The sequence below is a fragment of the Mustela nivalis genome (assembly GCF_964662115.1).
Source record: "Mustela nivalis genome assembly, contig: HAP1_SCAFFOLD_1942, whole genome shotgun sequence".
Lineage (NCBI taxonomy): Eukaryota > Metazoa > Chordata > Mammalia > Carnivora > Mustelidae > Mustela > Mustela nivalis.
Genome location: NW_028134722.1, coordinates 626 through 72,714, shown reverse-complemented (window position 1 = coordinate 72,714; position 72,089 = coordinate 626). Strand labels below are relative to the sequence as shown.

The window sequence follows — 72,089 nt, the reverse complement described above, 5'->3', positions numbered from 1 at the left end:
AGAGAATAGAATATTGGTTTCCAGGGACTGGGTAGAGGAGAAAATGGGTTATTGTTATTCAGTAGGCAAAATGTTTAAGTTCCGCTAGACGAGTAAGTTCTAGAGATCTGCGCGGCATTGTGGAATCTAAGGTTAACAACATGGCGCACTCAGAATTGGTCAAGAGGATAAATCTCATGTGAGTGTTCTTACCACAAAACAAAACAAAATAAAACAAACAGACAAAAAAACCCAGAGGGACACAAGAAAACTCTGGGAGGGGTTGCATATGGCTTATTAACTTGTAGTGATGGTATCTTCAGTGTTTGCACATGTCTAAACTCATCAAATTATACACATTAAATATAGGTAGTATTTTTGTACAGTTGACCCTTGAACAACACGGGGATCAGGACCCTAAGCATACCCCCCATGTAGCTGAAAGTTGACATATAAGTTTTGACTCTCCAGAACTTAACTACAAATAGTCTGTTGTTGACCAGAAGCCTTACTGATGACATAGTCATTTAACACGTATTTTATATGTTATATACACTATAAACTATATTCTTACAATAAAGTAAACTAGAGCATAAAATGTTATTAAGGAAGCCATAAGGAAGAGAAAATGCTTTGATTGTAGTGTGCTATAGGAAATTTGCATATGAGTGGACCCATACAGTTTAAACCTGTGTTCAAGGGTCAACTATGTGTATCAATTATACCTCAATATAGCTGTAAAAGTAAAAATAATAATAAAATCAATAACTACGGCCTAGGGTTCATCCCTAATACTCTGATTTAATTGTCTTGGACATAGCCTGGATATCATGTTTAAAAAAAAAAAAATCACCCTACCTAAGCTAAATGGCAGCTCAGTTTTAGATCTATACTTTAGAGCCACCTCTGTGGAGAAGATACCTGAGCATGTAGTGACAATTACAAAAGGATCCCATGTATTTTTACTTTGAACATCATCTCTAAGGCAAAGTGAGCCCTCAATTTCACCAGTTTTTAGCAGCTGGAAGAATGATGAAAGAGTCCACTTCTTCAGGAAATATTTCTCATGCATCCATAGTATGAAGATGGTCTTCTTTAGAACTATCTTATCCCTCAATGCATTCACACAACACACACTTTGCTGGGGCTCTCCTAGTTTCCCAACTTGTGAAAAGACATATGATTCTTCTAATACCATCGCTAGATCTGGCACATTAATTTTACTAGAAAAGCCACCATTTTTCTGAAACTACAAATATAATGTTTGATGCTATTTGTATCATATTTTCAAAGCATTCATGCACTCCATGCATGTTTCAATAATCTAATAACATTAGAGCCTGGATATTATATAACATTTAGGGCTGTGGCTTCTAAACGAAGCCTTCTCTGAAGATCCTATGAAGAGTTGTACTCTGTATACCCCTTTTAAAGTTTCTTTGTGTTATATAAGTCCAGAGACAATCCAGCTTTGGAGATGATTTTAAACCTACTCTCGGTCCTATACATAGTAGGGGAAGCTTCTCTTCCGTCTGTGACAGTCTCATTTTTTCCTGGTATTTATTTGTTCTGTGGAGGAAGATTACATCTGTCCTTAAAGACTGTAGGAAAAATGATTTCATTTTCACCCCAAAATGAGCAGCACACTTTATTTACCTTCCTTCTCCCTCATAACTCTCTTTCCTGAAAAATAGAACTCTTTCCCCTCACAGACCTGGTCATGGAGTTTTGTATCTTCAACCCTTGCTTAAGCAAGCCCAGATATATAAAAACAAAAACAAAAACAAAAACAAAAACCCAACAGTGGATTTACCTGTTTTCCAGTTAGCCAAACACATTTTCTTCCTCGTGTCACTAGCATGCAATAATAATCAGAATTGACCTTTTTTGTTTGAAAAGGGTCAGCAGTTTAAAAGAATATCTAATGGCAACAAATGTGTGTGATCCATGAAGAAGGTTAGGGAGTGTTCTCTCTCCAATTTCTAATTCTGCCACCAGCCTCTGTGGCCTGAAGCAAGTCATGTTTTTCTTTGCTTTTTATCTCATTCTTTAAGTAAGAATCATAGCATTAATTAGCTTAGTCTCTCATTTATTGAATGTACACATTATTGAAACCCTGGGAGCATGTACCCAGTCAATGGGCAAATTGCAAATTATAGAAAGTTCAAGAACTATAATTTGATACTAAAATGATGCCACTCAAGGGCCTTTGGCAAAATTCTGACCGAAGAAGTTAAAGTCCACCAGCGCGACCGTCATCTACAGAATAAGTGTGTTTCAGGAGACATACATACCAGCACCGAGCACTGCATCTGTTTCATCGTTCCCACCAAGCACTCTGTGATGTCTTAGAACCTTTGAACACTTGAGGTGGAGGGCTCTGACTATGGGTGAGAATAACTTCCCCCTTCTCCTGTTAGATTCAATTAGAAAGAGACAAAAACCAAGTACTCCAGAGCCTCAGAGATGTTTCACTTACTTTGTTTCTGTCTCGAGAGGACACGGTGTCATTCCATGAGGCCGGAAGGGGTCCGGACTGCACCCTACACACCACCCTCAGAGACAGTCCTCCCTTGCAATGTCCGAAGTCAGGGATCCTGTAAATGAACAGCATCATTAACAGCTGGAAGAGACTCAGACATGTAAATTCTTGGGCCCTACCCCGACCTGTTGAGTCAGAAATTCCAGGGGTGGGACCAAAGGATCTGAATTTTAACAAGGCTTTGTAGGTGATTTTGAGGCCTGATAAAGTTTGAGAACTACTGATAGGAACACACCCTATCTGGTTCCTTCTAACCTTGAGAGGATTTAGGACCTCGTCACCTGACCACTCTTCTTCAGGATGCTCCTGTTATAAATACATTCATCTTGACTCCAAGGGAAGACACACTCTGGCCCAAGCAGAGACTCTCTATGCATATAAAAGAAGTACGATTTTGCTTTTGTTTTTAATAAACAACATCCCACTGTGAAGGTATCCTCATTCTATTTTGGGGCACTATTATATTTTCGGAGGTCAGGTATCTTAGAGAGAGGTTTTGGAATAAATCTTAATAATAAGATTAAAAAAAAAATGAGTAAGAGACAGATGAGCTCCTAAAGAGCTGTGAGAGACCTTCACTTGGTTTCCCTCTGCCTCTTTCTCAGCTCTAAGGTCAGTAATTCCTCAGCCAGCCCCGGATGCAAACAGTGGTGGCGCCCCTCATGGAAAACTTGGATACCTCTGGATTGCCCAAAGGATTTGTATAGGAACACAGGGAACAAGAAGAATGACAGTGCAAGAAGAAAAGACAGGAAGATGGAAAAAAAAAAGGCTTGAGAAATAGGACAAGAGTTCTCAAGCTTCCTGTTTTTGTCTTATCCCAGATTTCAGAGTTGTTCATACACTGCCTAAACCTCCTTTGCAGAGAGAGGCAAGTAAAGCTTTGCTGGAATTATGTCCCTGGAGTTAGGAAACAATTATTTCTCAAGGGTAAAGATGCCAACCACATGCGTTATCCTGCTAGGACCAGCCCCTACCTTCACTCCTAAGCACACAAAGACCAGAAGAATGAAAGCTGTTAATTGCTTCTGGGGTCAAAGACAAAAGGGGTGTTGATGGTATAAACTGCCTTTGATTAAATCATAGCTGATAAATGTTTGTCACATTTTTTCTTAGAATTTCTGATGCCGGAAATATCAGGTGCATGTCCAATCTGACTCAATGTCTTTATATCCAGTCAATCTACTGTTTCCATGACTCAGAGTCAAGAAAAAGCTACAGTGCAACACTTGGACAGGGAAATGTGCATGAGCCAGAAGTTTGTCAATAGGTTTAGAACTCCCTATGTAAGCTTTTCCATGAAAACTATATATATCAAATGCAAATACAAGAGACATAATTTTCAAAAAAATTTTTTTTAAGATTTTATTTATTTATTTGACAGAGAGAAGAGAGAGAGAGAGTGAGCAGATAGGGCCCTGGTCGGGAAAACCTGGGATACTTAAATATGGGATGGAGGATATCTGAATGTCTGCCCTTCAGGATTTAGGCTATACAGATACCAGTGAACACTCAGAACTTTCAGAACTACCCCACCATTCCCTGTAAGAGCTATTAGATCTCCTATGCTGGAAGATGCCATAGAGGCCTCTCTCTACAAGGCAACAAAGGCAACCCTGAGGAGCTGCCCCATCTCCTTTCCGGGTAGCAGGCTGTGAACAAAAAGTCCCAGCAGGACCTAGATTGGGATGTGGTAAACCTGATAAAAGAGGAAAGAGATTAAGTGCGAAAGGAACCACAAGAAATTGGCTAGATGGATTAATAGTAGATTAGATTCATGTCAGGGAAAGGCAACTCAAAACCACAATGAGGCGTCACCTCACACCTGTAAAAAATGGCTATTATTAAAAAGACAAGAGAGAAAGAGCGTTGGCAAGGATGTGGAGAAAAGTACCCTTGTGCACTGTTGGTGGGAATGCAAACTGGTGAAGTCACTGTGGGAAAGCAGTATGGAGGTTCCTCAAGAAGTTAAAAATAGAACTACCATAGGATCTAGCAATCCATTTCTAGGTGTATTTCCAAAAGAAATGAAACTACTATCTTAGAGATATATGTACCCCCCTGTTTATGCAGCATTAGTCACATTAGAAGATATAGAAAGATATAGAAATAATCTGTCTACTGACGGATGAATTGGCAAAGAAGATATGAGATCTATATCTGTATCTATACATTTATATACATAGATACCTATATATACCAATGACATCGATAGAGACCTTGAGAACATTATGAAAAGTAAAATAAGTCACCCACAGAAGGACAAATACTATATATTGTCACTTACATGTGGAATTTTAAAAAGCTGAATTCATAGAAATAGAGAAAAGGATGGTAGTTGCTAGGGGCTGGGGAATGGGGAAAATGGGGAAGAGCTGCTCAAAGGGTGGAAACTCCCAGTTATAAGATGAATAAGTTCTGTGGATCTAATATATATCATGGTGACTATAATGAATAATAATGTATTATATGCCTGCAAGTTGTGAAGAGAATTGGTTTTAAATGTTATCACCACAAGGGTGCTTGGGTGGCTCAGTCCGTTAAGCATTTGACTCTTGATTTTTGGCTCAGGTCATGATCTCAGGGTCAAGGGATTCAGCCATCCCTGTAGGGCTCTGTGCTGAGCCCAGATTCTGCTTGGGATTCTCTCTCTCCTTCTCCCTCTTGCTTACACATGGACACATGCACTCTCTCTCCTGCAATTAATCAACCAACAACTTAGTATTCATTAATTAATCAATTAATGTTATCACCACACACACAAAAAGGTAATTATGTGAGGGGAGGGGTGTTTTATTGTTGTAATCATTTCACTGTATATGCATATCAAATCATTACATTGTATACTTTAAACTTACATATGTGCTATGTCCTTAATATTATTGCAATCAAGCTGTAAAAAGAGCAGATTAAACTCTGCAAATGAAAAGATTAGGGAACTTAAGGAAATAACAGTAGATCAATACTATAATGTTTTTATTAAAAAAAGAAAACGAGGCTGGTAGAACGTGAGTCTGTGGAGAGTACATCTGGTTAATCACACATTTGGACTATGTGCATCGCACACATTTTCACTTATTTGCGTTCTCTCTCATTTTCATATATATGTACATTTGCGACTCAGTATCCTATATCTTCCTTTAATCACCTTCTGGAGAAAGATATGGGATACAGAAAGACTCAAATGAATTCAAATATTAGCATATATATGTAATATAGAAACATTAAATTAAAACATACGGCATGCCAGTTTCAATATCTCTTCCCAGCTTTTCACAGTGTAATCTGTTTTGGATGTGATTCCTAAGCTTATTTCTTTTCTTTGCAACTAGATAAACATAAAAAGTGTCCTCCTGGAATAAAAATGCATGACTTAGTTAACTAACTAGTTGTTTAGTAGTTTATGGAAGCCTTTGATTCTTATGGTAGCCAACACAGGGTAGCTAAGGAATCAAAATCTGGATCAGGGTCTTCAGGCTCTTACTTGACCCACAGTAGCCTCCCTTCCACAACTGCAGTAAAGATGGGAAGAAAGGGAACAGAACAAAGAGTGTCAACATGAAGGCCCAATGTTTCCAAATTGGGAAGTTGTTTTTGTTTTTCGATTTTTTTGTCTTTTTGTAGAATGTTTTCAAAGACTGTCTTGCCTTGTAAAGAGAGAAAACGGGGAACAGAAAAAGTTAAAGATATTTAGGTTAGTCCTACTGTATTTGGGGTAAAGAAAAGTAGATACAACTTTTAAATAGCAGCAAATGTTTTATTTCAAAATCACTTAACTTGCCTTCACTGCATAAGAGAATTTAGATGATCCAATAAGGAACATTGTCCAAAAGAATTAGATTTTTCTTGGGAACCAATAAGCGAATTAGAAATGAACTCCTGCTATTGGTGGAACAACCCTGAATGGGGGGTGACGGTTGATGGGACTGGTAAGGTGCAGATCCTTACTTGTGGTGCTGCAGCACGAGGGAAGCCAGGACAAACACCCTTGAATCCTACTCAAAGTCCTACTGCACACCATTCCTCCTTCAAGAAGCTTTGAGAACCAAATCCAATTTTTGGTTATCACCCATTCTCTATTGCTATGAAAATGTTACCAGATGTCACCATTAATTGAACCTCACTACAAGAAGAGCAATTAGCCTTCTATCCATTGCCTCTGTCCCCCCAGCTTGGAGGAGGACACCCTGGCTGAGAGAGGAACTTCTCATCAGACCACAAGGAACAGATAAGAAAGATGAGAGCTGGGGTCTCTCTCTACTACTTTGGTTTTTGGAGCAAAATATTTGACCTTTGCTTCATGAGTCTGGGTTTGACGAATATTCAATTTAAGTAGACTGGGATAAACTGTCCTCAATCCCTGTTCTTCTAGCTAACTTCAGCCATCTGGAAGAATTATGTATTGTTTCTTACATTCTAGTTTATCATCTTTGAGCCTCCCAGATTTAACAGGATCAGTAGAGAAGCAACGTACTTGCTCTCCCTATAGTCATCTCTATTGCCCCAAATGGCACATCCAACTTTCCATTTGCTCATGACGAAAATAATGGAGTCACTTCTGACTCCTTCTTTCTTTCATATCCCATATTTCATCCACTAGCAAATATGGATATCCAAAATTTATCCAGAAGCCTATCATTTCCTTTCTTTTCTTTTTTAAGATTTTATCTATTTACTTGACAGAGAGAGAGAGAGAGAGAGAGAGACAGTGAGAGCGGGAACATAGCAGGGGGCATGGGAGATGGAGAAGCATGCTTCCTGGCAAGCAGGGAACCTGATGTGGGCCCAATCCCAGGATGCTGGGATCATGACCTGAGCCAAAGGCCGATGCTTAATGACTGAGCCAGCCAGGCGCCCCAGAAGCCTATCAGTTCTTAGTACTTCTGTTAATGCTCTTCTAGAGCAAGCACCCATCATCTCTCACTTCAATATTGTGATTGCTTTTCCACCATCTGTAGGACCCTACCATTGTCATCTACTGTTAATTCTTAACACAGTGTCCAGAGTGATCCTTTTAAAATGTGAGCCCAATCAGTTATTGCTCTGCACAAAATCCTCTGATGTCTTCCCATATTATAAAAGTCAACAAGATCTTCCTCTCCTCAGCCCCATCATTTCTCTGACTATCCCCGTTCCAACTTTAGGGTCTCTTAGGATCTTTGGACCTGTTAGTCCCTGTCCCGCTGAACTACTTTTCAAAGATATCTAGTTGACTGTGTCAATTCCTTGTGATATTTGCTTATATACCACCTTCACAAGGAAGGCTTCTATCAACATCTATGTAAGATTGCATTTTCTCCCTCCCTACCCTACTCCTCTCTCTAATACTACCTCAATCTATCCTATCTTTTCCTTTGTTTTTGTTTTCCTCATGACACATATTCTCAACTGCTCTACCACAAGTTAAATTATTTGTTTTTTGTTTGCTCATTTCATCCGAATTTAAGGTGCATGACAGTAGGAACTTTGTTTTGCATAGTACTGTGTCTCCAGTGCCCACACAGTGTTGGGATCATAAGAGCCCAATGAACATTTTCTTGGATGAGTTGTTGAAATTTGCTAATACAATTGTAAGCTTTTCTAAAGCTATTCCTAACTTCTTGAAAATATTTACTCATTACCAGAAAGGGGACCAAATGAAGAAAGGTGGAAAAATGATTTGAAATCCATGCCATGTTGGGCAAATAATTAAACATGAATGCTCTAATGGTATGGAGACCATAAGAGATCTCTTCATGGAGAAATCTCACATTTGCATTACCACAGCTAAAAGTTACCACTGGTGGAGATGTGGCCTTGTATCTGGAGTACATACGGATTTACTCATCATTTCATGGAGCAATAGTTCAATATTTCATTCAACCAAAGAGATAAATTTGTAAAGAGTATCACGGTAGCAAAATGTAGTGGTGGTGAGGAAAATAAAAGGAATACTTGAGAGAAATGTCAGTTTGGAATGATGACTCTACGATTATGAAATATGCTGTTGTTTTGAATACCTCAAAGATTAGATCTGTACAGAATGTTCTTCTTTTTTCCTGTTTTGTCATATGCTAAAATAGCACATTTTTTCAAATGACCTTTTCAAATGACCTTCTAATGCAATGACCTGACTAGAGAATGGTTATTGGAGGAAAAGTCTACTCGACTCTCATCTCCCTCACACACCTCAGTCCTCTCCTCCAGATCTTCATCCATTTCACTGGCTGCTTTTCATGTTGGTGGTTTCCCTTTCCTCTTGTGACATCTCCACTAGCTCCTTGAGTATGGCTCTTACTACCATCCTCACTTGCCCGTCCATAACAATGTTCTTTGATGACTTTTCTGTGCCTAACCTCCCATGTCTAGTTCATGGATCCCTTCTTGGCTGGACACCAACATTTTCCCTCTTTTATTCCTTCTCATCTAAATCTCCTCTCCCTCCTCAATACCTCAACTAGCAATCGTGCCTGACCTCAGGTTGTTGTAAAGGAGATTAATTGTTGTTCCTGTGCCTCCGTCATCCCCTACAGCTCAGGAAAATGGACTTCACTTTCTTTGCTTAGACTCTGCTCTTCATTTACCCCCTCATCTCACGCCATCCCACTTCCTCTGTAGTTACTTTTACATTTTGTCTTCTCCCTTACAAACATTACCTTTCTCCTTATTTCCTCAGACTTTTTATACCTCAAACGTTTTCAACATTCCCAGGTATTAAAACCAAAACAAACAAAAACCAAACAATCAGAACCAAAATTGCACAAAATCCTGCTAAGCTATGTAACCTTTATGTAATCTCTATTCTTTTCATGCGAAGCTGAAGGGTATAGACTCACCTGGCATTTCTGCTTTCTTTTTCTGACCACACTTTATTATTATTTTTTTAAGATTCATTTATTTATTTGAGAGAGAGAGAGAGAGAGTGAGATGGCAGGGGAGAGGAGCAGCAGGAAAGGGAGAGAGAAACTGTAAACAGACTGCATGGAGACCCACACAGGGCTCAATGTCCTGACCCTGAGATCACCACCTGGGCCAAAATCAAGCGCGGGGCATTTAACCAGCTGCAACATCCAGGCAGCCCGCTCATGCTTTATAGTCTATTTTTTCCTCCACCTTCACTTGAAACCGCTTACCAGTATACTCCATTACCACCTTCTAACCATCTCACATGCTGTCTCTAATTATTTAATGAGCACTTACTTTATGCAAAGGGCTATATTAGGCAATATAGAACAGTGAACACGCTAACTAACCCTAAATTGCTTCTTAGTAGAAAAGCTAGATTATTTATCTAGTGCCAGTCTAGATAATGAGGGGAAAAAAGGGAACTGGATATAAAAAACAGAAAGTAAAGGTGATACAAATTGTATGTAGAAGTAGCATAACTGATCATTGATAATTACAGTAAGTGAATAGTGCTATAGTATAGTGAGAACAGCATTCTCTCATCAGTCTGAGTGAGGTAGAGTCTTGGTTTCACCACTTAATAGTTCTATGACTTTGGTCAAATTATTCCTTTAATTTGTTTTCTATAAATTGGGATTAAATTATAATCACCTCAAAGGCTTGGTTTGAGGGTTTTAAAATGTAGCTCATTTTCTAGCACTTAGGTTGGCCAATAAATGTCAATTATCTTTACTATCAAATTACATATAAAAGATAAAGGTGATACTGTGAGATGAGAAGAGGAAGAGATTAAAATTTAATTTGCCAAATAGTCCTTAAAACCAAGAAATATTTGAAAGAGTTTTATTTCCAGTGCTACAATAGTTATTTAAATATGATTTTGTCTGTAGTACATATTATTCATGGCATTATTCATAATTTTTATGTTACTTTTTTAAAGAATTTGTGATAGTGACTACTAGATGTTCACAATATTCATTTTCCCCTTTTTCTATAGTACAGAATCTTGATTTTTAGCTGGCCACTTTGTAGCCCATTTAAGCGCCTGCATTTCCCAGACTCCTTTGCACTACTTGTGACCATATAACTAAGCTTTGGCCAAAGAGATGTAAGCCCCTATAATGGGTAGAGTTTCAGAGAGTCCTCCTCTTTCTCCACTTTGTTTCCTGAAATATAGATATGATAGCTAGAGCTCTAGCGACCATACTGGAACATGAATCAGCCTGCTAAAGATTCTGAGACAGTAAGTTGCAGGAAGCTGGGTCCCCGATGACCACAGAGCCGCTATTCCTTCCAGGGACTACCTACTTTTAGAATCCTTTTATAAGAGAAATAAATTTCCATTTTACTTAAGTATTTTTCTTACTATCTTTATTACTCTTGGTACATGCAGCTATGCCTAATTCTGAGGTAAGCTGCTTATTAATTACATTCTTTTGATAATTCAGTTTTCTCTGCTTTACGTACAGTCTCATCTAAGATTTCTAAAATTTATCTACAAAGGGCAGCAGGCACTCCAAATGAATTGAATTGAATTGAATTTTCAAAATAGATTCTATTAATTTATGTTATAATGTTCTATTAATTTAGTAGCACTGCTTCATTGTTTTCAAGATTATATTAATCTGTTCCTTATACCCTGGTCGTAAAACAAAAAAACAAATAATAGCTTTTCTAGATAAGAAGGTAGAAAAGTGGATGGCTAATCATCCATTGGAGAGAACTGTGAAGGAATAACATTGCTAAAAGAGGTTAAAAAGATGTTACTTTCCTCCAAGTGTAACTTGAAAAGGGGCCAGTTATTTTAGTGCGAACTTTGTCATGAGAAGTGGGAAATACTGAAAAAAGTGGTGTTTGTGTTCAGAAGCTTCAATCACAATGTAGGAAGACTGCCTCCTTTAGAAGCTATTGTGGTGTGTAAGTAAGAGACCGACACAGATGGAACATAGTAATCAAGATTTAATAAGCGTGGGTCACAAAGGTAGTGTAAGTCATTGAGGCTGAATTCGGAAGATGAACAACACAGACCTGTAACCATGGAAACACAACGGGCCAAGGATAATTCTCAACCTCTGATCAGCTTTTGTTTAGTATTAAATGCCACTTGGCAAAGAAGGAAAATGAAGTGCTGAGAATACCCAGATGTACACTTCACAAACCTTTTTAAAACCAAATAAGCAGAGGGATATTGAATGTTTGCCATGACTAAAGGCAGGCTTGTACACCGATACTTGTCTAATCAGACACAGGAATGGATCCTCACAGCGGATTGTCACAGGACTAGCAAAGTTTTCATTTTTTCATTGGTGTGAAAGATAGAAAATCGAAGTTCCTGATACGTGACATGATTGATAGAAATAAAGTACTGTGAACATTTATAGGCCACTTAGTCTGTAACACCTTTACACTGACAGAAGACTGGCCACCACATTACTAAGTTTCAACTTATTTCCGTTTCATTCAGTTAGCAACCATCCTTGGCATTTTCTATGTGCACAGGACTGCAGATAGCCACCGCATCCTGCTCAAGACTCTGTTCTTATGGAGAATATTGCAGAGTCCAGAGGCATGGGGAGATTAAAATGCATTTCAAAGAAGTCTTGGTAATCAAGCTCAACACTGCACAAGGAAAATCTCTCAGCTGCTCATTCATAATATATCTATTCTTATTTACACACAATTGAGCTAAATTTGCATCTCTGGCTACCAAGCACTTAAACAGCTTAGAAGCAAAATCTAAGAAGAAAGAAAAAAAGCCACTGAAATGAGCATATTGAGAGCATGTCCTCTGAAATGGGCATATCCTCTGGCGACAATGACAAGAGTGACCACTGAGTACACGAATGATGGAAAATAACATAAAAAGAGGTTTTATATTTTATAAAAAAACATTTTTTAAAAAGGTGAAGAGAACCATGAGGACAATAATTTGCAATTATTAGCTTTAAGAATTGATGACTCTACTTAACTTATGAGCCATGAAATTACCATATATAACAGAGAACAATGGTTGATTATAACTAAAACTTATTGTGTTCCTAGTATGTAGTAGTATTATGCACTGGGTAGGCATTTTGAATACATTTATTACCTCTGATTTAATCCTTGAAACAACTATATCTACATACTATAGATATTAGTATTGCCTTTATTTTATAAATGAGGTATTTTAATTAATACCAGACTCTGGTCTTTAGGATGGTATAGCCCATGCTTTCTGAATATCTTTATAAACCTCTTCACTATCCTATGCTGCATATTACAAGAGAGATGTTGGTTTTAAGCCATTTTCTTTTTATCTAGAAGTGAGCTAAGTTATATTTGTAATAGCCAGATTAAAAATATATATATATATATATATTTTTATTGGGCAGAAAAAGAGAGAATGAGTGGGGCTAGGGGCAAAGGTCAGAGGGAGAAGCAGGCTCACCTCTGAGGAGAGAGCCTGACATAGGGCTTGATCCCAGGAGCCTAGGATCATGACCTGAACCGAAGGCAGACACTTAACCAACTGAGCCACCCAGACACCCCTGAAATAGCCAGATTTATTGAAAGTTTAATGCCAATCACCGAGCTGGAATATATGCATTATTTCATTTACTAGCATAGCTATAGCAGAGGACCACTATTAGTATCCCTGTTCAACTGCCAAAGAAACTAAGTCTTGGAGAATTTTCACTTGTCCACACTTGTGCAACTTTTAAAGAGTAGAGTGGGATTGGGAATTAAAACCTGGATATTCCTATTTCCAAAACATGGCAGCTCTGGCTGGCTAGAGAAAATGAGTTCTTTCCACTTAAGTCAGGTTTTCATCTCAGTCTTTCCTAGGCTTCTCCAGCTTCTTTATTCCATTCACATAGTCATTTCCCATCACTGCAATCCTTGCACATATCTGCTTCTCAGAAAACTTGGACTAAGTTACTTGGTGAGTGCTCAAAATTTGAGAACAGAAGACTCACTGGCAAAGGGTGAAATGTTGTTTCGAACAATAGTAGGTATTGAAGGCTATAAGTTGACAGTCACTTCAACAGCTCCAACCTTTGGTGTCCAGAAATCCATCTCATTGTTTATTTTAAAAAGCCAATTATATTGTGTCTGTTCAAAGTAGAGTGTCATTCCCATTTTGACTAGTTCCTAAAAGAAATCAGAGCAGGACCTTGAAGGCTACTGACTGGTTCCAGAGCAGCTTCTGCTCTGCAGAAGGTTTGGTGCAAGTGCCTGGTTAAAACACAGAGCGTGTTTTAACTTAAAAACAAAAACAACAGGACTAGACCCTGTAGGGGCTATAATTCCTCCCACCTTCCTGTTCCATGAGGAAAACCTAGAAAGGACTGGTTGTTGCCTTCCCCAATCAGTTATTTGGTGTGACTTTTTCCTAGGTTCTGACTGGTTTTCCTACTTGTTATACTGTTGGGAGATTTTTTGATGATCTCTTTCTTAAATAAACGTATTTTTTTTTTAAAGATTTTATTTATTTATATGACAGAAATCACAAGCAGGCAGAGAAACAGGCAGAGAGAGAGGAAGGGAAGCAGACTCTCTGCTGAGCAGAGAACCTGACCGGGGGCTCCATCCCTGGACCCTGGGATCATGACCTGAGCCAAAAGCAGAGGCTTAACCCACTGAGCCACCCAGGCCCCCCAATGATCTCTTTCTGTTTTCAATTCTATATAGCAGGCAATTGTGATTCTCACTATGATTTTGAATTAAAGTTAAGTGAAATGAAACTGCAACCTAAATGTGCACTGCTTCTTCAAAAATGTGAAGTATTCCTCATGAGTAGAAAGATTTGGGTTTTGTGGAACATGGTCGCTAGACTCCCTGGGAGAGCTAATGGTCTTTGAGTCTATACGTCTTCAAGGATGTAAATGAAACCGACTTCTTCCATTGATGTAAGACTTATGACCTTATTAACTTGGGAATCCACAGATGGTCTCTGAGCACTTCCAAGCATTTTCTATGTTCATGAAGGCTAAAGTAAAAAAGACAACGTATTTATAGTCTAAAAGATGACCTGCAATAATTTAACAATAACCACACTTGGTGACAGCAGCTGTGTTAGTTTCTGTTGATGTTGTAACAAATTCCCACTAATTTAGGAATTTAAGACAACACCAACATATTATCTTACAGTTCAGAGATCAGAAGGGCTGTGTTCCTGTATCCTAAGCATCCTAGGGAAGAACGTTTTTCCTGGCCTTTTGAGCTTTTCTAAGGCTACATGCGTTTTGTTGTTGTTGTTGTTGTTGTTTTTGTTTGGCTTGTGGCGCCTCCTTCCATCTTCGAGGCCAGCAGTGCTGCATCTTTATCTTTCCCTCTCTGTCCTCTACTTTGGTCATCACGTCTTTTCTGCCTCTGCTGTCACACTGCGTTCTCTGATCTCTTGAGGCCATCTCCCCCTTATAAGGATTCTTATGACTACATTGGGCCCCTAGTTTAGTCCGAGATGATCTCCCCATCTCACATCTTCATCACATCTGCAGAGTCCCTTGGGCCGGTAAAGGAACATGTTCACAGGTTTTGGAGATATGGGCAAGGACATCTTTGGGGGACTATTCTCCTGTTTACCACAGTAGTCTTAATAATAATAATAATAATAATAGATGCAAGTTAAAACAACAATTTAAAAAAATACAGGTATTCTATATTTGTCTGGTAGGAGTATAAATCATTAAATTCTGTAAGGTGTTTTTATTTTAGTAATACGCACGAAGGAACCTCAAGATAGTTCTATTTTTATGCCCCCATATGTATGTGTATGTATGTATATAAGACATATATTACATATATACATAAATATTGTTTATCAGAAAGAAATTTAATTACAATAAATGGAAGCGACTTAATGCATCATAGGGAAGCTAAACACATTTTGATATATCCATAATAATGTCTCAATGGTATTTTTAGTAAGATCATTTTTGAAGGATATTAACAAATAAGGAAAAGTCTTTATGGTATTTTCATAAGTGAAAAAAAGTTAAACTACTGTATATCATATGTATATCAATATTTCAATATTTCAATATATCAATATTTCATATTTATATATAGCCATATATAAAGGCTAAACAGGTAAATGGCAGAATTCTCACTGATCTCATTTATAACAGAGTTAGTAATTTTAATTTTTGTGGGTATGCCTCCCTATATTTCCCAGTTTTCCAAGTTGAATATGTATTACTGTTACAATAAGAAAGAAGAAATCTGTTTTTAGAGACTTCAGTATTCTTAATCCATAGGGAATAAAGATTTTTAGAAGTTTTAATTATGTAAGCATATTAATCATAGGCTCTAAGATGATAAAGCAAGGATGGATGGACAGTTTATAGCATTTTAGTTATGACCATCACAAATACTTTTTAAGCCTCTGATATTTCTCAGAAACACCTCAGACCTCTTATTTTTCTGATTTTTAAATTTTGATATTATTTCTATTCATTCCTTAAGCTTTCTACTTATGTAAAATTCACAGGATTTATTTTTCTTGTGTGCTTACTGAAACTCCTTTTAAAATATATTAATATTGTTATTGGTTATCTTGCTGTCAGATTTTAGTCTGTAGAATTACCATATTTTTTAAAATTATAATTCCAGTGTAGTTAATAAATAGTGTTATATTAGTTTCAGGTGTACAATATTGTGATCCAACAATTCCCTATGTTACTCAGTGCTCATCAAGACAAGTATACTCTTAATTCCCTTCACCCGTTTCACCCATCCACCGCCCCCGCCCCCGCTTCCCCTCTGATAACCACCTGTTTTAAAACACACTGTTAAAAAATAAAGCCATGCAATTGGAGATAAAGGAGATTTTCTGTGGCAAATCTTTGCATTGCTCAAGCAATTTCACTATGTGAGGAGGAATAATCAAAACAACCTATTCCTCAATTATACCAGTTAATAAATATTTTTATATTTAATACTTCCTTGTACCAAGATTTTAGAAATACCCTGTAAGTATATAATACTCTTTTTTCTAGTATCTCAGGTAGGCTAATTTTAGTAACTGAGAGACATCAAAGACATTCCTTAAGTCATTTGGAAGGTCAACAACAGGGATTCAACTATGATCTTGCAAGTAATTTTCGCTGGAAGTAGAATGCATGATATTGTCTGACCTATAATGGAGACCCATATGGTGTTAGAGCTCTAATGGTCTAGGGGGTGATTTTCCGTAAAAGTGCAAGGATTGCTTCTGTGGGAGCCCTGGCATTTTTCAGGGGTTAGTTCCAAGAAATAGGTACATCAAATGACCAATTCAGTGCAGAATCAACTGAGAACATTCTTTTAGTGACTGTTTTAACATCCCAGTGACTTTTCAGCTTTTCATATTTGCAGATCTAAGAAGGGAGAACCATTAGTATCATGATGACAATAGAATAATATTACTGGATATGATCAAGGTGTCCTGTGCCACAACTGTTGTGTCCTTAGACAAGTTTCTCAGCCATCTGGGCTTTGGTTTTCTCATCCCTTCATGGAGAGCAGGAGACAGTGGTTGAGGTTTTAAATGCCCAAGTGACTCCTCCAGTATGTGATAGAGAATGCAGCTGGAATTTTGACTGGATGCTCTTTTGACAATTAGGAAATGTTCAAGAAACAGATGTCAAGGCTAGAGAGGAAGCAGGTAAATGTCTCATATCAGGATTTGGGGACATTTACCTAAGAGAAGACAGAGCCTATTTTAAAATATAAGCAGAGCCATCACATAGTAGTTATCTGGAAAGCTACGGTAAAAGATCCATCTGAAGGACATATCCAAATGGCAGGCAGAACACCCTACACAGAGAAGGCAAATGGTATTGGTGCTTTGAAGATGAGGGGAAGAAAAAATTGACTCCACTAAAGATAGGATAACTCAAATAGTGGAATAGGCAGCCATATACAAGGTAGGATGCTTCCTGACACTTTAATTTTAGAAGAATTCAGAGGATGTGATATGTTGTTGAAAAGATTTATGGATAGAGTGAAAGACTGGAATATAAGACTTTTCTCATTTTGAGAGTCTGTTTTTCAATGATCAGAACAAGAGTATTTTATGAATGAAGATAAACAGACTGAGTCAAATTTCATTTTATTTTGAATGCACAGAAAGACAGTCTGGGGAGTAGAACCAAATGTCCTTGTGTTAGTCAAGGTTTTGATTCCTCCGAAGTGGGTGACTTTGATCAAGTCAGTTGAATTTTCTTACTTTCCACATCTGTGGTATCTACTAGGTAGCTAATTCTTTTTTTTTTTTTTTTAAGATTTTATTTATTTATTTGACAGACAGAGATTACAAGTAGGCAAAGAGGCAGGCAGAGAGAGAGGAGGCAGCAGGCTCTCCGAGGAGCAAAGAGCCGGATGCAGGGCTCGATTCCAGGACCCTGGGATCATGACCTGAGCCCAAGGCAGAGGCTTTAACCCACTGAGCCACCCAGGCACCCCTAGCTATCTAATTCTTGAGATTATTGTGAGAGCAAATTAAAAAGTAAACAATATGAAACCTGCATATGAAAGCCCTTTACATTGCTGAAAGTGCTAGACAATCATTTGCTTTGTGTTATCATTATTCCTACTATAACCTCTTTTATTGATCATATAATAGGACCTATCACCAACCTTGCAACCACTCTAAAGGGATTATTTATTCCTATTTTATAATTTAAAAATGAGACTAAGTGCAGATTAAATTCTTAGTGCTATCTAAACCCAGAAAAGGGCACATATTTACTTCTTGGCATAGAAAGAAAGATGCTCTTTTCAGGTAAGGAAGACATTGCTCTGGGCTTCTTCATTTCAACTTTCTGTGTATGAAATTGGTGTTTCAAGGTTCCTCATGTCTGACATGTAATTTAGTCTGCAAATGGGTGAAAGCTGGAAAATGACAGGGAGAAGTAATGGGACCAAAACTAAGGGGTAATTCACAGGGAAAAGGGAGAGAGTATTTGTAAATTGCTCAAGCTAGTCCGGATCCTGAGTAATCCTGATGGAGCTCAACCACCTGACGAACAATTATGGGATGGGGGGTCACTTAATTTGACATAGATTTTATCAGACTTTAAGCTGTCTCTCTGTATGTCTTTTCGAAAGGTCATATTTTCAATTTCTCCAGTGGGTGAAGGAAAAATTGCCTTTCATTAACTTCAGACATTTTTTTTCTCTACTTTTTGGGAAGGCCTGAAAGTTTGAGAATGAAAGTAAAAGACATCTTCTATATTTCCTGGCTGTCGGAAGCAGGAGAAGAAAATAGAAGGCAGGAGGAACAGATAAACCCAAAAAAGATGAAACAAGTCCTGCCAAAGGTAGAAAAAAAAGTCTGAAAGGTTACCTGAGCTGCCAAGAATATTTATCACTTGAAAAATGCAATTGTTATTAAGGAACCAAAGAAAGCCATAGTGGGGGTCAACTACTCACTAGGCGTGGTCAGCTCAGGGAAATCTGTGGTGTATTGTCTCCAAGCTGAGAGAATGCGTAGGAACATCCTCCGTTTCCTAAACTACTGCGATTCTCGGTCGATTAAATGGGTCTTCCAAAAGACAGGAAAAGGACTCTCACAATGGAGGCTCATGGAAAATAAGATTCTTCAAGGTTTTGTGTGGGATTATTTTCATAACATTGTCATAGCATTTTCCACTAAGTATTAATTTAGAAAGAAAATAGGATGGTAATTGAAAAGGAAACATATGAGTCACAAAAGGAAAACTGTTGAAAGGAGTAGGGTGATTGGTGGGTATGATATTTTTAAAGGCAGAAATGTCAGAAGTTGATCTGTTTATATAATAGTCATGATCACAATAAATGATTTTTATTGAATGGGCCATTGCTTAGACAAGGAATATCAAATGGGTTTTTTTGAAAGAAGATGCAATAGTTAGCCAATGTTGTTGTACCAACATTTGATAGAGAGAATGCCAGAGTACACACGGAGAACACAGGTTTACGAGGCAAGTTTACCAGCAAACAAACACCACAAATTGACTGTATCTTTTGCTAGAACTAAAAGGCCCTCATGCAACACCGAGCCAGAGTAGAGAATTCCAGCTTTGTTTCTCATCTCATTGACATGCCTTATGTTGACATGTGGTCTAGTCTTGATGTGTTTGAAAATCTCTCCCAGCTGCATCAAGTTGCTTAAATTAGTGGTCATCTGGAAGGGATCTCTAATCTGGAAGGCAGAACAACAGTTTGGCTATGACCAATAGCTGTGGAGATTAACACTGCTGACATGTGCTGATCCAAAAAAGAGCTCAGGCCCTGGGTCTTTTCTCTCCCCTCCTTCAACCAAAATTTGTACTTAAAAAAGAAATTATATATATATATTATATATATATATATATAATATATATATAAATATATATATATATATATCATATATATAGGATATAGGATAGGATAGGATATATATATATCCTATATATATATATAGGTTACATCACAATGCTTCTACTTTCTTATGGTATGATGAGCTGTATAGAAAGGCATAGTAAGTAAGGATAGCCACTAGTACAAACTTTATGATTCAGATATACTTGAACTATTTTCAATATTTACTATTTTATTTTGATCAATGCTCTTCTTCGTTGTCTCCGCATCTAGAAATGAGTATGGCACAGTCCATGTTGAAGGAGAGAACAAACTCATGGCTAGTTGATCAGATACAAATGAAAACCTGTGGGAGTGGGATGTGAAACTTTACTTTTTGCAAATAGTAAGTACTTTTTGCAAATAGTAAATATCTGTATATACAAAGGCTACTTCCCACGGGGATACCTTCTCTCTCCAGGCTCTCTAGCCTTTGGTTACCCCAAAGGGTCCACCTTCATTCTGGAGGCAAGTTTCAATGTCTCTAGGAAATCTTAACAGAATGATTAAACTCAACTGGCCTTTTGTCCTCTCCTTTTTTTTTTTTTTCCTTTTACCTTTGTGGAATGTGGATATTTTGGCTAGGACTACAAATGCAGCCATTTTATGACCTTGTGATGACTTAAGGCAGGAAACCACCAGAAAACATAGGGCATTGGAAACTCCTAGGGTGTCTGGGTCATAGCTCTTACCCTGGAGCTAAAGCATCAAGTCTGGAATACCCAACTCCAGGTTGGTCAAGCTGCATGGCCCCCAAAAAATCTCAATCTTATTTAATCCACTTTCTACACAGTTGTTATTCACAGTTAGGGCAGTTCCTAATGGGAACAGGGTAACTGCAGGATCTATAGTTTCTAATACTTGATTTTTTTTTTTAAAAGATTTTATTTATTTATTTGACATAGAGAGAGATCACAAGTAGGCAGAGACTCAGAGAGAGAGAGAGAAGCAGGCTCCCCGCTGAGCAAAGAGACTGATTCGGGGCTTGATCCCAGGACACTGAGATCATGACCTGAGCCGAAGGCAGCGGCTTAATCCACTGAGCCACCCAGGCGCCCCTCTAATACTTGATTTTAAGTACACACAGAGCCAATGGCAACATTCGATATTTCCATGGGCATCTTATGTGTCCCTCTGGCATTTTGCATTCAAAGATTACTCTAATGTTCAACTCATCCTTCTTGCAAAAGCTCTTTCTCATCTTTTTTTCTTAAACTCAGCAAAAGGCATTTTTCTTTTCTTGGTCAATGAATCCAAAATGTGGGTGCCATCTTTTTACTTCCTGGGAGAAATTAATTGTACCTTTTATTATCAATTCTCAACTCCGTACTTGGCCTTTAAACCTTCTTAATCTTTTATGCAATTCCTAGTGATCTTTCTAAACTGCATATGATTTGGGAGCTTAAGAAACCTATTACCCACCCGAGTGTGTCTCTACCTTTCTCTTTATCATGGCACACATAAAAGATTTTATGTATCTTGGTGTGAATGGATACGATTGCTTGTTCAGAGGGACTTGCCTGGGGGGGAGCTTTTCTTGCACCTTCAGTCACTCCAGAGCTGAATTGTTCATGGAATGTGAACCTGTAACAGATTTAGCGTTATCAGTCAGCCGTGGTGCACTGCTAGGCCTTAGGAGATACAAAGTCAAAATACCTTACTATGTCATACAAAGTTCTTTCAGGATCTAGTCTTTGACTTCTTTCCCAACCTCATCTCAAGCTGCATTTCTTCCCTTGCCCTCCCCAGTCCATGTTTTATTTCTCACCCTCCCATAGTTTTATATATAAAAATATATATGATGTATAATATATGATGTATTATATATAGATCCTGTATGAGACATAATATATATGTTTGTATATACACACATATGTATTTGTCTGTGTGTATACTTATGTCTATCTGTATCTATCTCTCTGACTATTCTGAATTTTTTTCTGGACTGTGACAAATTTTTTCATCCTCCTGGCCTCTGCTTCCTCATGTCATTGCCATCTTCAGTGAACATGTGGAACATCACCTTGTTAGACTCAGTTCACGTGCTATCTCCTCTATGAAGTCTTCTCCCTCAGATACAATGGATATTTCTCTTCGTATATCCAGTGGTCCTTGTTAACACTTCTGTAATGCTTGACTGTCTTTTTTATTAATATGTTGTTCTCTCCCTATGAAGCTTCTCTAATAGAAGTCAGAGGCCATGTAATATTCATTGCCATGTTCTGTATCTATTTTCAACAGTGGCTGACTCACAAGGGATACTCAATAAGTATTTGTCAAATATTGTTTGTTGGTATAAAAGAAAAAAACACTTTGGCGGAAATGTTCAGAAAAATTATTAGACCATATTCATTGATCCCACTGACAGAAAATTTCCAAGTTTACCCTGCTGATGACCTTAATGCTAGTTAAAAATAAAGACCCCTGAATTTGTCCTTAAAACTTGTTCCCTGGCAATTGAAGTCTATGGACCATGGCTAATTTAAAGACAAATGCTTCATTTGAAATAGTTCTTGAATAATTTTGGCCTCATCACTCTGGTTATAGATATAGCCTTAAAATGTAAGGCTTTAAATCACTTTTGGTTCTTGCATAAGAAAACAGATGTTCAGCTTGCTCCACTGGTTTGCTATTTTCACAAGTGATTTGCCATTGAAGGAATTTATTGCTGGAAGGAAATTGACTGTATCTATCAAAATTTAAAATGCACCTCCCTTTAATCCAGCAATTCCACTTCATATGTGAAATAATATATTTATAAAGATATTCATTCTTGCTTGTACTTGTACAATCAAATGTTGCTCGTACTTGCAAAATTGGAAAATAGCTAAATGTTCTTTAATGAGGTACTGATTAAATGCATTATGGTAGATCCACCTTTACGTAGACTAATATGGAAAATATCATAATAACTCTAAGTTATGTTACTTAGTGAATAAGACAAAAGAGTATGTATACTATGCTATCATTTATGTCAAAAGGCAGAGCTTGTATGTATAGCTTGTAAAGGCATAATATTTCTCTAGAAAGGTATATAAGAAACTGGTGAAAGTATTGGCTGTGGGTGGGGTGAGGGACTGATAACCAGAGAAGGAAAAAGAGATTAAAATTTACTTTTCACCATTTATATATTTTATCTTTTGAATATCATGCCAAATACCTTTATCATGTATCAAACAGACATGCATTTCAAAGAAAAATATTCTTATTTCAAAAAGAATGGAATTCATGTATCAATAACAAGGTCTCAACTAGTCGGTTTTGCTAAGCTGCCTAGAGATTTTTATGGCAAAAGATCAAGAACACAACATTTATCTCTGAATAGCTACTAATCAGGAGTCTATGCTCTTATATAAGTATGAAGCACATTATTTAAAAAATAAAAACTCTACATTTTCATAGCTTTACGGATCTAGAAACTTGGAATACAGTGTATGGCCTTATATTTATTTGTATGTACACAGTTTTCTTCCCAAACTAGATGGTAAGCTATCTTCAGGTCAGTGACTTTATTTTTATTTTCTTAATGCATCAAAATACCTAATATAGTTTCTTACATGCAGCAAGACATTGAAAATGTATTTCCTGATTGTGCAAGGGAAAGATTAGTAATGGGACTTAGCATCATTAGTAATCCCTACCTCTAGCTGTGTGGGATGAAAATGTAGTCATTCATTTCAGTGCCTGCATGTAAAAATTTAGCATGTGCTACCTTCTTTAGCAACTGAGTGGTCTTAGAGAGTTATTAGCTATTAACTGGATTTATCAAGTGTGCTCCTCAAATGGGCCTCTAGATATATTTATAAAACTATGAAATAAAGATGGAACTGTTGCTATTAAGGTTTATAATGAAAGTGCTCTAGAGGCAATTCATAAAAGCAGGTACTGGATATAATCACACATGTGCACCCTACTGCTACTCATCTAGTTGAGGAAGAGGAATGACTTTAATGTTTCTCTTCCCTTCATGTGTTTATCTTTCTTAACATCCTATCATTACCCCTTTATCCTATATAGATTTTTTTTTTTAAACGATGCACTGAAAATTTGGAAAGGCCTCCACACATTCATTTCAGGAAAAGAATGTGGAGGGGTTACCTAGCTTCCTTGTGGCTTAAGGTTCAAATAAGCCTAAGGGGGTGGACCTTCATGAGGGACTGATTTGCACAAGGCCTTTGTTTATGACAGTCGAGGAAGAGGAAGGAGACGCCCGTGCCAGGATGGCTCCTGTGGGAAGGAAGTGATGAGGAGGAAGTGGGGGGGACGGTGTGCTCTAAGCCTCCCGCTGAAAGTCTCTGGGAACAGGGATGTGCCCAGAACAACAACGGCCCATTTTCAAGGAGGAACACATGAAAGGCAGAGGCACCGCTCTGTCAGAACGTTGGTGTCCTGGTTCTTCCTGGGGAGGAACTCCAGGGGGAAAACGCGTGGTATGGGGACAGCGCTGTCTTACAGAATTCAAGTCGTTACACTACACAGGTCGTCCAGGGGAATCCCAGAACTCACGACGGGAATTCCCGTGGCGCGTGTTGCCGCGGACGGCAGGACAAGATTGAAAGGAGCTGCTACCATTACGGTTTCTCCATCATTTATAAATAAATATGGGTAAGGCCTACTCAAGCGTACACGAATGAATTTGGGAAGGAAATACCACCACAAGTTTATGTAGTTGACTCTGGGACAACACAGCTTTGAACTGTGCAGACTCCCTTACAGGCAGATACATATATATATCAATCACACACACACAGTATAGTACCATAAATATATTTTTTCTTCCTTATACATTTCTGTTTTAAAAAATTATTTATTTGTTTGAGAGAGAGAGAGTGAGTGAGCAAACAGGGGGAGAGGGGCAGAAGGAGAGGGAGAGAGAATTTAAAGTTGTCCATGGGCTGAATGCAGAACCCTACGGGGGACTCAATCCCACCACCCTGAGATCACCACCTGAGCGAAACCAAGAGTCGGATGCTTAACTGAGCCCCCCAGTCGCCCCTCACTTATGACTTTTTAAATAATATTTTCTTTCTCTACATCATTGTAACAATATAGTATATAATACATATACAAAATATGTGTTATTCAACCGTCTCTGTTATCGGTAAGATTTCTGGTCAACAGTGCACTAGTAGTAGCTACGTTTTTGAGGAGTCAAAAGTCCTACACAGATTTTCAGCTGCCCAGGGGGTCGGCCCCCCCAGCCCTGCTGCTGCCAGCACCCTCTGAAGGTGCACTCACATGAGTGGGTCGTTCCACAATGTCAGGTTTATTCAATTATAAACGAAGGTTAACCTAATTACAAAGCAGTTTCAGGCTTCCAAACTCAGTGATATTTCACTCCGCAGGTAACTCGGCTTCATCCACGTCACACAGAGCAAAGCACAACACAAAGTCACACAACAAACAAGATACAGCCAGGGGCGAGAAGGTCACTAACCGAAAGCGAAGTCCATCAGAGAGTGCGCGGCTGAGACGAGGCCTAGGTCTAGGCAGGCTCGGCGCTGGGCAGGTGCTGCCTCTTACGTTGAAGCCTCGGAGGAGGAGCTCTGCTCTGTTCAGAGACCAGCCAGGAGCAGCCTCCAGCTGCAGCAGCCTTCGTGATGTGGTCTCATGTGAAAGGGTCAGCGTCTGGAGAATCTGGTCGTTTGCTGCAAATGTCTTCTTTTTCATGGCGTTTCATCACTCTTGGGCCCCTTCAGGCCTCCTCTGGGTCTGCTGGTTGTCAGTTCTGGGTGTCATTGGCCTGTGTTCATTTCAGTGACATTTAGTCTTAGTTGCAGTGTCCTTGGCTGCTTATGTCACTGCTTGACATGAGTGACTTCATCTTACTCTCTTGACCTGCATCATTCAAGGGTCACTTGTATTCATAATATGTCAACCGTTTTTCTTTCTGAATTAAAAAATATTAGACTGTTCTTTTGGCATGAAATTGGGATAGGCATACTGTTGTTCACCAAGTATTAAAGCTCATGATGAATAAATATCATCTTTGCTACTATCCTTCATGCTATTTTCTTACCAAGAATGTTTTTATGTTCACAGGAACAGATGTAGTGATAAGAGATCCTGAGGGTTTTTTTTTTAAAGGTTCTTCTTATTAAAAAATACTAGCCCTAAAATACACACACACACGCAAAATTTACAGAATCGGAATATTAACATTTATGATCTATGATGCGTTCTTGGGTAAAATCCTTTGCACAATGGGAAGGGAGTTGCTTTCAAAGCAATGCTGTATTTTTAAAAATTTTTCTTATTTAACCATCAGGTATTCAATGTTTGCTTGAATCATCAAAAACTTTATTTCAGACGGCAACTGACATTTTCTCATATTAAAAAAATAAATCCTTGAGTTGACAGACATTCAACCGTAGGAGGGAAGGCTTGAGCTGACAGTTGCTTCCTGGCACAGGCTTTTAATTACGGAGTCAGCATGCAAGCTTCAGCAGCCCCAAGGAGTTGGTAGCTAACACTGACTGGCATTCAATCCATTGGGAGAACGGAAAGAGGAAGTGTGGCAATTACTGGCATTCAGGGGGAACGTGATGAGTATATATTTGCCCTAGGACCAGGAGTCTTAATTTCCTATAGGAAAGAAGACGACTATTGTTCCATCTGTGTAGCTTTATCAGAAAATAAATTGTTTCCCATAATTGAAATTTTATAATAATGAAGGCTTAGAATTTATTCACTGTTACATTTAGCCATTTTAGATAAAGTCACATCTTTTTAATGTATGTTGGATATTTTCCTGTCCTGTTAAGTACAGTATCCGGAACAAAATGTAAAGTTCTCTTATGCAACCGGAGTGATAAATTTCAACTGTTTCAGTTTTACTGTGAACGCGGTGAGACCCTCTTTTTCCAGCTCTGGTCTTTGTATCAGCTGTTCTTTCTCCGAATCAGCTTCTAGCTCAATAGCCCAACTGGCCCTTCTAAAAGGTTGTTTAATGTAATCTAGGGACGCAGATGACCAAGTTTGTTACATTAAAAAAAAAAAATCATTTCTTCTTCATTGTAAATCAATGGGCTTTTATTTGAGGCTCAGAAAAGGACTTCTTTTCCTGTGGATTCAAGCATTTTAGTATTGCCATTTTTCTAATCAATTCCCAGAGGATTTACAGAGCATTTGTTGTATGTCAGGGTTAAGGGAGGTCGCCACAGATGTGTCCTTTGGGTGAGCAAAATGGTACTGAACTCGGATACTTTGGGAGGCAGACCTTTTGCATTTCTAGGCACTATAAGGAATTCCTGCTTTTTCAGATCTTCTGTCTTCTTCTGAATCAGCAAGAGGATGGGACATGACCTCTCTGGGCTTTTGACTTTATAATCAGAAGCGTAGTGTTTCCTGTGGCATGTCATCCTTTACAGCCCTGAGATGCCCCCAAGTTAACAATAGAAACGACTCTGGTCCAGATCACCACATCAAGAAGTTCATTTAGTTTCTGCACTTAAAATGAGATGGACCATTCTTAGTTTCTCTGCGAAATTTCTCTCCCCCATATGCTCGCTCACAAATAAAGGCCCACACGAATTGGGATAAGCCACATTTAAGAAAATGTATAGGGAGAGGTGCCTCTGGGATGCCTCAGTCCGTGAAGTGTCCCATTCTTGGTTTCAGCTCAGCTCTTGATCTCAGGGTCGTGAAATCGAGCCCCAGGTTGAATCTACTTGAGTCTCTGTCTCCCTCTCCCTCCGTCCTTCCTGCTTGTGCTTTCTCTCTAAAATAAATAAATAAATCTTTTTTTAAAAAAGAAAATATCTAGGGATAGCAAACATGAAAGTAGATAAGGGATCTTTAACCATTAGTCTTAAATCAATCCTTCATGGATAAAAACATACAAACTAATGTATAGATTCCTGATCCTGTGGTTTCTCCTGACACTCAATTATCCCTTTTAGGGAAAATTAGTGTTTCGGATCTTGGCTCTTTTTAGCAGCTTCACTCTAGTCCAATTAAATTAAAATCTTTAGGCTCTTCCACAATTAATACAAAAAAAGAAAAAAGGAAAAAGGAAAAAGAATTCAACCTTCCTAGGCAACTTTAATGTATGGCACCGAGTTCAATTGATTTAAAACATACAAGTGAATAGACACTGCTTTTGCAAAGTCCCATTCCAAACAGGCATTTGATCTTTTAGCCAATCTAATTTCTGAGACAATTTCACTTAAACAGAAAGTTGGAACAAATAGAATTTAAAACAATCTTTGAAAAATCTGAGTCAAACGCAACAACATACCAGAGATATAAATTTCCTCGACTTGCTAATCATAGAGTACAATCACGGGTATGAACTGAGTGTGTCATATTTTGACACATCAATAATGGCTCTTAATCATAGCCTTGTATTTTACTATTGAAAAATTGCCATTTAAATGCCACTTGTTAATGACAAATTTTTGGCAGTCTATCCATACATAACCTAAGAGTGGAAAAAACTTTTGCTAAAAAATAATCGGGAATAGAAAAGAGATTGTTCTAGGTACTAAAAATATATGCTCTGAAAAGAAAGATAGGTGAGCTAGTTTCTTCCTATTTTGATTTTTTTTTTCTTTACCAAGTCTTTATATAATAAAAAGGGCAATTATAAAAAAAATTCAGGAAATAAGAAAGCTATATTCACTCCTTTTGACTAATCTGGCAACTTTAAATGGAAGTGATATAACTTCCTCCTCAAGCTTGCCTAAAGTTCCTTAAAGAATAACATTTCAAAACTGTTAGAATTGAGAGCAAATCACTGACTAGCTTCTTTAGAGAGCTCCATACTGTGTCCTTTAAGAAAATCACATTATGAAGCATCATCATTATTTTCAAGATAGGTTTTTTTGAAGATTTTATTTATTTATTTTGAGATGAAGATAGAGAGAATGCAAATATGAGTAGGGGGAGGGGGAGAGGGAGAGAAAGAATCTCAAGCAGACTCCCCACTGAGCTCAGCTGACTGAGCCACCTAGGTACCTCAGGACAGTTTATTTTCTTGTTCTTTTCTTTTTTTTCTTTTTTTTTTTTTTTTAGATTTTATTTATTTATTTGACAGACAGAGGTCACAAGTAGGCAGAGAGGCAGAGGAGGAAGCAGGCTCCCTGCTGAGCAGAGAACCCATGTGGGGCTCAATCCCAGAACCCTGGGATCATGACATCAGTCGAAGGCAGAGGCTTTAACCCACTGAGCCACCCATGCACCCCAGGGCAGTTTATTTTCTGATCAATTTTTCTGCAAACTTTTCTGGGTAAAATCAAAGTGGCTTCATAGATTAAAAAAAGAGAAGAAAAAGAAAAGGAACTAGAGTGCATCCCAGATTTTTTCAAGTGAACAATAGTATCTTAGATTCTTGAAGACTTCAAGTAAGCAATGTGTTCAGGTAAACTCAGCAGAGGCCTTATCAGGTAAACTCAGCAGAGGCCTTATCTACAGACACACGGGGTAGGGTGAGCTCTTGGGATACTGGCAGGGTCCGCTGAGCAGTTATCTTGATGCTAGTGCCTCCAACTCATCGTCCCCTGTCCACGGATCCAGGGCATACACTGGTCGTGAATAAGGACCAGTGAGCATGGAACTGCAAGTCTGGCAGCCTGTCCTCATAACCGTTGAGCTGTACTGCTTCTCTGAAGACTCAGAGAACCAGAATTACATAACCGGAGATCCTACGGGGAGCCTAGAAGGCCCAAGTCAGGACTAAACTTTGTAATCCACTTAGGAGTGGGGGATATCAACAGTAAAACTTTAAAATTTATTTGGATCTTGGGACTTACCTTGTTTATTCATCTTATTCAACTTCCTGAAGTTATTAATTGCAAAAAATACAGAAGAAAAGTTACTTTACAAATATGCTGTTCTAAAACCTAGTTGAGTGAGGAGAAAATATTCCCATTTCAGGACCATGGGGTGGTCTCTGGGCAGAGGAGCAACTGGGCTTCTTTGTGTTGTTCAGAAGGAATGTAAGAAAAGCGCTTACACTTGACTCGAGATGGCCAAAGCCTAAACTCTGCTTCATACGTTCAAGCTGTGGGATTCCAAGGAGGCTGATTTTTGTTTGTCTGTTTGTTTTCTTTATTTCAGAATATCCGTCCAAGCAGGAGGCTTTCTCTTCTCAAGGCAAGAGCTTCTTGTGGGAGGGTGGCTTCTAGATTTGGCTGACGTTGAGATGGGGAGCCCTGTAAAGGGAGTAAATGAGAGGCAGATCAGGCCTTAAAAGGATGGTGTAGAAAGAGAGAGAAGGATCCATTTTTGACCAGCTGGGTTCCAAGAGAAGAAAATTAACACGAGAAATATCTAAACAGATCTCTGGGGTACGTATGGATATTTTTCTGACACATCACCATGTTGAATCCCCAAGTGACTCTGTTTTACTGTGGTCACATTAAGATTTAAGACATATTATTTGGTTTGCCGACTGAAACTCTGAATCAGTACCCTCTAACACCGTATTTTCTAGGATGCTTGATTTAGGTCTTACAGACTAGAAAGCAACTGCCTGAGTAAGAAGAAGATCAGGAGAGTGAGCCCGAAATAGGAGTAACAAGGGTTGTGAGAATACAGCGTCTGGAATTCAATGTCTTAGAGATTTGAAGAGGAAAACACCTGCAATCAACTGAACTTTGTCACACTTTCTAAAAAGTTAGAAACTCATTTAAAAATACCCTGATGGGTTTATTCCCTCAAATAATTATCCAAACCTCTTCATAGACCTTCCCTGTAAACCTCCTCTTTGTTCTGATTATCCTAAACCCCCTTCTTTCCAAATGCACACTTCAGTTTCTTTTGAGATGTAATGGTTTTGTGAAGTTTGTTTTCTTTTGGTTAAAAGCTCACCTTCCACTGTGGGTCCTACAGCAACTCCTGAGGATGTGTGTGCAAGAGTGTTGGGTTGAACTGTACACTGTTATATCAAGAAACGATAGTCCCTGGGCAGTCCCTGGGCTCTGGCCCAAGTTCACCTTGTTTCTTCCTGAGTACACAGAATTTCAAATTTTCTAGGCTATTCCCCCCACCCCCCCTGCACAGCTGAATTAGACAGAGGCAGTGTTATGTGAGATACCCAGAATGAAAGGGTGTAAGAAACGACTTCAAACTTGCAGGCTGGAAATGAGGTGTTATCTTTCCTTCTCAGACACACAATTTATATAGGAATCAGAGTCTTTCCAGAAAAGGGAGCAGAGGTCTCTGACACTCATAATTAGATTGGAAACTCATCAGGAACTGAGACCAAGTCCCATGGAGGCTGAGCTACCAAAATCAAGTAGGTTTGGATAACACTGCTAGAAGTCATTTGTCACTGGGAATGTTAGAGTTGTCACCATGTCAGGTATGAGGCAAGAGGACATTGTTCCATGGTTAGAAAATGCATTGAATTGAAACAGGGCTTGCAGATATTAGGGCTAAACAGAGACTTGGGTTAATGGGATAGTCAGTAGGAATAGTCAGTATTAGGAAATATTTATGTCCACTTGGATTTTTGTAACAGAATCCTCCTCAGCCATAGAGGATAAAGCAAGGTGGGTGATTTCTGGGTTCACATGCTGAAATCATACCTGTCTGTAGACAGGAAGGTCGATACGTGCCCTAACTATGTGTTTAAGCTTAGGGAGAAATGACCAGTCAGCCAGATGTTGTGAAATGTAGTTTAGTGAAATCGAAATAGCTTCATGAAGTCAATGCAGGTCTCAGAGATGGGCAGAAATTCCGACCAAGCCCAGACATTCCTCAGAACCCCAAAACCCTTGTTACCAGTGAAGTTTCTGATGCCATATGAAAGAAAAGCCACCGTACCTCAGACCAGATAGTGACATGACAACCAGGGCTTTGCTGTGGTCTTGAGGACTGAGAGGTGAGGAAGGTTCGAGGCAGGTCGTTGAGGCCAGATCCCCCGCCAGCAGAGAGAGAGATTGTTACTGAATCAGCAGCCCCTACCTATCCAGACATCAGGATCATACCACAGACCCCCAGATTTGCATTCCCAGTTCCAGGACATTTCCCAAATGAGATTGTTGCCAACACTTTAGCAAGATCCCTGGCACTTGGTGCACCTCAGCATGATTGAGACATTGTGAAGTCAATCCAGAAATACCCAGACTCCAGAGAGAGAAACACCCCTTCGCCTCACCCCCAATTTGTGGGGACTTCAGTGAGGCAGGACAACTAATGGCAGAGTGCATTCAGGAGCTCAGAAAAAGGTAAACTCCCTATCATTTCTCTCTGGGAAAGAAGAAAGACCCATGGTACTGTGGAAAGAGAGAATCCAATCCTGACATTGCTCTGTTGGCTTTTTGAATAGTTACCAGTCTTCCAGTCTCAAAGCAGGCTTATTCTCACACCAGTTCTAAGCACACACATGTGTACACACATGCTCTAATGTACACTATATATATGTATATATATATATGTATATGTATATACACATAATATACATTATATATATTCAAACATATGTGTATTATGTATCTATGCTATAATAAATGTTTATATACTTTATATAAGATTATATTACATAGTATTTGTCTAAAGTACAGGTGATTTTCAAAGTAATAGAATTTATTTATTCATTCCTTTTTTTCCCAGCAAATATTCAGAGTTCTCACAATGATGCAGATACTATTTTGCATGCCAGGAATGTAAGTCAGACAGGGTCCCTCCTCTCATGAAATCCATCTTCAAGTCTGGAGTGAGCACATTTGCTCTAAATGAGCAAATAATAAAATATTTCGGGGTAAAAATAATTGTGATGAAAAAATTAAAACAGAGCAATAAAATTGAAAATGAAGTAAGTTGGGGAGTTTAGGCAAGATGTTGCCTAAACATTAAAAAATTTCACCCATCGATCATTTTTCTAAATTCTGTCCTCTATTTAGGTTCTTCCCTTCATGTTCATCAACCAGGAATCCAGAGAGGGTAGATGAGAGCAGGAGGCCAGAGTTTTGCCATATACTGCTGGAAACACACGGGTTAGACTAGGGGAAGGGAAAGCACTGCAGGCCTTTAAACTCTCCAGGGCTTCTCTCTGGTCCTGCTTGATCTCTGAGCACTGAGTCTAGGTGTGATGGGCAACAGGGAGCTGTGTACCTGCCCCTGATTGCTCCGTCCTGGCTAGTTTCCTCCAACGAATGCTGTGCTGGGTCTGGTACTTGTCATTCAGATGCATGCTAAATGTATTTATGAAAGTTTACTGCAGAAGGCTTTGTAATAAGGAAGAATACATAGTATGTGTCTAATGATGGAATACTGGTTAAATAACTTAACATGACAAATATGACAAAATGAATAAGAATCATGTTCTGAAAAGAAAGCTGTATTTTACCAATTCTGTAGCCCACAGCCCTTTTGATCCACCATCCACGCCTCCATCCCTCCTTCTTTCCTTCTAATTTTGTTATTAACATCCAATAAGGCATTTTTCTCCACGAAGTCTTTATCATATTACTTCAAGGGATTGAAAACATCCTAATTCTGTTAAAGTGACTCCATGTCATGATTTTGCACTATATCTAAAATCTTCAGTGGTCTCTCCCATTTAAGTTTGTGTCATCAAAACCGAGTAAGATGGTCGATAATCTGCTGCTAACCAAAGCAGCCCCAAACAGATGCCCTACCGTGGTGACATTGAAGTATTTTCTTCTGATTAGACGGTCATTAGCATAATTATTATAGAAATGTTACGACGTGAAGTAAGGGTGAATGTGGGCAATCAGAATTTTTTTAAAGATTTTATTTATTTATTTGACAGAGAGAGAGAGATCACAAGTAGGCAGAGAGGCAGGCAGAGAGAGAGAGGGGGAAGCAGGCCCCCCACTGAGCAGAGAGCCCGATGCAGGGCTCATTCCCAGGACCCTGGGACCATGACCCGAGCTGAAGGCAGAGGCTTTAACCCACTGAGCCACGCAGGCGCCTCAATCAGAATTTTTTTTAGAAGTTGCAATCTGTGTGCACTTAACTCATTTAAATAGCCCAACATGTAGTAAGGCCCTAAGGAAATACATGGGGTATGGGGGGAAAGGGGTGATGTCGATCAAAGGGTACGAACTTTCACTTATAACTAAATTCTTGTGGCCTAAGGTGCAGCTTGATGACTATAGTTAACAATATTATACTGTATCCTTGAGAGCTGTTGAGAGATCTTAAATGTTCTCACCATACACACAGAGATAACTACGTGAGGTGATGGAGGTGTTAACTAATTTTATTGTGTTAATCATTTGACAATATATACATATATCAAATCACCATGTTGTATACCTTTTATATAATACATCACCTCTATCTCAATAAAGCTAGAAAAAGAAAAAAGAAAACACTGGGGAATACTAAGAAATCACATCCCTTAGAAAAAAGCTATTTGTGAGTGGTTGGCTGTAAACACCTTAGAGAAGTAGCGATTAGGGCAGTATCCTCACCCAGAGGCTGCATCATTTCTGATGGCTGCTGGTAGAGGCAAAACGTATGGTGGGAACAATGTATGCAGGTATGGGTGAGTAAAGCCAGCAGAGACTGTGGATGAATGTTAGGAAATGAAGATGCAACTATTGGAAAGTGAGTTCCTTTCTAACTTACACTTTGTTTATAGGACGATATGTATGATGAGAAATATACAGAGAAATTACACACAGAAAATTATTCTTGAAGCACCAGTTCTTTTATTTGTTGGGACAGGTGTTCCAACTGCAGGGATGAGTTTTGATGTCCATTTGGAAGCAATTCATCTTGGTTTCCATGAACAAGCTTAGAGTCTGGTTCAAAAGTGCAGTTAATTTTATTTATGTGATGTGTTCTGGCTTCTGGGTGCCTAGAGAAACACAACTCAAATTACATTCTAAGAGCAATGTTGTAAGCAAGCTTCTCAACTTCCAAACAAACAAACAAAAGACCAAAAAGTACCAGGGGTGGGAACTGGGGAGGGTGCTTGGTTTTTGGTAAGAAAGCTCATTTTGTGATGTATGGAAATGGGGAGCAAAGTGGCAGTTCTATCATTGTATATCATTACAAAGAAGAAAAGTTTTTAAGGACTTCTCCTTCCTGTCTGAGCATAAAGCAAGTACCCAGAAAGTAACTGCCTTTCTTCAGGTCACTTGAACGGTATGATGACTTGGTTGCATTTGAAAACCAGTTTTGTATTTTGATCACGATAGTCAGTAAGAGCATACTGGACAACCATACTGACATCATGTAGTTTTCAATGATGACTGATGTGGAGATATGACTGAGAGGAGAAACTTCTCCCAGTGAGGCTACTCTGTGGCTAACCCTTTTTGTATGTAGTTAAAATAAACCCATTTTCCACCACATTTTATTTTGTAGAATGTCATACTATGGAAAGACTCTAGTTCAACAATAACCAAAATGACCCCATGACCAGGACAGCCTTAACATTCCTCTCGGCTTGCCTGACTTCAGACAGACTTCCTCTCTTTCCAGGCTCCTGACGTCCCTTTCCTCAGAGCATCTGCTTTAGAAAACATGTACATTCTTTCTCTGCCCCTTTGAGATATAAACCTTTTAGAAGCCTTTTGCCAGTATTAAACCCAGAAATGTCTTTCTCCAGGAGCTGGGAGTTATTTCTTTAAAATGTAATCATCAAGGAGACAGGGCCACAGTGTCTGTGGAAGAAGAGGCGGCTGTGTAGTTCTGTGCATGCACAGGAGCAAACATGGATGGCCTAATCACAGAGAAGAACATTCACAGGCTTAGGAGTAACTCAGTGGCTTCACACACTGACCAACCTTCCCTCCTAGGGTCCTCCAGGACTCTTCCACAAGCTCACCCCAGTGCCAACAAACTCTCCTGCTGTTGATTTCAATGAACATGAATTCAAACGCAATTCTGGCCTTGCTCTCCTGTTGCAATTGCTTTGCATAAAATCTTCCTTACTTGTTTAACTTGGACTGGTGGAATTTTTGCTTGGACACCCACCCAAATGTGATTATCTGTAGTGGGCATGAAAGCCTCTACTGTCCCAATGGGCTGCTTGATATAGTTAGTGCGACCAGAAGGGTTTTGGCGGAGGATGAGGGCAGGCCTAGATGAAAAAAGAATTTTGCATATAGTGGTAGGTCTCTACCGCTTTGTCTACTCAATCTTAATGAAAATAATAGAACAAAATTACAAATTACATTTCATAATTTGTGTAGCTATTTTACCACCGGTAGTTTGACAATCTCTGGTGTTAATAATTCATTCTGTTCTGTTTTGTTTTCTTGCAGGAATGTTATTGGCTGGAGTAGGGAAGAGTGTTTATACCCCCTATATCCTATGGATTGTTGAAAGAGAGAGAGAAAGAGAGCAAGGGAGTGAGCTATGTTTGTACGCCCTCATTCTTGCATACTTAGAAGAAATCTGTCTAGACTTACTGAAACCCCGAAAACAAATATCAGGGGCCATAGCAAAGAAAGCCACAAACCAGAGGGAGCTTTCAGGGAGCTTTCTGCCTTCATGTTAATTGCTTCAGACTTAAGGTAGTGACCCCTAAGGAGTATTGTTCTTAGAAAACACCTTTGGACTTTGGGAAGATTACAACCATTTGTAGATATCTGGTGGCTGTCCATTATGAATGGAGCTCTTAGAAATTCTTTAAAAAAACTAAATTAAAGAGTTGTGAAAATGTTAAATATAATTAGACTTCCTTTTTCTTGAGACTTTTGGTGATTATTTGTCTTACAAACCATCCCCAGCAGAATATGATTAAACCAATGAAAAAGGAGTTTGATTGTGGTGGTGATAATAATGGCAGTGGGGAGAGGTGTGAAGGGGTGAAGTCTAGAATAATAATAATAAAAAAATAATAAAGGTGGTATAATTGTCATCACCAGTCATTACCTAATTAGGCTGCCCTACTCTCTTAGAGACGGTCATAGCAAATTTAACAGCTTTATTTATATGTCAAAGATGGATTTCACAGATAACTAGCAAATTGCCTAACACTCTAAAGTTCTAAGCAAATCTCCTGAGTTAAAGTCAGTCTCTACAGGTGATGAAATCCTTTGAGAATTCTGCAGTGAGCTGGGTCTGGCAGGAGCTAGATAGGAGAGGCTCTTGCTTATGACAAAAACAAACTTTGATGCCCAAAGAAAATAGTTCTTTCTAAATCAATAGCAAATCAGAACCAGACATAAGTTGATCTTTTGAAGAACTCAGATGTCAGAGTCTGTAACCATTTTGAAGTATTGCAGCTTCACATCAGAGGTTTTCTTTGAAGATCTGGTCCAAAGCAGTTGCTTCACCTTTTAGAGGTTCCTATGATTTTAAGACCCTAAACTATATAGCATAATAAACCTAATTTCTGCACGGCTTCAAGGTCAAAAGTCTTTCACATGTATTATTCATTGTTCTGGAGGAAGTTCTTTCTTAGGGGGCGTCCCTGAAACGATTATCCACCCCCCACCCCCACGGCCTATCTTCTCTGAGAGATGAGTATACAAGTTTGAGGTGTAAAGGCATCCCCTCGGTGGTCCCTTTCCAACTACTTCTGAATCATTGTTTTTAGAAAGGCCAGACTTCAGCTTCCTGGTGCATAAACTCCACGTCTGCTGTGAAGTTCAAACATGTTGTTAGCATATGTTTCCAGGGACAGATGGGTGGAGCCTGGAAGCCTCCAACCAGGTTGCTACAAAGGGAACCTCCCACTAAGTGCTTACAGAATCCACAGGAATTCTACTTTGTTAACCTATCAGGCTGCAGACTTACACCTAATAAACACTAGAGATAATGTTTTTAAAACACTTTTTTACTGATAATATCTTACATTGATATTAATCATTGAAACATCTTAATCATTTAGAAAATATATTCACAAGCATTATCTCAGTCTATGAACTTCATAGTTACCACCCACCCATCCATTCTTGTATTTATTCAATCAATAATTTTGAGTAGTTACTAAGCACCAGATATACCAATATGTGCTACATGTATATAAACATATTTTTGAATTGAGGAAATTGAGTATAAGTTTGATTAAATGATCAGTTCAGCATCACAAAAGAGTAACGTTTAGGTCCAGGTCTTGCACACAGAAAGTAAGGCCAATCCAGTACCCTCCTCAGACTTTCAGATCTGAAAAGCCATTTACTCCGGCAGGACAAATGACTAGGACCCAGTGCCTGTTGCTGCTGAGATTAAGTTTGAGCTTTAAGTAGTTTTCTTCTTTTTTTTCCTGAGAAGCAAATCTTCCTTCCGTGTAGGTGGGAAGTCTAGCTCAGGAACCAGAAAAACCAGTGATGTTTCATCACTTCTCCAAGGAGAGGAAGTAGAAGAGAGAACTAAGTCAGGTACACAATGTTAATTTATATCTCATTATGATACATCAATGGGACTAAAATTATGTGATCATTATTCTTTGATTTGTATGTGCCCTGGAATGTTGGCCTCAAATAAAACTTGTGCTGTAATTTGTTAAAAGCATTTCTCCAAGAAGCTTACGATGTTAAAAAATGATTCATCTTCCTAATTTTTATAACATTGTGGTAAGGAAATGGTGGAAGAGGGAATTGAGATGATTTGAACAATGTCAGAGAAACTGTGAGACATAAACTGATATACACATAAACTGATTTAAATACATTAGAATTTAGTCCAAGTATCAGATAACATGGTAATGTTAATTTTACAACTTTATTAATTAATTCTTGGTTATATTGTATTAATTCTGGGTGCACCTTGTTATTCTTTTAGAGACTATGACCATGTTTCATAAGGATATACTTGCGGTTAACTTTTCTCCAGTATTTATGTATGCCAGCAAGGAAGCATTGCCTTATATATTGGTCTAGATAGGCCAGGTTGTGCCGTAGTAAAACAGTCATGAATTTCAGTGGTTAAAGACAATAAAGGCTTACTTCTGTATCAAAGCCAGGCAGAGGCTCGCTCTGCTCCCCAGAATCACTGAAGCGTTCTGGCTAAGTGCACAGGAAGATTTCTCCTGCCGCAACCTGGAAGTGACACAGGTGATTTCCATTCACATTTCTTTAGCCAAGACTAGTCCCACTGGCCTGCCTAAATGCAAGACCACCTAGGAAATTTATTTTCCCATGTGTTCAAGGACAGGAGAACTGGATACGTAGTATTTATCTCAGTATGTTTATAATACTCACAGCACAGTGATGGGGTTTGACAGCAGAAAAAGATGGAAAAGTATGTAAACCAATTGTCTAACTGAAAGAAAATACAACTGGCTACTTGATACTCTGTATAATTCTTTTTAGTTTAAAGTATCTGTTTCTCAATCCATCTTTCTACATATCGTTGATCACGATAAATAATTTTTTTTAAAAGAATTTCAATACATACTGTATCGCTCACAGTTCTCTAGAGAAACAGAACCCATAGGGTATGTGTCTATGTATGGAGAGATACCTATTTTAAGGAATTGACTCATGATTATCGAGGCTGGCAAATCCCAAATCTGCAGGTTGGGCTGGCAGGAGATCCAGAAAGAGCCAACGCTGTACTTCAAGTGCTCGGGCCATCTGCTGCAGAATTCCCTCTGACTAGGAGGAGGTCAGGCTACGGTTCTCAGGAATTCTCCTGATGAGACCCATCCACATTAAAGGAGCTAATCAGCTTTATTCTAAGTTTCTTTAAATGCTACTTTAAATGCTAATCTCATCCAAAACAACAATTACCACAGAATTATCCCGAATAACGTCTGAACACGTATCTGGATACCATGGCCCAGCCAAGCTGACACATAAAATTAATCATCACACATACTTCAATGTTATTCCACCAGCTATGGGAGCAAGAAGGATGTGCTTGCCCTTACGATCTGTGCCTTCAGCTTGAACTATTCTTTTATAGCCACATCCAGATTTATGATTCCATAAGAATCAGTGTGTCTAGTAATAATCCCTTCAGAATTACTGAAGATCAGTTTGCTTTTAAGCATTAAACTTACAAATGAAGTCTAAAACCTAATGGCACGGCTTCTCCTCCTTAGCCAGTAAATTCCTTGATAGCATTAGCTCTTTTCAGATTCTTAATCACTAACCCATTAAAATCTTCTCTAAAGGTTTTCCTCAGATTTTTTCTTCAAGTATGAAAATATTTCTACCCACCTAGATAAAATTTTAAAATGTGCATTAAAATTAGGTTCCTTTCTATGTTAAGAATTAGGTACTTAGACTTAAATAGCATGTTGAAAAGTAGGAAGTGTATTGTTGCCTGAAGAAAAGTCATCCAACTTTTATTAATAGAAGAAAGGAAGAAACTATCACCTATCACATAATAGCTGAAACAGGGGACTTCATGAAATATGTTTTTCTTTTGTGAGGAATACCGATAAGATACTTGATCTGTGTCTCTGAATTAATAAAACAAGTGTAATCATGTTGTCACCTATTTCTAGAGCATTGGATGAGGATTAATAAGATAATGTTGGTAAGTTGCTTGGTGAATCCCAGATGCAGGGCAGTGGGTGAGAAAGTAGTTAGTGAAGCACTGATGACAATATACTCACATGTGTACAAACAAGTACACACACTTCTAAGGTACACTTACATGTACATATGCATCATAATGTGTTCTACATGTTCCTACGTCATCTGGATCAGTGTTCTCAGCCTTCTCACTGTTGACATGTTGGGTCAGACAATTTGTTGTGGGGGCTGTCCTGTGCATCGTAGGACATTTAGCAGCATGTCGTGGTCTCTACTCACTGCAGGCTAAAGGCACCCCTCACTTCAGCTGTGACAAACAAAAATGTCTCCAGACATTGTCAAATGTCCCTTGGAGGGCAAACCACTAGTTTAGAGGTTAAGACAGAATCAATGGTAGGGAGTTAAAACATGAGAAAATTCATAAGTTAGGCTAAAAGGGAGCTTTTAAATTAAAAAGAGAATAAAACAGTTTTATTTTTTCAAAGTAATAGCTTAAAGGAGACTTTTTTTAAACTTGATATGTGGATCCCCCAAATTTATATTGGAGGAAAAAAGGACAAAAATGACTAAGATAATTTTGAACAAAATTGGCAGGGGAAGTGCCCTTTTGATTAATTATTATATTAATTAAGGCAGGGTGCTATTGAAATAGGAATAGGCAAATCGCCCAATGGAACATGATCAAGAATCTAGAAACATACACAGACACAAGACGTCCCTTAACATTTGTAGGATCTAGTGCAACTGGGCAAATGGAAACCCATATGTCATTTAATTTAGCGAATAAACAATTAAGTGAAATATATTTTATCTTTCTAATTTGACATATATACATTTATATGTATATATACTTGGAAGGCAAAATTGGAATTTATAATTCTTGGGACTCCTGGAGTTTCATCTCAGAATGTGGTGGCATAGGAGGAGCAAGCCTCAGACTCCAGGTCCTGAATCTCAGCCTAACCTTATTCTCTTTCCATTCTCAAAGGTCTCATGCACACCCATGTATGGACATCAGGACCCCAGCCTGTACATCCAAACTCTTTCCACAAATCCGCCAACACAGCATCCACTTGGCCAGCCCTCAGGCTTATTGTGGTATGGCCTGCCCTTGGGAGAAGCACATTGTACAGGCCGTGTAAGTGGGCCCAGAGTTGTTTGGGCATGGAATTTTAGGATCCAGGGTCTCTACCACTAGCTAGGTTTAAAACTGTCACATGGGCTCTGGGTGGGTCAGTCTCTTTCCTTGCTGTCTCCTCTTACCTTAGGAAGGGATGTGGCTGGGGGCACCTGGGTGGCTCAGTGGGTTAAAGCCTCTGCCTTTGGCTCAGATCATGATCCCAGGGTCCCGGGATTGAGCCCCACGTCAGGCTCTCTGCTCAGCAGGGAGCATACTTCCTCCTCTCTCTCTGCCTGCCTCTCTGCCTCCTTGTGATCTCTGTCTCTCAAATAAATAAATAAAGTCTCTAAAGGAAAAAAAAAAAAAAGGAAGGGATGTGGCTGGAGGGGGACAAAAGAAGACCCTTTAAAGCATGGGCCCTAAGCTAGAAGCTCCCCTTCTTGAAGTCTGTGGTATTGTCAAACACATGAGGAACATATAGGGAAATGGTTGTTTTTTTTTTTTAAAGACTTATTTATTTGACAAAGAAAGAGACAGCAAGAAAGGGAACACAAGCAGGGGGAGTGGGAGAGGGAGAAGCAGGCTTCCCGCTGAGCAGGGAGCCTGATGTAGGCTCGAACCCAGGACCCTGGGATCATGACCTGAGCTGCCAAAGGTAGACACAGAATGACTGAGCCACCCAGGCAATCCCGGGAAATGTTCTTATATGACAGAGTCTTTCAAACCAGTGGGGAAAGATAAGGGCGTTCAATAAACGGTACTGGAATAATTGATCATTTATATAGAAAAAATAAAATGATATCTTTTCCTTATAGCACCATAAAATAAATTCGAAGCTATATTAAATACCAAAATATTAGAAGCAAAGATTTAGAGCATTTTTTTTTTTAAATATCAGAGAATGACTATGATCTCATGTTGAGCCACAGGGGAAAGTCAGACAGAGGCAACACAAAATCTATCACCACAGGTTCATAATTGATATCCTGGTGAGAAGTTTAACAGAATATTTAGTTGCTCTGTAAACATTCACTAGAACACAGTTTAGGGCCTCAATTCAAAGATCTTAATTTGTTTTAATGAACAATGTAACTGTTGTGGCCACCCGACGGGGTCAGGATTGACTGTCTCCCTCCTCCTCAAATTTAGTTCCTATGTCAGGCTGATAAGCCCCACGAGCACCGCGAGTGTATGAAAAGTTGTATTACTCACATAATGAAGCTTTCTGAGGAGAGCAGGGCAGGCACCCAAGCAGATCAAAAAACCTAGAAGCCCAGTCTAATAAGGAGAAAAAAACATTAGACAAATCCCAATAAAGTGACATTCTACAAACTACCTGACCGGTACCTCTCAACACAGTCAAGATCGTTAAAACAAAGAAAGTCTGAGAAATTGTTAGGCGAGCCCAAGGAGATATGACAACTTAATGTGGTTTTATCCTGGAACAGAAACAGGACATTAGGTAAAACTAGGAAATGTGGTTAAAGAATGTACTTAAGTTAATAATAATGTATCTATATTGGTTCATGAATTGTAACATACCATACTAATTAAGGAGTCAATGAGAGGGGACACTGGGTGCACAACACAAATATTGTACTGTCTTTGTGATTTTCTATAAATCTAAAATTATTCTAAAAATAGATCTTATTTAAAAACTGTGTTAAAACTTTATTTAAAAACACCTGGGACCAATGGGTCAATAAGAGATTAAAGTCCCCACACAAGGATTATTCTTCTAAGGGAGTCTGGTATGTAAAAAGACAGTCTTAAAAATCGATGGGGAAGATATTAGACTTCTCACCTTATATTATCAGGGCGATAGGTTTATTCACACTGAAAACTTAAACATAGATGCTTATTCTCAGTATTTACAAAAATACATTTTAAATGGATTAAAACCAATGTTAAAGGCCAAACAAATATTTTAAAAGAAATTATAGGGAATAACTTTATAAATGGCATAGAGAAGGCTTTTCTTAGATGAGATACATATGGAATAAAACACAAGGGAAACATTAATTTGGTAAAAATTAATGAGGATTAAAGGCTAATTTAATGAGGGTTTAAATGTAAAATCTTCAACACAATTAAAAAAACAAAATAAACAAAGCCAAAGGATGGTCATTCACCAGGACAAGATATATGTAACTACAAGTGTCAAAGGATAACAAACAAGAATGTAAAGAACATATAAGGAAATCCTATAGTTTAATAAATAGAAGCCAAAAACTCAGTAGAAAAACAGGAAAATATATGAGGAAGCAATTCATAAAAAAAGAAATTTAAAATGTTTATTCTCATCAGTCAGGGAAATGCAAATTTAAATCATCAAATACTAATTATCCATTCATCAAATTGGCCGAGAGTATAAGAAAATTGCAAATATGAATTGGGGGTAAGCGAAAACAATCAATATTTTCGGTGTTGTGTAAATCAGTGTAGCTGCTTTCAAGGATCACTTGGCAACACAGTGACGGTGCAGATGTGTGCAAAGACAAGGTGCCTACTGTACAGACGTTCTCACAAAAGTGCACAGCGGGAGGGGGGCATCTGGGTGGCTCCATTGTTAGGTGTCTGCCTTGGGCTCAGGTCCTGTTCCCAGGGTCCTGGAATTGAGCCGCATCGCGTTCCCTGCTGGGTGGGGAGCCTGTTTCTCCCTCTCTCACTCCCCCTGCTTGTTTTCCCGCCCTCACTGTGTCTCTCTCTCTCTATCAAGTAAAGTAATTAAATCTTTAAAAAAGAAAAAAGAAGTGCACAAGGGGGCATGAATAAGGTTTTTCATTGCAGTATCAATTTGTTTTGTTTTGTTTAAGCTGCCTTTTTTTGAAAGCTGAGGTGATGATTTTATTTTTTTTAATTTTTTATTTAAATTCAATTAGCCAACATGGAGTACATCATTAGTTTCAGATGTAGTGTTCAATAATTTGTCAGTTGCATATAACACCCAGTGCTCATCATATCATGTGCCCTCCTTAATGCCCAATCACCCAATTATAATAATGAATCATTGCCAACGATCTCAGTGTATATCGGTAGAGGAAAGGCAAATGCTTCATGGACTATTCTTAAAAAGGTATTTTCTACATTCATTATAAACCAATGAAATATGCTACAATGTCATATTTTGAATATATATTGTTAAGGGAAATATATATACTGAAGAAGGAAGTATGAAGATAAACAAATGAGAAGTCAATTTTAAGTCTTATTTATCTCATCATGAAAACAGATCCCTAAAATGATTATGGCAATGTTTTAATTGATGTAATTTGAGTAACAATAGAAAATGTTTAAAAAGATTCACTAAATAGTTTTTGACCATTCACAACGATCTTTCTTTCGCTGATAAAAATTAGCAAAATTTTATTTTATTGACAAGGGCAAAAGTAGTTTGGCAAATACTGAGAAAATGACAAAATTTAGAATTAAATTTCATTCAAGTTCATACTATCTAGATTCCTTGAATTTATTAAGATTCTATCTTCAGAAAAATGATCTTTGTCAAACAATGTTTGAAGACAAGGACTGTTTTGTTTCATTTTCATTTCTGTAACCCCAGTCCTCCACACAATTTCTAGAGCAGAGTAATCATTCCAATATTGCTGAAGGAAAGCATGAGAAGTACATTTCCGTCACTATCATCTAAATGCCTGACAGCTAGCTGTTAAGTCTTGGTGGGCTCTAATGCAAGGCTCTTCATCATTTTAACATTATTCTCATCTACTGAATTATTAAACATTTTTGTCAATCTGATCAATTTAAAAAATGTATTCTACTTGTTTTTTTAAATGTAAAATTTTAAAAGGTATTTTGTCACAGTAGCCACCCTTGTTTTCTGTAATTATTTATCTTCTGTAAATTAGATTAATGGTATCTATAATTACAGTTAAAGGTAATATATATTAGTGGTCCTTAACTGGAGTAATTCTGCCCCCCCCCCCAGGGCATATTTGACACAGTCCAGAGGTAACTGAGATTGTCACAAAAGGAGGACGTCTGCTCCTGGCATCTAGAGGGTAGAGGCCAGAAAAGCTGCTACACATCCTGCAAGCACAGGACAACTCTGCACACAAAAGAGTTACTTGGACTACGATGTCGTAGTTATGTTGTTGGGAAACCCTGATCTATATTGCAGGGAGAAGGAAAGACATTTAAAGACCAACTAGTAAACTAGTTCTCCCCATCGAGCGAATGTGTAACAGAAATCAGAATCTCCCAGAACGAGAGATGTCAAGGCACATGGAAGGGCTGCATGTTTTCTTTGTTTGTTTTACTTCCTTCCCCCAGTAAGTCTGGTAGAAGTGCTGCTGTCCTCTTCCCTGTGTTTTAAGGAATGGGAAGTGGGGCAGAGCCGGGCTCAGGGCAGACACTCACCTCCATAGTGATTAGAAAGGAGGAGTTTTTGCCTAGAATAGAGAAGACTAAGAATTTGACTCAAAAGGAAATGAAAACTCTGAATCCCTTGGCCCTGCAACCCACAGATACATCACACAGCTAACAAAGGAACCGCACACATGCCGGCAGCAACATTAGGAAGTGGCTCAGCTCCCAGGAAAACTCAGAGTCAGATCCTCCCTCCATAGAGGGCCTGGGGACTGTAGATGTACTTTGCGTTATCTATTTGAGCACAAACAAAAACCATCCGATAAAGATGCAAAAGCAGCGAGTGTAGCTTTAGTAAATAACACCAAATGAATGAAGAAGGAAAAAAATAATAAAAAAAAATCCTGCGAGGATCATTTGTAATCTTCTACAGTCACTGGTGTGATTTTAAGTGTATTAAAGCCCAAATAATAAATTATGTTTGCCTGCCTTTGCATATTTTTCCATAGGCAATGCAAATAATAACTGAAATTATGCTAATCTAATCTGTTGTGACAATCTTAACTTAATCTTAACCATAAGGGCAAGAGGAAAATGCTGAAAACTTGTTTCTCACTAATCCTGCTGCCGCTGAATCTGAATTAAATTAATTTTTCACCTTTAACAAACTGGAGAGGCAAACATCAAATATATCTCACCATAGGAAGGTTAAAAAATGTTTTTATGACCACTCTGAATAAAATCTCTGCATCCAAAATATGTGAGTAAGCACATGGAAATCCCCCAGAATCGTGCCTGCTCCGTAAAATGTGTGAGCTACTCTTTTTATTAATGCTGGGCCCCAAGACAACTTCAAGTCTAGTGAGTGTCTCGTGACTAGCTGAGTGAAGACAGTGTAAGTGCGGTGGTCTAGTCCAGAAGTTCTCATGTGACCGGTGCTGACCATCATGGGGAAATATCTGGGGGAAACCTGGAGATACCAGGACCAGGAACAACAAGTGCACAATTGTCATTCGTTGTGTCTAGCAAATGTTCTTCAAGCAACCCTTCTCTGAGTCAGGAAAAGATTAAGTAATCTGGATAGGAACAAAAATCTGAGTAAGAAAAATCAGTGACACATGCCATCTCCTCGCAAGAACAGAAGAGATGACATCTTTTAGCTGTTTTGAAACAGGTGAAGGGAAGCATGTACTGATTATAGTGAATCAGTTAAACATCATACAGAATTCCACAAGAAAAGTAGCTCAGGGAAAAAGTATTTGTTCTGATGATAACATCAGAAATATAAAATCACCAAGGGACCTATAAAAATAAGACTGTAGACTCTTATTAAAGCACATAAAACAGGATCTGAAAAAATGTAGTACAAAAGAAAATGCAAATTGAATATAACCACAAATCAGTTGGTAGCAATAAATGCTGACAACATAGAGATATTACGGGCAAGTAATATCTAGAACATATGTAACAAACACAACATATGGTTCACACTGTATTACCAATTATTAGAAATATTTTTAAAACTTGTAAACATATGGTGCTATTTTAAACTATCTTTTTGTGGTTTACTAATTATATTACATTGTCATCATGAAGCATTGTCTGCGATTGATTTGTTGTAGTTTATTGAGATGTTTTGTGAAATAGTTCATGATCAATTTGTAAAAAAAAATACTGGAGAGTTGGACACAGTTACAAATATAGTAGACAAAAAACAGGATCATATTGAAAACGTTATTCCAATAATATTGAAAACTAAGGTGGAAGTCATTCATAACAAAATCTTAAAAATCTGAATTGATTTGTAACAACAAAGCAGAATTAAATCTATTTACTAACCAAAAATCTAGTTGGGCAGAGGGATGGAGAGACAGACAGACATGCAATGAAACAAGTAGAGTAGAATGTTAGTGAGCGGGGGGAGGGGTGAAGGGAGAGAATCTTCAAGCAGACTCCCTGAGATCATGACTTGAGCCGAAATCAAGAGTTGAATACTTAACCTACTGAGCCACCCAGACACCCCTCGATCACATTTCAATAATATTGTATAAACACGTTTCTATTATATTCTTTTATCCCCCCACCTCAGGCTTTCATATGCCACTCCCTCATTCAAAAGAACTTGGTCATACCTTCTTTAAAATCAACCTATCAATGAGCTTTTCATAGAAAAAAAGATCTTTGAGCACTCACATTTATCCAAAACACGAAAATGTGGGTTAAATGTTCTCTTCCAGAAAAAACCTCTGATTTTTTTTTTCCCCTAAGAGTGACAGAAATATTTATGACAATGGTACATTTTCACAGAGAATTCCTAGAACCCCTCACAAGGTCTTGCTTTAAAATAATGCTCTGTACAACAGGCTGAATCAGCCCCCAGCTAATTCTAATGGGAATCTCCCTCTAAATGCAAGTGGCAGTGGTGCGGGGGTGGAGCTGATTTTCCATCTCTTCCTAGAATGTTTGTATATACGCTGATAGGCATTAAGAACGAAACTTGGGAGACAGAGGGCACCATTAAATCAGCATTTGTCATATTTTTTTCCTAAGGGAATTTTTTAAAAAGGGGATTAGAAAATGTCAGTAAGAAAATTTTGGAAAGTCTAATTCACAAGCTGACATTTTTTCATGGAGAAGAGTTAGAAGATGCACTGATGATTGCTTTGATAGTTCAGATATTGTTGCTTTGCTTTAGGAGGCACTTAATCAGACTGCTAAGAAGGAACAATGTGAAAAATCTCTGAAAATGTGAAATTATGGTGTGATGCATATTTCAATTCACACAGACATTCTGAGTGCTTTGTAAAAAGGTACTCTATCAGTCACTCAGACAGTAAGAATGAAAAACAGACGGATTGTGAAGAATAAAAACAAGCGGAGGAAAATGAGGCTCCATACTGCTCCTAATTGTGCCGTGTTGCGTTCCTCTCTTCAGTTCGCCCAAGTTCAGGTGCAGCTGAGAAGTGATGTCTGCACTTCTAACAGCCAGTCTGTCAGCAGCACCTTCCATCCCAACCTCCATCTCCATATTTATTGTTCATCGCAAATTACTGTTTGAGTAGGGCTCAGGACGATGCCAGTAATAAATATTTATAGCTACTCCCACAAAAAACTCTTACCACTTCAGTAAGTGCAACATCACGGACACTGCAGAGGGGCTCAAGGCACAGCTTGCCAGCTTCTGTGGCCAAAGACATGTTAGGAATTTCACTGGACCTTATAGGGACCTAATTCAGCACAAAGCAATGGTGTTTTTTTGTTTGTTTTTTTGTTTGAGAGACAGCAAGAGAGGGAACACAAGCAGTGGGGAGTGGGAGAGGGAGAAACAGGCTCTCTGCAAAGCAGGGAGCCTGATGCAGGGCTGGATCCCAAGACCCTGGGATCCTGACCTGAGCCCAAGACAGAAGCTTTAGGACTGAGCCACCCAGGCACCCCAAGTTTGTTCTTTTTTAATGTTGAGTGATGTTTTTTGGTATGGATGTGTCACAGTTTGCTTAACCATTCACACTTTGAGTGACAGCTAGGTTGTTTCCAAGTTTTGCTTTGACTAGTCATTTGTATGTAGATTTTTGTACGAACATACATTTTCATTTCTCTGAAGTAAATGTTCAGGATTGCAGTTGCTGGGTCATACGGCAGTTTGGTGTGCAATCTTTTGTTAAGAAGTTGTCAATTTGTTTTCCAGACTGGCTGTACTACTTGTATTCCCACACACTGTCTGAGTGTCTGAGTGATTGCGTTTCTCCACATCCTTACCAGCATTTGGTGCTGTCATTATTCTTTATTTTAGCCATTTTATTTTATTCTTTATTCTTCATTATTCTTTATTTTAGCCATTCTGACATGGGTGTAGGAATATCTCACTGTGTTTTTAATTTGCATTTACCTAATGGATAATGATGTTGAACATCTTTACATGTGCTTATTTAACATCTGTATATACTCTTCTGTGAAGTGTGATCTTTGTATCGTGTGCCCACTTTTTAACTGGATTGTTTGTTTACTAAGTTTTAAGTGTTCTTCACCCATTATCAGTATTATTCTTTGTGGTTTGCAAATATCTTCTCTCATTTCATGGTTTGTTTCTTCATTCTCTTAATTGGATATTTGTTGAACAAATATAAATTTTAAATTTTGATGTCCATTTATTAACTTTTGCTTTCATGGATTATAGTTTTGGTGTAAAGCACAAGAACCTTTGGGGGCACCTGCGTGGTTAAGCATCTGCCTTCATCTGAGATCATGATCCCAAGGTCCTGGGATCAAGTCCTGCATCAGGCTTCCAGCTCAGCGGGAAGCCTCTGCCCTTTCCCCTGTTTGTGCTCTCTCTCTCTCTCTCAAATAAATAAATAAATAAAACAATTTTTTAAAAAAAGTCTAAGAACTCTTTGCTAAGTACTAGATCCATGAAGATTATCTTCCATGCTTTTCCCTAAATGTTTTAGAATTTTACGCACCACTTTACATTTAGAATTTTACATTTATGCATTTAAGTTCATGATCAATCTTGAGCTAATTTTCATACAAAGTATGAAGCTTAGGTCAAAGTTTTGTTTGTTTTGTTTTCTGTTTTTGTCTTTGGGTGTTCACTTCTCCTCTCCAGCACCATTTGCTGGAAAGGCTATCTTTCTTCCATTAGATTGCTTTTGTACCTTTGTCAAAAATCACATTTGGGGCCCCGGGGTGGCTTAGCCGTTAAGCATCTGACTTCAGTTCAGGTCATGATCCCGGGGTCCTGGGATCGAGCCCTGCATTGGGCTCCCTGCTCAGTGGGAAGCCTGTTTCTTCCTCTCACACTCCCCTTGCTTGTATTCGCTCTCTCATTCTCTCTCTCTCTCTGTCAAATTAATAAATAAATAAAATCTTTTAAAAAAATTTTAAAAAATAAGCATATTTATGTGGAACTACTTATGGGTTTTTATTCTGTGCCAACTATATATACCCATGTCTTTCCCAATACCACGTAGTCTTGATTACTATATCCAAACAGTAAGTCTTGAAGTTGGGTAAACTGTCTAGTCTGACTCTGTTATGACGCTCAAAAATTGAAATAAAGTTTATTTTACATTTCTTTGAATATTCTCACTGATATATGAGCCACTTTACAACTGATTCAATGTCCATAATCTTTGGATAATGGATTCAGAGGAGATTGCATCAGATGCAATAGTACTATTATAGCCACCAGTACTTGTGTGTGGTTATTGTCTCTGCTTTCCTTATAGGTTTTCCCAGGAACACCCATCCAGGATTACCAGTTAAAAATGCTCTTTCTTGGAAACTTGTTTTATATTTTGTAAAGTACTTGGCTAATGATAGGCTTTAAAAAGGAAGCCACTAGTAATGTTCAAAAGGTGCTTTCGGGAATTATATATAGTTGTGTTTCTTTGTTTACATTCTTTAGTCAAAGGAATATGAGAAGATAAAGAAGATGGATACAGGAGATGGAATGTGCATAGTGGTCAGTGGGACTTCTGTCTCCATGGGAAGACTGGGGTTCTTTATAACCTTCAGAGTTCTTTACAAAAAAAAAAAAAAAAAAAAAGGAAGTAAATACAAGTAATAATAGCTTTTAATAATATATTAACTATAAAACCGCTTTTAACTCAAATAAAACATCTAGCACATTAAATCCACATACAGTCCTGACTATAGCTGCAATAAAAGAATTCAAATTCCAGTTCTGAGGATGGATTCTGGCCCTGTTCAAATTCTAAGGAGGCCCCATGAATAGGTTCTATACGGAGGAGGATGAGGGCATGTCAGAGGAACCTACTAGATTCTCTGAGAGAGGATGCTTGCTCTCAGTGGACCCCCCAGGTCTGACCAAAAGCAATTACTTTCCCAGCTGAGATGGAGACTAAAAGTTTATGGAGAACATAAATGGAGAACAATATCAACGACTGTAGTCAAGAATGAATTCCCAGACCCCGAGGAATTACCTGTCATTATTTATTATTCACTTAACATTTTTAAGATGATCTACCCAAAAAGCCCTGTGGCTGTGAAGATAAAATATTCTTGTCAGATTACAACCTCTGTCAGAGAACTGTCTCAGATTGAATTTACCTTGGGGCTGAATTGTTCTCTGAGCAACTTCCCCAAGATTTTAAACTTGTTTATCCCTTAATTATTTTTACATGTAAACAATAATAACAACATGAGTTATATTTGTCCTAGCATCCTTCCAAGTATGGTTAAAACATCTTCAGTTTGGAATTAAAATAACAATTAAAACTATAGCAAACAATTTAGGACATTAATATTAGATAGCTATCATAGTATTGAAGTTGAATAAAAAGCAGAAAGGGGGTTCTTACACATTTTTTCTATGCTCTAGACTCCCTTAATCTTAAATTTTAAACCAGAATGCAGGTCTGACCATTGTCCTCCATTTCACATTCAGATTATTTAAGTGCACATTAGTTATTTCTTCATGTAGTAATAAATAAGTAGTATATAAATATCAAACTCAACAAATTCAAAATTGTATTCACTAAGTCACCCTCTACTTCCCAACACCACCATAGAGGCTCCTCATCCAGTATTTACTCTCTTATCTAAGAGCTGCATTATACACCAGTGATTAAAATTGGAGACTTCAGAGCCATCCAGTTAACTCAACTTGATCTGATTCTAACATTACTAGAGGAAAAAAAAAATTATAATTAAATCTGACTCTTCTAGATACTTCCACTTTTGGCAAAATGCAGTATGAGGAACAGGATTTACCTCTGTTTGAAACAACTTAAAGAGGAAAAATGATATGAAACAGCAGTTTTCAGACATTTGACATCATGCAACATAGGACAATGATCTCTGAAGGAGAGGAAATAGTTGCGTTCTATCATTATTCCAACTTATAACAAGGGGAGAGATTCCAGGCAGCAGTTCAAGAAAGGGGGAATCCAGGCAGATACTGGTGATCACGTGTTGAATAGATGGAGCTGGGAGTCTGAAGAGGACTGGTGGCTACAGTTTTCAGGCAGAGTATCAGAAGGGAGAAACATGCACAGACATGTGCAGAGAGATCTCCAGGAATCCTGTCTGCTATTCTGCTGACTACTGATCAACACAAGTCTCTTAGGAAACAACCTCAAGGTGAAGAAAGAACTAATCAAAATTATTAGCTGGGACAATTCCAGAAACTAACACAGAGCTGGGAATAATTTCGTGTTTCCACCAGCTAGAATGGAAAACCTTAAAATTAATGGCACATCAAGTGCAATACTCAAAAGGATATTGCCTTAGTAGTGAGGCAAATGTAGCTGTAGACTAAAGTGTTTTCTGGTCTCACCCAAAAAATCTTAAGAACAAACATCTAAAGGATCAAACTGTTTTTAAATAATGCAACTGTGCCCCAGAATAACACTCAAGTGTATAGGAATAAAAATATGTCTGATATTAAATAAAGTAAAATAAGCAATGTCTTTTTTTTCATGTGAAAAAAAATTACCAGGTAGGAAAAAGCAGGAAAATCTGACTTTTAAAATAGAGAAAAATCAAGCAATAGGCATAGAAGCAGAAATGACATATATGATAGAATTACTAGACAAGAACATCAAAAGTTATTAAAATTATATATGTTCAAAAAGGTAGAGAAAAATATGAGTATGTTCAGTAATGACAGGAAAAATATAAAAGACCCATATCAAATTTTTCGACTTGAAAATTACAATGTTTACGATGGAAAACATACTTGATGGAATTATCAGGAAATAATTGGTGAACCGAAAGAGGTAGCAATAGAAACTGCCCAAAAGGCTACAGAAAACATGACAGAAAAAACAAAAAGCAAAAACAGAGATTCAGTGTACCTTGAGATAATTTCAAGTGACCAAATATGTTTGTAATTATAGTCCTTGAAAAAAAAGGGTAGAGAGAATATTCTAAGGAATAGCAGATGAAGGTTTTCTAGATTTGATTTTTAAAAAGCTTTTTAAATACTTTAAAGCCTATTGAACCCTGAACATTAGAAACAAAAAAAATTATATCAAGGTACCTCGCAATTAGATCACATAAAATCAGTAATGAAGAACACCTTGAAAGGGAATAGGAGAGAAAAAATACACATTACATACAGAAGAACAGATTTATGAATTAAAGTACATTTATCATCAAAAAGAATATAAACTGGAAGACTGTGGTACATCTTTAAATTCCTGAGAGGGAAATATTGTCAATCTAAAATTCTATTCCAAATGAAAATATCCTTCAAAAATGAAACTAATAGATATTTTTTCAGACTTAAACAAAAGCTAAAAGAATAAAAATTATATCTGGTAGAAACTGAAATAACAAGACTATATAAAAGGAAAGAAGAATGTGGGGAAATATAAAACAATTTTTGATATTTTCAAAAGATATTTGACTACTTTTTATTTATTTTTAAAAATATTTTATTTATTTATTTAGCAGATTGAGAGACAACACAAGCCGGAGGAGTGGCAGGCAGAGGGAGAGGGAGAAGCAGGCTCCCTGATGAGCAGAGAGCTTGACATGAGGCTCAATCCCATGTCCCTGGGATCATAACCTTAGCCAAAGGCAGACACTTAACCAACTGAGCCACCCAGGTGCCCCTATACGACTGCTTAAGACAAAAAATAGTAGCAATGCATTTTTGAGTTTATGATACATTTAGAAATAGAATGTATGACAACAGTACACAAAGTGGTAAGGGGGGGTTATAGTATAAATTCTTCTAAGAATATTATACATGAAGTAATAACATATTACTTAAAGTAAATTGTGATTAAGTTAAAGATAAGTATAAATCTTCATGTAACTGTAAAAATCACAGTAAATAAGTCAAGAAGTGAAATAAAATTAAATAATAAAAAGTAGTCAATTAATACAAAGGGGGGCAGTATAAGTGAAAAATAAAGCATAGAACAAATAATATAGAAAAAAATAGCAAAATGGTAGATTTAAATTATACCAGTAATCACATTAAATATAAATGGTCAAAGCACTAAATTAAAAGACAGAATCTGTCATATTTAATTAAAACATAAGAAAATAAGATTTAATTATATTTCCTACAAGAAACTCACTTTAAATATAAACATACAAGTAGATTAAAGAAGATGTGTTTCATATATACAATGGAATATTACTCAGCCATCAGAAAGGATGAATACCCACCATTTGGATCAACATGGATGGAACTGGAGGGGACTATGCTAAATGAAATAAGTCAAGCAGAGAAAGACAATTATTGTATGGTTTCACTCAGATGTGGAACATAAGGAATAGTGTGGAGGACCACAGGGGAAGGGAGGGAAAACTGAATGGGAAGAAATCAGAGAGGGAAACAAACCACGAGAGACTCCGGAATCCATGGACAAAACTGAGGGTTACAGAAGGGAGGGGCTAAGGGGATGGGTTAACCAGATGATGGGTATTAAGGAGGACACATGTGATGATGAGCACTGAGTGTTGTATGCAACTAATGAATCGCTGAACACTACATTGACCACTAATGATGTACTGTACGTTGGCTAATTAAACATTTAAAAAAAAGGCTGGAGAAAAATAATCTATGTTAGAACTAATTTTAAAAGTTGTAACACTTATATTAGTATCAATATATTTCAGAGTAAAGAATATCAACATTGATAAAAAGAGCATTATATAGTGATAAAGGCATAGAGTGCATAGCAATTTTATATTTTAATTTTTTTAAGATTTTATTTGACAGAGAGAGATCACAAGTAGGCAGAGAGGCAGGCAGAGAGAAATGGGGGGAGAAGCAGGCTCCCCGCTGAGCAGAGAGCCTAATGCAGGGCTTGATCCCAGGACCCTGAGATCATGACTTGAGCCGAAGGCAGAAGCTTAACCCACTGAGCCACCCAGGCACCCAGCAATTTTTAAATATTGGCACACCACCACAAACAACAAAAAAATAGAGCATTGAAAAACATAAAGCAAAACCTGATAAAGATGCATGAAGAATTGACAAATCTACAATTATTGGCAAAGATTTCAACATTCCTCTCTCAATATATAAGTGATAGAACAAGTAGGAAAAAAAATCAATAAGAATATGGAACATGAAAAAAGTAGCAACCAAGTTGACCCAGTTGACACTTTAGAAGACTCTGCCCAACAACGGCAGAATATACATCCTTTTTAAGGCAGAATATTTATCAAGATAAACAATTTTCTTTCAAACAAATCTTAGTAAGTTTAAAAGGATTTAAATTCTACAACACTTGCAGATAATTGAAGAGAAGAAAATGCTTCCTAACTCATTCTCTGAAGCAAACATTACCCTAACACAACAACAACAAAGTAAGAAAACTATAAAATGTCCCTTCTGAACACTGGTGCAAAAATTCTTCACAAAATATTAGTAAGTAAAACCTAACAATATATAAAAAATACAAAGTATCATGTTCAAAGTTTGTTTAATTCAATGTAATTTAGCACATTAACAGACTAAAAATGAAAATCATAAGATCAAAGACATAGGAAAAGCATTTGGCAAATCCTAATATCCATTCCTGATTTAAAAACAAACAAAAACTCTTAGTAAACTAGCAATAGATGTTTCCTCCATCTGGCAAAGAGGCTCTGAAAATTCTACAGTCCACATTCATAACTGAGGGGGATAAAAGATGCTTTGCTACTAAGAGAAGAAAAAAGGCAAGGACATCCTTTTAAAAAAAGATGTATTTATTTATTTGAGAGAGAGAGAGAGTTTGCAGTGGGGAGGGGCAGAAGGAGAGGGAGAGAGAAACCCAAGCAGACTCCACACATGTTGTGGAGCCCAACATGGGGCTTGATCCCACAACCCTGAGATCATAACCTGAGCCTGAACCAAGAGTCAGACACTTAACTGACTGTACCACCCAGGCTCCCTAGAAAAGAAGACAAGTCTACCTTAAAGTAAATGTGAAATAAAAGTATCCAGGTTGGAAAGGATGAAATATCACTGAGTTTATTCACAGAAGATAGCATTATGTACACAGTTTTATGAAATCTATTTAAAAAACCCAACTAGAAATAATAAATTAGCTTAGTGAATCAATTTATAAAAATATATGGCATTTCTAAATCCTGGCAACTACTAATCAGAAAATGAAGGTAAAAAACAAGACCACTTACAATAACATAAAAAAATGAAATACAGTAGTATCAAAAATATGATACATTTAGGGATAAATGTGTTTAAAGATGAATAAGACTGTACATTGAAAACTCTATAACATTGCTCAGGGAAATTAAAGAATACCTAAATAAATAGAGAGATACAATGTGTTCATAGATCAGGAGACTCAAAATTTTTAAGGTGTCAATTCTTCCTAAGTTGATTTATCTGTTATGACTAGAGTTCATTGGGTTCCTGTCCTAGTCTCAAAACATTTTCCTTCTGGTACACAGCTTATTTTAATTGTCTAAGGTGATGAAAGTCCCTAAACTCCATCAAGAAGTGTTAAGGAAGGAAGGAAACTGGTCTGGAAGGCCAGCATCTAACAGATACAGAATTGTTTGAGGAATTAAGGTCTTTCTTCAAACCAGAAGCCAATTTCATGGCAGTCATTTTAAGATAAATCAAACTTTCTTTGTTCAAAAACATCTCTTCTTCCCTAAGCGTTTCCACCAAAAATTTCCCCCACTCTCTATCAAGATGACTTGAAGTTTGAAAGTCACTGCACAAAATATAAGGTATGTCATTTTCATGCTTTATTTGAAAATTTATTCATAGGCCAAAATAATAGAACTTGGAGTAGATGTGTTTGTAATTTCTTTGTGTAGAAGCACTGTAAGAGACCACTATTCTTGAAATTAGAACAAACATAGTATCTGACTTTCTGAGAAGTCCAAACACATTTGCCTTAAAAAAAAAAAGAAAGACAATATGTCAAGAAAGAAAGGTATGCTAAATAAAAAAGGACAGAATGAAGCAATTAGAATAAATAAGGAAAAATAATGGCTATGCTGGCTATTACACATGGATGCAAAAGCACATAAATTTTCTTGGAATGGAGGAGGACGCTACGTGACATTTCTGGTATTTTGGTAATCTTCACTGCATACTTTGTACAGAATGATATCCACAAAGGCATAGCGTCTGACTCAGTGGCCCAGCCGTAGATGTGCTGCTGCGGGGAGGTCAGAGGCTACGCTCAGCTCAGGAGGTGTGCAGAACTACAGCTGTCAGGATTCATCAACAACCCTGTATACAAGGCTCCAGGGAGCACTGGCAACGCGGGGGTGGGGTTGTGGGGAGGGGTTTGAACTATTTGAAAATCCCTGAAGTGAAAACTAATGATGAGAGTCATTTAATGGAGTGAGAGGCTCATTCGATACTAACACGCCACATTATTTCAAAGAGTTATTGAACTTGGTTTGTAATATTGTATACAGTGCCTAATTTTCCTGTATTTTTTGTGTGTGTGCTGAATTGTATAAATGGAGACTGATTTTAAAAGCTACATACTTTTTTCCACTGTTTTACCTCCAGTGTTCTCTCTCAATCAAGAACCAATTGGGTAAAAATGGAAAGATTCTCTGGAAATCTCCCTTAGGTGTTATAAGCTAGGAGTAACTTTTCTATCTTAAATCTAAGGTTTCAATGAGATCCTGGCCAAGGGTCTTCTGAAGAAGGAGTTTGACCAAGGCTGTGATTATATGAGTGCAATTACTTCTGGGTGACATCATAAGGAATAAAAATGATACATTAATAAGAATGCAATCTAATATTGAGATTGTACTATGGCCAGTTACTGCTCTAAGTGTTCTCTGTGTATTAACTCCTTTAATCCTTATAACTCTATGAAAATATCTTTCTGCCTCCAGAGGCCCATTTTCAGATGAGGAAAGTGCAGCATACAGAGGTTAACTAACATATCTGAGGATGAGATGGGTGAGTGGTAGAACAGGAATTCAGTCCTGCCAGTCACCCTCTAGATCCTATGATCATAAACACTGCTTTAGACAGGCAATGGTTTTGGTCTCTGTTTGAGCTAGGCTGATGTGTTCTGTTCTGTGGTTATAGGTTACATTCATTCTTTGTGCCATGAATTAATTAATATACTGACTCTTCTGGGTATAAGATGTGAGCTATAGGCTCTCTTTCCCTTGCACTTAACATGGAGTCCTGCAGAAGAGTCAGGCTAATGGCAAGGAGGATCTAAGCACAGCTGGGGCTTAGACACACCTTCCTCCTAAGACTGCTTGGACCCCAGAGAGAAGCAGAGAGCATCCAAAGTCCTGTAAGCTCTTGCAGTGGTGGATCAATAGGGCTGTGGTTGCGATGAAGAGATGCTGATTTCAGGGATGATGTGAGTCGCATGAGTAGATCCTCAAACCAGAAGTGAATGATGAAACCAATGGGAATTGTACACTTCAGAGGACTGTATCTCTCAGTGGAAGCCAGTCTAAATGCAGAGACTAGATGCATCTTAGCTGCCCAGTTAGAGTTTCATATGTACAGTCTATAAAACTTAGATAAAACCCTACACTGAAGGAAATAAGAGAGAGGCTCTAAAAAACAAAAACTAAGTTGACTAAGTTAAACTCTGAAATCAGTTAAAACACTGAAGTGGAGAATTTGACTTGGATTTAATTAGATGAAGTGTTGTGCTGCCAAGAAAAATGGGGACCTGAGAGCGAAATTAGAATATTATACTTTTCATATCTAAAATTTCTTTTTTTTAAATATTTTATTTATTTATTTGACAGACAGAGATCACAGGTAGAGAGGCAGGTAGAGAGAGAGAAGGAAGCAGGCTCCCTGCTGAGCAGAGAGCCCGATTGCAATGCGGGGCTCCATCCCAGGACCCTGGGATCACGACCTGAGCCGAAGGGAGAAGCTTTAACCCACTGAGCCACTCAGGTGCCTCTAAAATTTCTATTCGATCTTTTTCAGATCTATTGGGTCACTTTTCATAGTCTCTCATTCCTTATTATATTTAATTTCTATTGTTGTCAAAACATAAAAATTTAGTGCTTAAAACAGCAGTCATTATTATTTAAAAATTCTGTAGATGAACAGACCTGTCCAAAACAAGTCTCATAGGACCAAGATCAAGGTATCTGGCAGGCTGCGTTCCTGACTGGAGGGTCTTAAGGAGAATCTACTTCTCGGCTTCCCATGTGGTTGGCAGACTTCAGTTCCAGGTACCTGCTGGACTGAGGCCTCTGTTTTCTTGTTGGGTTTCAATCAGGGGTCATTCTCAGCTTCTAGAGACTTTCCGCATTCCCTGGCTTAAAACTCCTTTTGTCTTCAAAACCACCAATAATGAGTCCAGTCCTTCTCATGCTTTAAAACTCTCTGATTTCCCATTGCCTCATCTTACCCACTTGACTCTTCCACCTTCCTCTTTTGGCTTTTAAAGGCTCATAAGGATCACATTAGCACCACCTGGATAATCCAGCATAATCTGCATATTTTTGGGCTAGCTGACTAATAGTCTTAATTATATCTGCAAAATTCCCTCACAGCAGTACCTAGATTAGTGTTTGAATAATCAGGAGCCAGAAATCGTAGGGAGACATTTTTAGAATTTTGCCTACCACTATTATTGTATTTCCAATACCCTCTTTTATATTTTCAAACACACTTCCTCATTTTCTAGTCTGTATTTGACAATTAGAATATCTGTTGTCTATACTTTGGATTGTCTCTTTTGTTTATGTGGCTCTTGAACAGTATATTTTATGTCTTGGCAGACTTCACAAATTTTGATTACCATTTCTCATGGAGATTTAACTTTAGTAATTCTTCGAGCCCCAGGTTGAAGAAGGTGTTCCTTCTTTTGCCAGGTACTTAGGCACATTACCAACCCAGGATTGTTTTAAAGTTTGAGATTAAGGTTTTTTTTCCCCCCACATACACTGGTATTCAGACTTTAGGCCCATAACCCGCACAATTACGAATTCTCAAGGGAGATTTTACCCTTCTACCCAGTGCATAGACCAAAACATTAAGGTCCTCTTGATGTTTCCCTTTGTAGCATGGGACTTTTTTCTCCTGGTTCACATTTTCTCAGAGAATAGTCCTTTGAGATCCTCATAATATGTAGTTTTCCACTCAACCCACAACTTGCTTGGGTCCTTGTTTTGTCTTCCATCCCTTGTTCCGTGGGCCTATTGAAAGAAAATTTTGAGATCTCTAGGGATTAGAAGTTGCCACTGCTAATCCTTGTCTAAGTGTCTGAATTCTTGCTGGTGCCCCATCATCTTTTTCTTTTGAAGACTTACATTATTTTCTTGCTGACACAGGAATGTATATCATACAATATTTTTTATCATTTAGCTTTAAGATTTACTCCCCCCAAAACTGCCTCTAGTATCTATACAAGCATACTATAAGTAAGAAAATCCCCTTTATTTCTTTATTAAATGCTATATCTTTTTTTCTAGGCAAATGAAGATCCCCGTATTTGAAAAAAAACCCTTTAATTTCTGCTTTAGTTATATGCTATTTTACCATTTACCCTTGGGCTATTCTGGTCTTCACTTCTACAATGGGGTCCTGTGGTTTTGATATATGCATTCCAAAACTTGCCTAGTAAATTTTTACTTTGATTAAATTGCTTCATTTCTGAGTAACATGGCTAATGGTGTCCTTCAGTAATAGTTTCAACTTTTCCTTTTCAGATAATGTCAGAGTACTAAAACTAATCCAGTTTGTTTGGGTTTATTTTTTCGTTATTAGTACAACCCTCCCCCTCCTAAAAGTAAAAAAAAACAAAACAAAAAACATTTAATTTGCTAAAATCCACATAGTCAAGCAAAGACAGTCATTCATTAACTAAATCAAATAAAACTTTGAACAAAAGAATCACAAAGGTCCTTACCAATATATTTAGCCATGGCAGAGATAGAATAATACATCTAATAATAAATCTTTAAAATATAATATCATGTAGTACACGTGTGAAGAAATAGTTAAGGCATTGGGATATTGTTTTATTAATTTAAAATAGGATTTTAATAGGGTTAATGAGTAGGGTTATGTAATAGGGTTATTTAATAGGGTTAATTAGTACCATTGGCTAAAAGTGTACTTCCCAACCTCCCAGGCTGAAAAGAAGAACAAAGCCTTGGGTAAGGCTTACTTGGGTAAGGTGGACAGAGTGCAGTCACTTGAAAAGAAGGAAGTCTGAATTCTAGAGATGCTGACATGTTCAGAGGCAGTTGAGGGGAGTGAAGGATACGCATAAGCCAGTGGAGTCTTCTAAGCACTTGTATGAACAGACAGTACATAGGCACTTAGTGAAATTGCTACTATTATCTAGAAAGATCCAATCCTAAGTAAGATACTGGGCTATAAAGTGACAAAGATTTCTAGTTAACCTTTAAGTAAGGATCAGGATAATAACAAAAACACTATCTGCCACAGAGTGGGAGGACAGAGATTTGTTTGATCATCTGTTCAGATTCCCTTTTGGAAACTTTCAAAGACAATATATAACTTTCAAACTAAAATAGTTTGAGAACTTTGATGTAAATAGGGCAAATGTGAAATGGATGACTTAAGTCATTTTTGATAAAGCAACTAAACAAAGATGTAGCAAGAGAATGATACGGCTCACTTAAACAAATTTTGACTAAGTATTATTTTTCCTGTACTGACAGCTGTTGGAAGTAATTCATTAAAATGATTTAAGTTGAAATGCTTATATTATTTTCTTGAGAGCAAAACTTACTCATTCTAATTTGGAAAGTCATTTCATTTTTCATAATTAAAATATATTCATCACATAATATAATTCAGCAGTGATAAATTGAATGACGGAAAAAAGCCAAAAAGAAACACTATTGATCATAAGTAAATGTGCAACATATGATAAGGAAAGAAACAAGCAAACAGAGGGAACTTAGAAGATATACATAAAGAAGCACTGTATTCTAAGGTTTAAATGGACAACTTTTTAAAAAATGATAAAATTTGCACTAATTAATAAACAAATAATGGACAATCTATCATATAGTTTTTTAAAGAAATGTCTTCCTTTTTAAGAGACTTTTTACTATATTTTATTTTTAAGAACAACTTTATAAATACTATCCTTTGCAAAAAAACCCAAACCAGGCCTGATTATTTCTGCAAAGTTTAAAAATACCAAAGGTATTTTCTTGTTCTGTCTTCCTTTTTATTTTTAGTGTGAGAATTGTTATGTTTTAACTTCTCCTTCTTTTCCTGACTGCACATGCAATATTTTGTTTTTGATTGTCATTTTTCTCCCTGTAAGTCTGATTTTGGAATGTCAATAGACCTCATTCCTCTTCACATCCTGAGTATTAGGAGACTAGTCTCTTCCCACTTTTGTTTGAATGTTCAGATCTCTTTTCCTTTCCTTTTTGTTTGCCTATGAATAATTTATTTTTTCTTTTGTAAATTTTTATTCTTATTTTCTATCTGCTATTTCACCTCAATGTTGGTAATAATGGAGTTACATGACTTTTCTTGTCTCTATACATAGTGATAATTCGTTTAAATTCCTGAATCCTCTCTTTCTACATATGACACTATGTATTTCTATTTTTTTAATTTTTTAAAATTTATTTATTTTTTATTTTTTGAGGGAGGGGCAGCAGTAAAGGGAGAGGGAGAGAGTATCTTAAGGAAGCTCCAGGCCCAGCATGGAGCCTGCCATGGGGCTCAATCTCACGTCTCTGAGACTATGACGTGAGTTGAAATTGAGTTAGATGCTTAACTGAATGAGTCACTCGGATGCCCTTGACTTTATATATTTCTGAAGTAAGATAAATACATAAGCAAAACTGTTATACATATACATAAACGTGTTAATTGTTTTATAGTGTTTAGCTTTCTTTTATAACTATACTGTGTTAACGGTGCAAATCATAACAAGCATTATTCACAGCTCTACAAAATGCATTTCTTAGTGCATTGAGATATTAAAGATGTGAATTATATTAATCTAACATAGGGCCAAGTAGAAATTAATCCTTATCCTTGAGTTTTCTATTGTTTAGTGGATTCAACTATAATTTTGAAACTACTAATTCAATTTTAATTTTCATACTATATGCATACATCAAGAATAATCTGGTACTTTTTAAAATGAGAGAATGCATATTTCAATCAGATTAAACCTTTTTTCTGCACCACCAGCTGGCCATAGTTTTGGGTTTTTCAACAAATTCCCTTCAACAACACTACAGAAATGATTTATCCAAGTACCTAATTAATCGGTATATTTTATTTCCTAGTTCTATGGGAAGTTTCTAAAATAATAAATTGATGTTTGAAATGCTACACCAAACCCAAACTGTAAAATGAAGCAAATCACCTAATCTCTTTGAAGGTCGTGTAATAGATTACTCTTATGTTGAAGCAGAATGCATATGGTCCATGAGCAAAATCTCAGCTGTGGGCTTCTTAGTAAAGGCATGTAGATGCTCTTTGGTTGCATCTCAAAGGGATTGTGAACTCTGGGTTATGACATCAGGTTTTGGGTGTTTCCTGGAACCACAGCAGTGATGTAACAACAAACTTAGATGTGTCATCAATTTTCCAGTGCCAAGTCTGCAGTGGATTCTCAATGGTTCTCAAAACTCACCATACGACAGTCAGTCATGGGATTCATGCTTGTCATGGCATAGTCTCATTACTGACTGGTGGAGGAGCCCAGGAAGGATAAGTAGAGAGGTCAAACATAGCCCCAATCCAGGTGGACATGCCCAGCATCACCACAGCAACACCCACAATGTTAACACCAAGTCCAGCTTTAACCTTGAACAGGAAAAAGCATAAATGTCAGTTTTCTGAAGAGAAAACCTAAAGGAGAATCAGAATACTACAGGAGAAAGTATAAGTCAGATTTATATGCATTATAAATGATGAGTATAAATTGTCATTTCATGAAACAATGAGTTCTTCCATTCATGTCAAAAGAGACTCTGGGGCACCTGGGTGGCTCAGTGGGTTAAAGCCTCTGCCTTCTGCTCAGGTCATGATCCCAGGGTCCTGGGATTGAGCCCTGCATGGGGCTCTCTGCTCAGTGGGGAGCCTGCTTCCCTCTCTCTCTCTGCCTGCCTCTCTGCCTACTTGTGATCTCTATCTGTCAAATAAATAAATAAAATCTTAAAAAAAAAAAAAAAGAGAGAGAGAGACTCTGTCCCCAACTAAATGACATTTAGTTGGAGATTCTAGGAGGCTCCTCTTAGGAATATAATGGAGTCATTATGATATTAAAAAAAAATCCCTTTAAAATTTTGTCATTTCATGTTAAATCAGAATATGAGTTTTGAGGTCTTGTATTTCAGTGGATAAGGTTCAGGTCACTATATGACAACTGGATCCTTCATATTCACTCAATACTATTATTAGTTTAGCCTTCAGTATTCTCTTTCTGAGATTTAATAAAATGCTGCTTCTATTCATCTTCTTTAGAGTTCTCATTTTTCTGGTTCTTATATCATCATCCTGGCATCCACTAAAAATTTCAAATTTGCTTTCTATCCATTAAAACAGAGGTCGGCAAACTACTGCTCATGACCTGTGTTGGTAAATAAAGTTTTATGCCACCACACCCATGGTGATTCCATATTGTTGTTGGCTATATTCATGATACAACAGCAGAACTGAGTTGTTGTGACAGACAGCATATGGCCTAGAATGTCAAATATTTATTATCTCTTTACAGAGAGATAATTCTTTGTATTAAAACATGGAGCCCCAAAGCAAAAGGGGATACTAGCAATGATTATCACAGAGGTCTCTTTACTATCCATATGAGCCACTCATTTATTTCAGAATCCTGGCTCTATTTCTTTAAATTCACATACACTGGACACTGGTTATATTATCTTATGCACAATTTCTTTTTCAAAAGGATATTATGTAACTTCTGCATAGAGACCTTTCCAGAGTTTTTACATTGCAGGGGGTTAGGGACAGCATTGTGTGTGGAAGGAGAGAACTGGGACTTACTTGAAACTGCATTTGCATGTAAGCTCACTGAATTTACTTTGTTATAGTCTTGTTTGGTTTGGAAGTTGGTAATCAAGATTGGTGGTAGACTAGAATATTCTCAAACTAGTCCTGGACTACCACTACTTTTGTATTGGCAAAATGCCTATGTTTTATCACTTAAATGTCCCATTATTTAGGTGCCACTATTAGAATCAAAACAAGAAAGATGACCTTTCATTGGCAGGTACTGAGTCCAGTGTATTGTTTGAAGCAAGTATTGGTTGCAAAATATTTGTGGCAGAAAACCAAAGTGCATGATTGCTGAATTTCTTGAATCCTATTTCTTCCTTTTGCCTATGTCAAACTGGATCCTGGTCTTGACATGTAAGTTTCAAGCCATTGTGCTAAACATATTCTATGCTCTTTTCATTTTTTTAGGACATTACTGATGCATTCAGTATCGCTATATTTGTGACTGCAAATTCAAATGGCAAGTTTGCTTCTGGTTATCATTCTTAAAAACGATTCTGTGACCAATCATGTACTCACCTTTAGAAGCAGAACTCAAGCCAGGCTTCTCCTGGCAGCTGATTAGTGTGTAAAAGGGTTGGTAATCCAAGACATCACAAATAAAAATGTCTATTGGACCTGATTGCTATCTTTCAGCTCACTCACCATATCAATAACTTTTAGATGGCCATAGGAAAAAACAATAGCATTGGGCGGATTTGCTACTGGAAGGAGGAATGCAAATGAAGTACACAGAGTAGAAGGTAACAAAATATAAAGAGGGTTCACTTGAATGGCTTCAGCCTGTTGGAAAAGATAAAAAGGAGTCTAAGTAAAATTTTGAGGTAGGCACCAAGTATCAAAATGAACAAAATCATTATGATAAGCTTTCCCAAAAGCAGGTTAAAATCTAAACACAATATTATACACACAAATGCAGTTGTGACTTGAAGAGTATTTTTCAGAAATGTCTCTTCCTCTTATTTTTTTATATGGTTATTGGTGCCCATTTAAGTAGTATAGCTCAGTTCATTTAGAAAATAAAGTATCATTTATTCTAGGAGCTAAATAAAAACAGAAACAATTTATTATTTATCTACTGTTAGGTGTTCTGTGAGTGTGTGCATTTATGTAAAATAACTGAATCTTCCCAATGACCCATAAGATGGCTACTATAGCCCCAAATAACAGACGAAGAAACTAAGGCCCAGAAAAGCTAAAGTAACTTGCCCAAACACAAAGCTGGCAAGCAGGAGAACTTATGAAGGGCCGTGGATCCTTCTGGCTCCAAAGCTTCTCATTATTCCATTAACTTTTCTGCCTCTGTGCCATATATAATTTAAAATTGGCTTAGGGATCATCACAGAAGAAGAATTACTACTATTCTTAATTTATCACATTATTTTCTAACTGTGCCATGTTGAGAAGTAAAATGATATTTTACCCATATAAACTGTCTACATTTCTTCTCTAACATGAAGCAGCAGCTCAAGAATGCCAACATATGCCCCTTAAGCTGTAGAGGAACAATTCCAGAAGGACAATCCTTCTTAATTTAAAGTGCTATCCTCTTACCACACTCAGGTGCCCCAATAAGACAAACATTTTACCTCAGCTATTTCTTGTAATTGCGGGCTAGGTGGGGAGAAAAAAGGAAGATTGTCTTTTCCTCTCTCTCCTTACAAATCCACTTTCACTTATCTTTTAAAATTATTTCTCGGGCTGTAGGAAACTGTGTCTAAGATATTTAAGCTTAAAGCCTGAAATATAAGCCTAGCTCTTCATTCACTTGCAAATCATTTATATGAACCACTTCTCAGAAATTGAGGATTAATCTGGAGAGGGAAGTGTCGGAAGTGTCAGTGTTTGAGATCTAAATACTGAAGTTGCTGGGAAACATGGACTCCTAAAGTCTTACAGTTGGAAAGGATCGAGGCTGACCCTCCCACTGTGTGTGAATGAAAAATCTGGGCAGAGAGAAGGGAAGTGGTTCTCTTAAGATCCTGCTGCTTGAATGTGGAAGAAAAGAGTTCTCCTGAGTTAGGTCTCCTAAAAACGTATTAATGCAAATAAAGATCACTCTCTAAGTTACTTATAGGAAGATCATACATGCCAAAAATTGATTCTATACCACAATATGAAACCCAGCAAAGTAGAACACTACTCTTTGGATGAGTATAAAAGCAGATGAATGAGATACTCACCAATGGAGATAATATAGGGAGAAGAAGGGTAATGGTAGCTGGATTGCTGGCTACCTCTGTTAAAGATGTGACGAGCAAAGAAGATATCAAAATGACTAGCCATACTGGTAAGGAGCCTAGAGGAGATAATTTATTTCCTATCCACTTAGATAGTCCTGACTCCTAAAAAAAAAAAGAAAAAAAAAGAAATATTATTCATTAATAATTCATTTTAAGCAGACACAATTTAAATGTATAAATTGTATCACTTGCTCTAAGAACTCAGTTTCTAAAGTTGAAGTTTTATCTTCCATATTTTTTCATGGTTTGGAAGATCTAGGTAGCTCTGACATGGAAGACCTCTCAATTATTCTTATTTTAATAGTATTGACATGCTTTAGGAAACTCGAATTGTCTTCCCACATTTTTTCAATTAAATTTTATCTAATTAATATACATGGATATTTTGGCAAGTCATTTGGTACTACAGGGCTTTAGGAAAATGGCAGTCCTCTGGTCTACCTCTCACATCTCCTAAGTTGTGTTCTCCAGAGACAACTTTCAACCCCTATTAGCTATTTATGGCTACTTTTTAAATTATGCTTTTCCCTCATTTTCAAATTTAGACATTATTTACTGACTAACATGTTACATAAGGATTTAGCTTTCTTACGCCATCTACCATACATATATTTCCTGTCCCTTTATTTCTTTTACTTATATATCAACATTAATTACATCAATGTTTAAAGTTTGCCATTATGAGTATATGAATATTACTCATACCTGAGTCACTTAGTGTACTGCGATTATGCTAAAACTATGTTAAAGGGCATTTAAGAGATGGGGAATTACAAAGAGGTGAATGCTTTAGTAGCTAGCGGCTATCTTCTCCCAAACAGAAGAGTTATCTAGTTCTGGCCATTTGCCAAACTAAATAGAGTTTGAAACAAAATTTTAGAAGAGTAAATATCTCCAAATCTTTGTAACATATTTTTGAAGCTCATGGCTTCAGTATACCTACTCAAGGGTAGGATTATTCTAGATATCCCATAGAAATTCAATTTTTTGTATTAGGAACTTCAAGACTCCCCTCCAGGGTTTCCCTAGTTCTGCCAGTGAGAGAGCCTAGTGTATCAGAAGTCTGTGACTTCTCATTTTCTTAGCTTTTGCAATTCTAGGGTCTGGCCAAAGCTTTTAAAATCCCTTTGAGTATCTGGAGTCCAATTCAGACAGAAATTCTGGGAAGCAGAGATCGACAAATTTCATATCAATGTCAGAATTGCTCATTCTTATTCCCTCACAATTCAAATTATCAGTCAAAAGAATGGAAGTTATTGATTCTCAGAAACCAGATCTCTTTCTTGCTGTAATAGTAGAAGAGTGTATTTGCCTTATATCTCTATCATTTACATCTGAGCGGTCTATGAGGCAAGCCAAATCTGATGTAAAACAACATTGTAAGTGGCACTCAAAATGGAGATGATTTCAAAGATTTGCACCCCTTACTAAATCGTATACCTGAGAGCTCAGTGTCCAAATACCATACGGAAAAAAATGACAATGAAGTCAGAAGCAAAACGTCTCCCTAGAGGCCAGTACGAAGATAGCGGATAGTTATTTATCTCGAGAAAACTAAAAAAATAACTTTCCAGAAATTAAAGCCTGGACCACCACATCTCTCTCTCACTGTCCTTTTTACTTTGATGACTGAATAAGGAAATGGAACAGCTATGACCTTTAAGTGTTTCACAGAAGGCTATGAAATACAGGAATGAGAGGTTTTTAATGAGTCAAAGAGTAAAAACTTTCCATGGACTTTTTGAGAGGATACGCTTCTTCTAAAGAGTCCTACAGTGACTTTCAAGTGACAAAGGCCTCCCTAGACTTGACCTTTTTATAAACTGAATAGAGGATAGGCCAACGAAATAGCAACTTTATTCCTCACAGTAGTTTCATTTCTCCCTAAAATTGGACATAATATAATATTAGCCATAGTTATGTAAAATCCTCTCTGGACTTCATTCAATAAACATGTACAAAGTACCTTTAATGTACTTAATATGCAACAGAGTTTTTTTTTTTTCCCTCCCCTTGGTATTTGACAGAGAGAGACAGCAAGAGGGGGAACAAGCACGGGAAGTGGGAGAGGGAGAAGCAGGCTTCCTGCTGGGCAGGGAGCCTGATGCAGAGCTTGAACCCAGGACCCCGGGATCATGACCTGAGCCAAAGGCAGACACTTAACGACTGAGTCACCCAGGCTCCCCCTGAATATGTAATAAATAAGTAAGTAATAAAGTACTGTTTTTTCTTACTCTCTTTCTTTGGCAGTCTTAGGGCTATCCTATATTAAAGCAGACCTATTGAGTAGGTCTGTGACCTACTCAAATTTGTCATGAAAGGGGCACCTGGGTGGCTCAGTGGTTTAAAGTTTCTGCCTTTGGCTCAGGTCATGGTCCCAGGGTCCTGCGATTGAGCCCTGCATTGGGCTCTCTGCTCAGCAGGGAGCCTGCTTCCACCTCTCTCTCTGCCTGCCTCTCTGCCTACTTGTACTGCCTACTTGTGTACTCTGCCTGTCAAATGAATAAATAAAATCTTTAAAAATTGTCATCATGAAATAAGGATAAAGTTATGAACAAAATGTTTTGCTAGGAATCATTGTATGTATGATTTTTATATATCTTTTTTTCTTACTTAGCTAATTTTCTAATAGCTAAGCTAAGAATTCTATTCTTTGGGGCATCTGGATGTCTCAGTCAGTTAACAGTCAGTGAACAGTCTGACTCTTGACTTTGGCTCCGGTCATGATCTTAGGGTCGGGCTCTGCACTCAGCATATTGCTCTTTGCAGATCTCTCTCTCTCTCCCTCTCTGCTCCTCCTGGCCTACCCCATGCTTACTTTCTCTCTGTCTCTTGAAAAACAGTGTGAGAGAATTCTAATCTTCTTTGCTTTATTCCTTTTGCCATATTGGGGCAGCATTTAAAAAAAATGATGTTTTATGCCTACAGCCTGTAAAAATTATTAAACTCACTTCATCTGTGTAGTATAATTAATGCATGGCTATTGAAATCTGCATCATTAAAATGATAGGCTAAAGTTGAATATACCAAAGCTTGAATATCTCCTGTTCTTTTGAAAATTCTAGTTAATTGTTAAATGTCTTAGGCACAGAGTATTACCTCACAGCCATCTGCCAAGGCAAACCCTCCACCAACAAGAATGGCTATATCCCAGGGCATGAATGACTGGAATTCTTTCCAAGTAATCAGTGGTGAATAATCAAAAGCAACTGCAAAAACACAAGTCCTGTAGTTTATATATTGCTTAAAATATGACAATATGACATTTTTCTCTATTATCCTAAATCACCATTTCATAAGAATTTTTTAATATTCCTATATTGTTTATAGATAGGGAACTTGATTTAGACTTTGAGTAATTTCTACCAGGCTGAGGTGGAACACTGTATTACAAAAATGTTTTTAAAAATGTCATAACTTGGAAAAATTCATTGGATCATAAAATAGAGTAAATTTAGATAGATTATAACATTGTCGTTTATAATGCCACTCATTCATTCATTCAAGCATTCATTCACTCATTCATTCATTGCACTAACATCTTTGCCTCCCTCGGGCAACGCAGTGCTTCAGACTGTACTATTTTTTGCTATGCATAATGTAATGTGCCATTGGTTCTAATATCAGTATAATATTATAATTTTATTCACTAGTATTTACTTGAATGTTGCTTTTTTCCCCCAAATCATGAGGAGGGTCATAATAGATTCATCAGGATTTCAGTTTAAAATCAAAGTTCAGATTAAATAATTTAAGTGTCATTCATAAAACTCTTAAAATTCTTATAAATCAATTATCATAAAGATTTCTCTTGATAGTTGGGTCATAATGGCTCATTTGATTTATTGAGAAGAAACATTTAACATTTAACATTTGTGTGTAACAAGCAGCCTTCTACATGGTATGATTTTAGGGTTACTAAAAAGATTTTTTCCTATTTCCTTCCCCCAAACCTAAGCCAAGCCTACAATCACCATTGTTGGAAATTTTGCTATTCTTACTTGAATTAAGGCATATATCCTGTTAAAATATAAACATCTCTGAAATCTACCTCTCATGTAAAACTTAACATGTAATGTCTTATTTTTCATTTTTAAACCTAGTGTGGATGAGTTTATCAGGGAGAATAAGAGTTGAAGAATGAGAAGAGAGAGAATGGTGGAAGGGGGTATGTGGTCCAAGTGCAGGCTGCCCCAAGGTGGGCCACTTTGGCATGAACATTATTGTGAGTTAAAAGCAATCAAAATCAAAACCCAGAAGATTCAGAAAAAGCTCTTGGCCTACCCCTCAACTAGCTGCTTGTACCAGGAAGAGAGAGGGATTAATAAAGATTTTTCTTTACCTAAGAAACTTAACTGCA

The 72,089-nt window shown here is 37.5% G+C and overlaps 1 protein-coding gene across 2 annotated transcripts; it reads right to left on the bottom strand.

Moving 5' to 3' along the window:
- Positions 1 to 33,923: 33,923 nt before the first annotated feature.
- Positions 33,924 to 70,933, bottom strand: LOC309858151 (solute carrier family 13 member 1-like). Of its 2 annotated transcripts, XR_014308065.1 has the most exons (6): positions 70,829 to 70,933; positions 67,670 to 67,831; positions 66,132 to 66,269; positions 64,102 to 64,274; positions 42,446 to 42,511; positions 33,924 to 34,529 (listed from the first exon to the last, which is right to left on the bottom strand). XR_014308065.1 is itself a non-coding variant. In XM_082750843.1 (5 exons), the coding sequence occupies exons 1-4, from the start codon at positions 70,886 to 70,888 to the stop codon at positions 64,134 to 64,136; spliced, it is 501 nt and encodes a 166-aa protein (XP_082606969.1). In that variant the 5' UTR covers positions 70,889 to 70,933; the 3' UTR covers positions 56,481 to 60,655; positions 64,102 to 64,133. The 2 variants fall into 2 exon arrangements, 1 of the variants encoding a protein (XP_082606969.1); XM_082750843.1 differs by lacking the exons at positions 33,924 to 34,529; positions 42,446 to 42,511 and adding an exon at positions 56,481 to 60,655.
- Positions 70,934 to 72,089: the final 1,156 nt, after the last annotated feature.

What these genes read in the sequence shown, in the direction of transcription:
- LOC309858151 (XM_082750843.1), bottom strand. Translation starts at nt 70,888, where the DNA reads ATGCCCTGGGATATAGCCATTCTTGTTGGTGGAGGGTTTGCCTTGGCA. An exon ending in CCTTGGCAGATGGCTGTGAG is followed by an intron (nt 67,832 to 70,828) that starts GTAATACTCTGT and finishes TTTTTTTTTTAG; the next exon opens with GAGTCAGGACTATCTAAGTG. An exon ending in ATCTAAAAGTTATTGATATG is followed by an intron (nt 64,275 to 66,131) that starts GTGAGTGAGCTG and finishes TTCCTGTTCAAG; the next exon opens with GTTAAAGCTGGACTTGGTGT.